The 65511-nt window shown below is 40.9% G+C and overlaps 4 protein-coding genes and 4 long non-coding RNA genes across 9 annotated transcripts; 6 read left to right on the top strand and 2 right to left on the bottom strand.

The window, feature by feature from the left end:
* Nucleotides 1-3327: 3327 nt before the first annotated feature.
* On the top strand, nucleotides 3328-8054 carry pth2 (parathyroid hormone 2). Its single transcript, XM_037746896.1, has 4 exons — nucleotides 3328-3719; nucleotides 4736-4840; nucleotides 5488-5667; nucleotides 7551-8054. The coding sequence occupies exons 2-4, from the start codon at nucleotides 4737-4739 to the stop codon at nucleotides 7723-7725; spliced, it is 459 nt and encodes a 152-aa protein (XP_037602824.1). The 5' UTR covers nucleotides 3328-3719; nucleotide 4736; the 3' UTR covers nucleotides 7726-8054.
* LOC119474712 lies at nucleotides 4980-5385 on the top strand. Its single transcript, XR_005203625.1, has 2 exons — nucleotides 4980-5044; nucleotides 5124-5385. It is a non-coding gene; the product is annotated as an uncharacterized LOC119474712 (long non-coding RNA).
* A 963-nt stretch (nucleotides 8055-9017) lies between the features above and the next one.
* On the bottom strand, nucleotides 9018-20124 carry tedc1 (tubulin epsilon and delta complex 1). 2 transcript variants are annotated; one of them, XM_037746892.1, is made up of 9 exons: nucleotides 19801-20124; nucleotides 19278-19362; nucleotides 18057-18274; nucleotides 17804-17941; nucleotides 14968-15045; nucleotides 13927-14013; nucleotides 13491-13634; nucleotides 12238-12314; nucleotides 9018-10383 (listed from the first exon to the last, which is right to left on the bottom strand). In XM_037746892.1, exons 1-9 carry the CDS (start codon nucleotides 19936-19938, stop codon nucleotides 10035-10037), a joined length of 1314 nt encoding a protein of 437 aa, XP_037602820.1. In that variant the 5' UTR covers nucleotides 19939-20124; the 3' UTR covers nucleotides 9018-10034. The 2 variants fall into 2 exon arrangements, with proteins under 2 accessions (XP_037602820.1, XP_037602821.1); XM_037746893.1 differs by lacking the exon at nucleotides 12238-12314 and having other exon boundaries at nucleotides 19801-20122.
* Nucleotides 20125-22026: 1902 nt separating this feature from the next.
* On the bottom strand, nucleotides 22027-31857 carry dnal1 (dynein, axonemal, light chain 1). Its single transcript, XM_037746895.1, has 8 exons — nucleotides 31758-31857; nucleotides 30211-30249; nucleotides 29832-29941; nucleotides 26795-26850; nucleotides 26648-26703; nucleotides 26296-26422; nucleotides 24075-24215; nucleotides 22027-22366 (listed from the first exon to the last, which is right to left on the bottom strand). Exons 1-8 carry the CDS (start codon nucleotides 31758-31760, stop codon nucleotides 22317-22319), a joined length of 582 nt encoding a protein of 193 aa, XP_037602823.1. The 5' UTR covers nucleotides 31761-31857; the 3' UTR covers nucleotides 22027-22316.
* On the top strand, nucleotides 22955-29395 carry LOC119474711. Its single transcript, XR_005203624.1, has 3 exons — nucleotides 22955-23519; nucleotides 24035-24040; nucleotides 29385-29395. It is a non-coding gene; the product is annotated as an uncharacterized LOC119474711 (long non-coding RNA).
* A 5835-nt stretch (nucleotides 31858-37692) lies between the features above and the next one.
* On the top strand, nucleotides 37693-39263 carry LOC119474983. The gene is made up of 4 exons (XR_005203697.1): nucleotides 37693-38733; nucleotides 38840-38908; nucleotides 39036-39110; nucleotides 39220-39263. It is a non-coding gene; the product is annotated as an uncharacterized LOC119474983 (long non-coding RNA).
* LOC119474981 lies at nucleotides 39258-47723 on the top strand. The gene is made up of 2 exons (XM_037747386.1): nucleotides 39258-39300; nucleotides 39401-47723. The coding sequence occupies exon 2, from the start codon at nucleotides 42181-42183 to the stop codon at nucleotides 43600-43602; it is 1422 nt and encodes a 473-aa protein (XP_037603314.1). The 5' UTR covers nucleotides 39258-39300; nucleotides 39401-42180; the 3' UTR covers nucleotides 43603-47723.
* A 3389-nt stretch (nucleotides 47724-51112) lies between these two features.
* On the top strand, nucleotides 51113-51397 carry LOC119474982. The gene is made up of 2 exons (XR_005203696.1): nucleotides 51113-51232; nucleotides 51311-51397. It is a non-coding gene; the product is annotated as an uncharacterized LOC119474982 (long non-coding RNA).
* The last annotated feature ends 14114 nt before the right edge of the window (nucleotides 51398-65511 follow it).

The following is a 65511-nucleotide window of genomic DNA, read 5'->3' on the forward strand; positions in this document are numbered from 1 at the left end:
ACACACACACATACACAATTGTCTTTTTTATATATTTACTGTATTGTTATTGTTATTATATATATTTTGTTCTAATTGTTTCTTATCAGTATTATGTAGTTATATTATTTCTTTATATTAATCTTGTCTCTAGGTGGAGGCTTCAGATAAGCCCAGTTGGGTTTTTGCCTTTTCCTGCACTGTCTATTATTCATTTATTTTTTAGTTATGTTGTGTAGTCTGAAATTGTGCAAAATAAATAAACAAACAAACAAACAAAAATAACAGTATTAGCGGTCCACGCTGACGTCAGGGCGGTCAACAAGCTTTAATGTCAAAATGGTTCGAAAAAACAAACACAAAATCCCACGATTCACTCAAATTTCTCCAGAATTTGATCATCGGTTTAACGTCATTGCCCACTGAAGAATACATAAACAGCTCAGTGACGATTGCACCTATGGGAGTTGTTTCTGATGAGAATATAGGTAGTGTGAGGTGACACTATGTTGTGTCTGAAGCTTGTTATCCTCTGTAAAATCAGTGTGTTGCAGAGCCATTGTTAGGGCCAGCTGCTTCCTGTCTGCAGGTCATTATTTCCAGCGAGGCCAATAATGAGGTACTTTAACGCTAACAAGCTTCCTGTGTGCCAACAAACTGCAGAATCTCCACCTTTACACCTTTTGTCTTGTTTCCATTTCAGTAGGCATCCACACACAGGAAATGTTTCATGTTTCAAATACACGTGTGCGAATGGACACATCCGATTTTTTTAGCACTTCCTGTGAAGCTGATGTTTGGAGATGCCTTTAGTCTACAGATGTTTTACCCCTGGGTTGTCTTGGTGAGAATGAGATGACGAACATTGACATGATGGAACTGTTCATTGTTATTATTGTGGCTACGAGATATAGATGCAATGAACACATTTTTAGGATGACCTTCAAGTCTATTTACATGTGCATTAGTTATTCTTTGTTATAAACCCCTCATCTTAGACACATCGTTAAGTCATAGGCTAATGACCTCAGGGCTTTTTCAGCAATCTAAATAGGTATGGTGTGCTCACTGGCTACTGTTCCTCACTTTGAAAAAACAACCAATCAGACCTTTTTTGGCGCAAGTAGGAATGGAGAAGTCCTGAAAAATTGCCAGGAAAATGGTAACATGCATTGATGAAGATAATATCATAGCCTCCGTGTCAACTGATTATGACTTTCTTGACTTGCAAAAATATGTTTTAAATGACAAACATCATATGTGTGATTCATGGCACAATTCAAACGGGATCCCAAAAACGTATTTGTCTCTTACCGTTGACTACCGTACATATTTTTTCCAAAATAAGGTCCCATGGGGTCCACCAGAAAGGGGCGGGACTCTGCCTTTCTATTTTAACAGCAAACTGATGCTAATCTGCATACAATGGCGCTGCCATTTTATCTTATATATTTTGCATCATACTGACATTGATACTGTTAAGTTAGCCTGTTCAATAGTCTATCAAATTGTCTGTTTGTTGAGTATAAATTGTATCTATTACAAGACTGCAGCAAGACTTTAAGGCTGGGTGCATTGCCAGCCGGGCGGCAGGCCAAGTTGAGGACAGAGGTGTGCTGACCCCTGGCATTGCAGACTGGTTCTATAGATGTGTAACTAGCAGTATCACTAGATGGAGATATAGGCCAGGGCTCTCTATACATGACACTGGGTTTGGAGTATAATGAAAATGAAATAATCCACAATGGTTGTTGGGGGGGGGGGGGGGGGGGGGGGGGGTCAAGGCAACTGAGCTGGAAGGCAAAGCTTTCTATTTACCTGTCGATCTACGTTCCAATTAGGAAAGTCCGTAATTAACCGTTTAACCGACATTAAGCATTTTAACCGATTAACGCTATCGGTTAAAACGGTTAAAAGAAATGTTAATAATGAACTGAAAAGCTGAGCTGCGCTGCTAACGTAGCACAAATACACACACTGTTTGTTGGACACTCGCTAAAGTTAAGCCGGGCAGACACACAGCTGACAACCTGCTAAACTAAACCAAATGTGCGGTGGAGACTTTTACTGGGAAAGTGGCTGCATGTCCACGACACTACACGCAGCATCGTAGCTGCTAAGTTTAATAAAGCTCATCTTGGTTTACTGTTGTCTGCTGTCATTTTTGGGCAGATTTACAATGAAGTACTGTATATACGGTAACAATAGCCAGAACCAGCTGCGCATTGAGAAAGTAGAGAAGAAGAAAAAGTGGATATTCATGTACTTCCCAAGCCAATAAAAGCATGCCCTATATATGGGTGTTTGGGTGTTAATTATTTTTTTTTTTTTGGTAAATCATCTTCCCAGTATGAACACTTGAATAGTCCTTATTTAAATCATTAGGTCCTAACATTTATAAATGCGCCAGTAGCTGTATCCAGAGAGTTATTTCCCCAGACCAAGGCTGGACCGAGGGCTGGACCGAGGGCTGGGAGGCAGAGTTAAAGGAAACCCTAGTGGGCTTGCTCTATGGGACCAATGACTGCGGAAGATCGCTGGAAGATCTGGGTCATTTGGCTTCATGTGCCACTGAGCAACTCTCTCCCTGTCACCAATGCTGTATCCAGTTCTCTTTATACATCCATTGGCAGCAGACAGCTATTTTCAGTGACAAAGAACCAAAAACCAGCAGACAAACAGCAGACAGACACAGTTAGCGACTAGCTGGTGAACATATCGGAGTATTTAGCATAACCAGGGAATTTCCCTCAGGGGTTGGTGGAGACCAAAACAGAGCTAAAAGGAAGGTGAATATTAGGCACAATATTAAACACAAACATGACTCCAAATCAGTGCTGAAAATAGGCTACTGTATGCTAACAAGTTCACCATATCAGGTTAAAAGGTGATCATATATCAGTGTCAAGTCGGTTATTGCAGGTTGAATTTACTATTACTATATATTCACATGATTTTGTTTTGTCTTATCTGGAATATTCCATAATGGACACCACGTAAGATTATTTTTCCTAAATCCACATAAACATATTTTTTTCTGCGTGGACAAAGTGTGACAATCTTCGATAGAAACATGCAGTGTTTGGCTCACCTGCCACAGAGCATGAATGAACACACTGGCACATCATGCACACACGAGCACTATAATGATTTTCAGTAATAAGACGATGGGCTCGCCACAACAGCACCATGACTAAGAGTCTCTGAAACAGGACACTAACAAGCTAACAGCACTTCCACTAGGGCTGTCCCCTTGTACGCTAAACTCAAAGTTGGTTTGATCTGGTGAAAGGTGTGTATGCTTGCGTGTATGTGTGGGTGGGTTAGGGGGATGTGGGGTTAAAACACTCCAGTCCAGGGTATATAAGTATGTACGACAAGAAGCAGATACTTTTCAACCAGCGTAGACCTGCACACAGCCACTTACAGAAGCAACCAGCAGTCCAAGCGCAAAAAAAAAGAGCACAAGCGGAAATCCAAGTTTTTATCCAAACTTCTTTCTATTTAGAGAAGACAGGAGAAGAAGTAAGTGGTAGATAGGAAGCAGCAACAAACAGAAAGTACCTGACTGCACATACAGTAGTCATTTCTGTCGCTGCGATTAGTTGTTCGCCCTGGAACATACCTTTGCTCGTGTGACGCCTGACTTTTAACCTGTGAAGTCCAGCCTGGAGAGGCTCCTTGTCGCTGGTACAAACTTTTAACAGACAGACAGACCAACACGTCCACCTGAGAAGCAGGTAAGAAATCAGCCAACTACCGGCCTACTAAAAACTTTAACAAATCCCAGAACCAGCACCTTTGCATGAAGCTAATTTTTACTTTAAGCTGCATGTTAGTCTATTATTTTTTTTTCCCCAAGCAGCTTAAGAATGCATTCATAGAAATTCTATTTGTTTTTGAAGAAGGAAAAAAATTGTGTCTCAATGATTGTGACTATAATTGACAGAATTTGGTTCAAACTGAGCATACACTAAACCTCAAAGAGAGGATTTTCAAAGATGTTGGGTTCTGTTACTGACTGTATTGGAGCTCTCTGAGCGCAGTGTTTAAACATTTAATATTATGTCTAATATTATTTAACATTTAATTCTAACTCATTCAAATATTTTCAAAAAACACAAATGTAAAAAAAAACAAAAAACACTTATCGGCTGTGTGGAACATGCATACTCAGTCAGAAATGAGGCAGCATGCAGGGGCGTCGTCACGGTGCCGCAATCGTTTCTGGCTTATTTTAGGTCCCAAAATTCTCATGAAACCAGCAGCTCCCAAGTTGTCTGGTGGATTTCAGTAGATTTTTGTTCTCTATTGTCAACACCTTGGAGAGTGCTCCAAGTGGATTACATAGAAATTATGACATATTCTAAGCCTATTTTATTTTATTTCAAATTGACTGTATACTGAGCCTTAAAAACAAAGACACCAAACCCAAGGATGAGAATACATTATACCGAACCTTGTGGATGGTGGAACAAACCTAACAATCTGTTCTAATGTAAAGAATCCTAAATGTAAATGTAAATAATAATAATGCAATAATATAATATAAAACTGCTTTATATCTATGGTAGCAATAAGGTAAGCCTTGAAGTACGAGACATTTTTTTTATTGTAAAAAAACAACAACATACTGCTATTTATTAATGATGATGAAAATAGGTTTCTGTTTTATTGTTATGTTGTATTTTGTTGTTAATTATTTTGAAGATTATAAATACACAACTCAGTTAACATGTCATTTGTCTTTTTTTAGGATGCCTGAGCTGCCTGCTTTCCCCCGAATGTCTTTCCTGTTGCTTTGCATTCTGGGTATGACCTTGATGACGTCTGGCTTCCCTCAGCCTCGACTACCTCTCAGGTGGTTACTCACTAAATCTCATCATGGCAGCAGCAAAATATAACTGTCAATGGTACAATGGTTAGGAGTACCAAAATAACAGACCACTGAACTAACGAGTCCCTCAGATACCTAACTTTATTTTGATGTTTCCTGAGGTGTCTGCTGTTAGATGCAGCATATTTATATAGATGGTTTGTATTAGGAGAGTATATTGGAATGTTAGTTGTTGTTTGGGCCTTCCTGATTTAGAGCTGGGTCAGAGTTGAAGAGACAACTGGTCATGGTAAAGATATACCAAAAGCTAAGTCAGCAGGGTCCTGGGAGGCCCGGGTCAGAGTTGAAGAGACATATGGCGGCAAAAGAGAGGTGTTTCTATTTTTATTTGTCCCTCTCCTAAAACCATATGAGGAAACTAAGGGTTTGACCAGAACAAGCTCGGTATTTAAGGAGCTGTCTGTATACGTTCGGGAGAGTTCTCTCATTATTCGGCTGGAGGCTCTCCAAGTAACTTGTTACTTGTTTACGATACTGAACTTATTGTAATAAATTTGTTATACAACTAAGACAGTGTCGGCGGAGTTTCTCTTCAAACATCTTCAACTGCATCACCACAGAAGATACATCATTCCCAAGGAATCATTAAGTTTCATATTATGTGATTCCAGAAGTGCTGATGATTCAGAGGAACCTAAACGAGATGACTGGGACGTGCTCTTCCCCTCCATCTCTCTCCGTGATTGGAGCATTCAAATGATGTCGGCGCCCAGCCTCAGAGCAGCAGCTGATAGCAAGGCAGGACTGATGAGGGAGGCGTGGCTGTTTGCCCCTGAGAGGGCCGAGGCCAGGTAACTGCATAGTAAGGGGAAAATGCTGTTGTTAAGTTATTCTCAAATGAAACTGACTATTTAACAGGGGTGCAAAATGGATGGAAGCAGCCTCAGCACTTTCTTACATCTAGTGACACTAACAGCGTGTTCCAATCCGCGTACTTCTGTACTTACACTTACTATTTTGAGTGCATAAGTGCGTTCACACTGAAGTATGGCAAAATGCAGTGCACTCGAAGTACCCGGATGTTGTACTCAAAACGGTCAAATCGTTGAGTGTGGAACGCTGGACACTTTCCACACTCAATTTCTCCATCTTGGCTACGTAGCAGAAGGGGCGGGACCACAACCACTATTCAAACATGTGAAAATGGTGGCAGATGATGCAGAAGCTTTTGCGGTGCTGAACAACGTACCTTATGGATGTCTAAGGGCTACGTAGATAACAGAATAAAACAATACCTAAACATACTGGTGCATTTTCAGCCAACAGGAGGACACATCGTAAGCGTAGGCAACGACGTTGGAAACGTAATTTCCACTTTGCTTTCATTTTCTGTGTATTCTTGATCAACAAAGCAGGCAGATATTTTGGCGGGTAGTGGACGGGTAAAACCTGAATGAGGCAGCAGTGCAACACAAAGGACGCCAGCTGCCGTAAAACCCCGAAGAAGAAGAAGATATTTTGGCGGGTAGCGAGCCGCGGTGAAAAGTTGCGATCGTCATTCCTGGTCAGTGCGCCGCAGAGTATTCAATTTGAGACGATCCTACCCCGCTGAAATTCACGAACTACTTAAGTAAGTACAGAGTGCACACAGTGCACTACACTGAAGTGTACTTCCGGAAGTACGTGGATTGGAACACACTGTAATATGTTGTAACATGTCCCTAACTGACCTATGCAATATCAAACTCTTTATGTGTGGGTTTGGCAGCACGTTTAGCTGTTTATCCCTGTCACTTCCTTGTTTGTGCCCACATCTGTTACAAGACCTAACTCGGATTTCATATCCTTAAACTTAGTTAATATTTCACTTAATGGGCCGGTTGAGTCGAGGGTTAGATGAGAAGATTGATACCACTCGTCCAGTCTAATTATGAAGCGAGAGCCAGATTACGAATCCTACTATAGCCGCGCTACTCTGCCTCTGATTGGCTTGCCCTGATATTTTTACTCTAACCCTAACCAATCTCACTCATGCCTAAACCTAACCAACTAAGGCAAGGAGTACTAGCCAATCAGAGGCAGAGTATGGCGGGTCACGCCTCCACCATAGCAGGATTGGTAATTTAGCAGCTTGGAGACGGTTAGTTTAGCGCAAAGACTAGAAACAGGGTTATTAGAAACACCTAACCTAGCTCTGTCCAAAGGTAACAATCCACAACATTTGCTATGAAGTTAAGTAATGAACATGTTATATATTGTTTAATCTGTTCAAAAACCAAAGTGTGAATAACACAGGGAGTTATGTGTCACTATTTCTTGGCAGGGGTGGATTTTGTTACCTTTGGACAGAGGCAGGCTCGCCGTTCCCCCGTTTTCCCGTCTAAGCTAGGCTAACTGGCTGCTGGCCGTAGCTTCATATCTAACTAGTGGTATTGATCCTCTCATCTATCTCGGAAAGAGAGCAAATACAGTGTATTTCTCAAAATGTCAAACTATTCCTTTTAAGGGGTCTTAGAGGAAATGTGGGGCTTTATGGTGCTATTGGGAGCTATACCAAAATCAAGCAGTGAATCTTAAAGTAAAGACTGCATTTCATGACTTTCAAGTGTCATGAGTTGTCAACTCAAGTTCAAATGAAAAAACTAAACTAAACATCAGTAGTAGTGTTAGAGACTGTGGTATCTGGATTGTTTTCTCGTCACTGATCTCGAGCTCTTGGTCTGTGTGTCTCTAGCGTGGAAAGGTCGTGGCCTGCTGAATGGGCGCCTCAGGGTGCCGGCACGGTGAAGAGGAACATGGTGGTGGCTGATGATGCTGCCTTCAGAGAGAAGAGTAAACTCCTCACCTCCATGGAGAGACAGAAGTGGCTCAACTCCTACATGCAGAAACTACTGGTGGTTAATTCTTAATGATAGTTTAGTCTTTACAGCCCTTTACTCAGAAAATCAAACCACCTCTCTGCGCCCTGCGCTGGCAGAAAGCTTTTAAAGGGATACCCCAAGTCTCTGGGTTATTGCTCAGTCCGCCAACTTATGAAACGACAAGATATCGTAGACATCAAAAGTCATCAACACTTGCTGTATTAGTGGTGCTCAAGTGTAGCATCTCAAAATTATATTCCCATTTTTTTGAGCACTTTCACTATAATTTGGTGTTATTTAATTTGATGAATAAATAAAGATGCAAATTATGTTTTCAACGACTGTGGCTTGTGTTTGACTTCATACAGTAGTACTGCTGTAATGACAGCTGAATTTAATAGTATTGTTATTCTAATAAACAAAAAAAGCAATTTAACTGCAGTCAAAAGCAGGATGTAAGTGTTTGTATTGGTTATATAGAGACATATTTAGCTTTCAAATAAACGTACAAAATATTAAATTAGTAGTTCAACATATTGGGAGATACATTTGTTTGCTTTCTTTCTGAGAGTGAGATGAGGAGATTGATACTAATCTGAGTGTTATGTACTGATCTGGAGTCAGGATGCGGTTAGCCTAGCTTAGCATTAGTCTTGAAAAAGGCGGAAAGAGCACTGTCTAAAGTTAAAAAACCTGTCTACCAACACCCTCAAAGCGCTATAGCTAGCTATAGTAGAGCTCGGCAGGTGGCTACGCAGGACATCACATTCTTTTTAAAAAACACACTCATTTTTACATTTCTGTTTGTGTATGGATTAAACAAAGGAGATATATGTTAATTAGTGAGATTTTTAGGGTTTTATAGGTTTTTTGTTCAGTTTGGTCGGAGCCAGGCTAGCTGTTATGCTAAGCTAGGCCAACCGTGTGACTCCAATGCTGTACTTATATTTCCCAAAATATCTTACACAATCCAGTTCTTAAGAGGTGTGTGTTGTAATCCAAGCTTGTCCTTGCTTTGTTGACATCGCCGGGCCGGCCGTGCATGCTTTTAGTACAACTTTGTGCATGTGAGCTTGCCCCACTGGCTAGCTCACGACCACCGCTCTCATACTGCGGTTACAGCTGATAACGCCATGATAAGCGTGTCACACACCCCCCAGTTCCTCCCACAGGTTAACACTGTTAGCTCTGTCAGCACTGTTGCCGTTTTCACGCTTAGCGCTATTAGCACCGTTAGCTACAAGTCGCCGGCTCAGCCGTGGCCATGTTGAGAGCCGTGCGGAGGCAATAGAAATGCTCCCAATCTCGCATTTAGCACCTTTAAACACTCGTACACATTCTGAGGACACAGGGATTTTATTAATCTCATATCTCATTAATCTACAATGACTGTGACTGCTGATCTTGTTAATTGTGGTTGTAATGTTTGTGATGTAGGAACTTCATTTTATTCTGTTAGATTTGTCAGTGCCCGATCCGTCCAAGCTGCCCGATCCGTTCTGCGCATAACCAGTGATCCCCACAGGCGCGTCTACGTGACCGGTTTCTTGAGAGAGCTCCAGCCAAGCCAGTTTGTGGAACTTCTCTGTGGAGCCATCAATTTTCGTAAAACTGCCCAATATTCAAAATCTACACAGATTTCTCGCCTCAAAAATTCTCAGAAGTGAATTTAATAATGAACTAGCATACAACGTTTATAAAAAAAAACATCCCTGTGTTCTGAGCGGGTAGCCTAGCCAGAGCTGCCGTGGCTGAGTTGCTCTCCTCAGCCACGGCAGCTCTGAAGCTCTGGTTAGCATCATAGCTAGGCTACCTACTGTTAGCGGTTAAAAGCCAGTAGCCAATCAGAGGCAGAGTAGGGGCAGGTCTTCCCGCAAGGCATACTGGGTAGGCGCGCCCGTACATGAGCAGAACGGATCGAGCAGCCAAGATGGATCGGGCACTGACAAAATTCATTGTAAGTAATTTTGAATTTGATAACCGTCTAAAATATATATACTGTATTGTTTGATTTGTAAAAAATTGAGGACAGCCTGCATAGAATAGGAATTATGTATTAACTTTATGTTAATGTTTAATTTTGTTCTTATTTGTCCTGTTTCTCTTCAGTTTGTAACTGTTTAAAAAATGACATATGAAGGTTATTATCATTTTCAGCGACAACAAACTAAAGTTGTTGGAAGCTTATTTTCTTGTGAAAGAAGAACACTTTTCCATCCAAACGTCAAGTGAATCGTTGGCAAAAATAAAAAAAATTAAAATCAATATTGTGTTTATTTCTGAATTAATAAAATAGCGGTTCAAGGAATAAAAAAAAGTCTATGGTGGTATCAACACCAGTTCTTCCAGCCTGCCAATCATCTCCTGCAGCTGCATCCTATTGGCCAGTCTCTGAATGCCCCTCCTCTCCAGCAGCAGAGCCTCTGTCTGGAGAAGCAGCCGCGCAGCCTGAGATGCCGGGAGCCCGTCCGGAGTCTCGTCCCCGCCGCGGGGCCCCCCTGCTCGGTGGCTGCTGTGTCTGACTGGCCTCTCAGTCTGGAGCCTGGCTCTGTAGACCTGGAGGATGGAGGGCAGGCAGGGTAGAGAAGAGAGAAGAGGAGGGAGGCAAGATGTGTCCGATCCACCCTGCAACCTCTCTCCTCCTCCTCCTCCTCCTCCTCCTCCTCGTCTGTCCTCAGCATCTCCTCTGCCTCTCCTCTGTCCTTTCTGGGGGACGAGATGAAAGGAGCACACAAATATAATTACAACTAAGAATAATAATACGGTCAATGTATTATAGTACAAAATGTAATGTTAATATGAAGCTTTCTGTCATCATACTGCCATATCTTCTTATTTGTATGTTACTATGGAGGCAGAAGTAGTTTAAGAGGGTGCTGTGCATCAAACCTCAATACTGCTACTGTATATCTTGGCAGAGAACACGGGACATGAACGAACAGCTGACTGTAAAGTGAAAGTGAAACTTTCAAAATGCACGGGACAGGAACAGCGGTAACTCTATTGCAACATTTTGTGTTTTAACATCAATGGCGCTTTCGTAACTATTTAAAGTTCCCATATTGTAAAGAGTGCGATTTTCATGTCTTTTGTATTATATAGCAGGTTTAAGTGCCATGTAAATACTGTTAAACTATCAAAACGCTCAATATACAAAAAAATACACACAGCCCATATTTAGAAATTGTGCGTTTGAAACAAGCCGATAGGACTTCTGTCCATTTGTGATGTCACAAATGTACAATATATAGACCATTACACAGCTTTAAACATAAACATTCTAAATGTGTCCCAGTTTATTTCCTGTTGCAGTGTATGTGAATGACATCAGCTGACAGGAAGTAAACACGGACCCAAACTGATGCCTGGCAACGCAATTCTGTTGAAATGCACTAAAACGGAGCGTTTCAGACAGAGGGTAAATACAGGTATATTCAAGCAGACAGTATGAGGAAAATAAAGTTTTTTTTTTTTTTAACATTACAGCATGTAAACATGTTCTAGTAGAAACACAAAATACAAGTAAGAACCTGAAAATGAGAACAATATGGGACCTTTAATGGTCTAGAACTTACAGCATATCATTCAAAAGAACTTGTTTTTGAATAGTCAAAAGTCACTATCAAATCTGTGCATACTTCATGAATGACACCCAGTGTGTGTAAGTGTGTGCTCTGTCAATAAATAGAAGTTTAAAGAGGTATAGTTCAACATTTTGATAAGTACATTAATTTGCTTTCTTTGCAAGAGTGAGATGAGACTTGATACCGCTCTCATGTCGATGTGTTAAGGGTGTGGTTAGCCTAGCTTAGCACAAAGACTGGAAGCAGAGGGAAACAGCTAGCATGGCTCTGTATCAACACCTCTTTGGCTAAGGATCTGCAAAGACGAGATCTGGAGCTCATGGTTATTGTAAGAGCTTTCAATAAGGTCAGCATTAAGGAGCCGCAGGCCGATCCATGATTTGCATTCACATACTGTAATGACGTCATCACATACTCAAGATTGTCAGTGTGAATAGCAGTCTTATGTTCTGCAACGCTCAGTTTTAGAGCTCATTTAGTTTGACATACACCCGACCACAGGGACATTTCAGTATATCGATAACGTGAGTGATACTACAGTTAATAAACAACTGGATCTTTTTCCTTGTGAATGGGTGCACAAACTCCTTTGCATCAGTGGAGTTAGAACAGTGAGCCTACAGCACCCTCACCGATAAAAGCCAGCACAGAGGGAGATGGCATTGAAGTGGACAACAGAGGTTTGGACAGATATGAAGGGAAGAGACGGTCTTTTAAGTTACATGCTCGTCTGAATGAAGTTAATGGGGGTTAGGAAAATATATCCCTCAAAAGGAGAAATGCTTTTAGGACGTGCCAGTGTCATCCTTTACTTGCCAAAAAGCTATTTTTAAGCCTTAAAAAAGCTGTGTGTTTTTTCAAGTGAGAAATTAACCTCTTAGATTTTCAATATGTGATCAGTTTAACCAAAAAAACGTGGAAGTTTCCGCTGACATTTTCGGAGCTGTGAGGAGCTGCTGGCTGTGTGAGAGCGTACAAATACGGTGACCAGACGTCCCGGTTTGTCCGTGACTGCCCGGTTTGGAGCTGGGTGTCCCGATTCCCAACAGATATCTGTAAAACATTCAATTGTCCCGGTTTTCACCACGAATAAAATACTGATAACAATATTATACCTACATATACGTTTATCATGTTCCACTCATTAATTAATTTGTGTAAGTAGTAGTGAATGCGATAAGTCATGATTGTCACAGCCTATAATGCCCCAGCCCCCCTATAATAATACCTTCTTTCTAATCCCACTCCGTGCTCAAATGCGCCACAGGTGCGCCATGTTAGCCATCCTGATAAAAACGCCTATGGTGCATGCATATTAGCACGTTCGCACGCATTAACATGAGCGTGCGGTACACTTAAGGGTCCCGGTTTGGGGGTTTGAAAATATGGTCACCCTACTCTAGTGTGGCCCTTAGTCTACCCGGCACCCGGCTTCCATCTGGCAGTGAGAGTTTACAGAAACACTGTGGACACCACATCGTGCTGTTGTCTGCTGACCGGCGGGTCTACTGATATGCTTCCCTACTTTTGTAGCTCCTCATAGCGGAACCATCTAAACCATGAGAAACTACAAATGCCCTCATATGTGTTTTCAGGCCATTTTCATATGTCGTCCTCCCAGTCAATGATGGCTGATGGATGTGATATTGTAAAACCATTCAACGGTAAATCTGATCGCCGCAGTGTAGCTGAATACATAATCATATGTTTAATAGCATTAATGGAGCTAAACCGGAAGACCTAGTACAGCTGCATTCCAACCGGAAGTGAAAAAATGGGTGTGGAAGCATTAGGTGAATAGGGAATGTCTATCTGGGCTCACTGCTCTCCGATAGGCTGAATCTATATTTGTAAGGAAGTATCCCCTGGCCTTGAAGTATTCCTTTAGTTTAATAGCTTTGGATTGGAGATCATCGTCCTCACTACAGTTTGGGCATAGCCTGAGAAATAGTCCTTTAAAGATGTTTTCTTGAGTGATTACTGTCTGCTCTGGGCTGAGGAGTGTGTTTCTGCTGATTTCTATAGCCAGAGATGCTGAAGGGCACAGAAGTGATGAATGGATGGATAAACTGTTGCTTTTCAACAAATTGTTCCAGAACTTAACTCTCCTGAAAAATCACATATTGTGATTTTTCATTCAACTGCATTTCTCCAAAACGATCATCAGAACCATCAGGCAATGACCTCTGTAGGAATTAACAACTCGTGTGTATACTGTATGTTGCACACCTGTCCTGTAGGCAGACACAATAGCATGTCCTCCAATTTGTCTAGCCCCTGGTTTCCGTGGTGACACACTCTGGCCCTCCCATTGGGTGCATGTGTAGGCTTCGTGACGACAGGATCTGTCAGATGGCAATCCGCCACACTGTCCTACACGTACATACACACAGACACACACAGACACACATGCTTTGCGTCACATTTCCTGGCTGCTGCCATCTTGGAGGACACTGAGAGGAGAATTTAGCTCATCTGTTGGCTGGTAATAATAATACTAAAATGAAAAAAATATATATCAGTGTCCAAATCCAGTCACACATACTCTTTCATATGAATTTGCACATTAACAATTTGACATAATTTCTTTATGACAGGAAACTATAAGCCACATCAAGAAATTTAACTATTTTTTTTTCAAAAACTGTCTAACTGTCTAACTCACCATCCAGGTCCAGAAGACTTCCTCCACCTGTTTCCAGTTCAGATATGCCTCTAGGAGATCACAGAGCCGCTGCATACAAACACAGTCCTACACACACACACACACACTTCACGTTATAGTTTTAAACACACCCCAAAGCATACTGTGTTAACACAGAATGAAGATGTACACTGTAACACTGCATTTTACAAGATTAAAGGGGACATATCGTGCTCGTTTTCAGGTTCATGTTTGTATTTTGTGTTTCTACTAGAACATGTTTACATGCGTTAATGTTAAAAAAAACACATTATTTTTCTCATACTGTCTGTCTGAATACATCTGTATTCACTGTCTGAGACGCTTGTTTTAGTGCATTTCAACAGAATTGCGTTGCTTGGAAACAGTTTGGGTCCATGTTTACATCCTGTCAGCTGATGTCATTCACATACACTGCAACAGGAAATAAACTGGGACACATTTAGTATGTTTACGTTTAAAACTGGGAAATTGTCTAAATATTGTATATTTGTGACATCACAAATGGACAGAAATCCTAACGGCTTGTTTCAAACGCACAGTTTCCGAATACGGGCTGTGTGTATTTCTCCACGGATTGATTGTTTTGATACTTTCATAGTATTTATATGTCACTTAAACCTGCTTTATGATATAAAAGACATGAAAATCTCACTTTTTACAATATGGGACCTTTAAGAAATTAGGCAAAACAACAGACTAGCTAAGTAAGCTATTGAGCCCAACTTCACTGTCATGATATTGCTACACACTGCTATTCTTTTCACATACAGTAGAACCAGTTTCCAAAACGATTACAGCCGAAACCTCGGTAACAAAGTGTCAAATAAACAGTAAAGAACGTGATACACCAATATTTCATTTACTTGGCTTTTACAAAACCAAAATGATTTTGTGGCCAGGAAGTAAGATTGATAATGTTTCATATTTTGTTGTAAACAGACAGGAAATTGTTTTGTTATCTAACTCTAAGCAGAGCATATTATTGGTAATTCATATTAATAACAGCAGACACACTCTTACCTTCCTTAGCGCTGTTGAGCTTTGATCCGTGGAGGAGGAGGAGGAGGATACAGAGGAGGGAAGGCTGGCAAAGAAAACCTGAGAAAAATATTTATTTCATGGTTAGACTTGAATTTAACTTATTCCAATAAATATTTCAGCTACTTAAAGGTGCAGTGTGTAGGATTTGGCAGTATCTAGTGGTGAGGTTGCGTGTGCACAAGCGTGTAGGAGAGCTACGGTGGACGACGCGAAAACATGAATGTCTCTCTCTAGATCAGGGGTCTGCAACCTGCAGCTCCTGAGCCGCATGCGGCTCTTTAGCCCCTCTCCTGTGGCTCGCTGTGGCTTTGACAAAAAACTATATAGAAATGAATAATGGTTATTTTTTAACATTTTAACTTTGATTAATCATTTTTGTAGGCCTAAAGTGATTCTTACATTCTCCAATTGCAAAAATGTGTAGCCTATACTAGATGCACCGATACCAATGGGCTGATACCCAAAGCCCAGCTATCGCTATTGGTATCGGGACTGAAAAAGTGGGATCGGTGCATCCCTAGCCTTTACACTGAATAATAAAAATAAGTTTCAAAATTTCAGTAAACTAAACTGTGTGTCACAGCCTACGTACATCTACGGCCCGGCACTTAACCTCTAATTTTGCCGATCCTCAATAGTGTTGTCTAGTCTTGAGTTTCCCTTGCTACAGTAGGTTTACAAATCTAAAAGAAAGAAAATTCTCAGAGGAAAATGGAGAATTTAATAGTGCGTGAACAGATTGGTTTGCTTTCTGCGGCGAAAAATTAGCAAACAACAAAAAAAGTAATTGAAAGACATTTTCCAGAACAAACACACTAGAAGCTCCTGCTGAACAGAGCTTCCAGACAAATCTCCTCAAGACCATTCTTCAGTGTCCTGCCTCTCGTTGGCACCTGTGTCCTCTCTGCATTAGACTCAATAGGTGGTGCTACCTTCATTATAAGGCTCAAATACGTTTTGCGACTCCAGACAGATTTTTTTATTTATTTTTTGGACAAAAATGTCTCTTTTGATGGTAAAGGTTGCTGACCCCTGCTCTAGAGTCAGTGTTTGGTTTGTCCGTTCTGGGCTACTGTAGAAACATGTCGGCCGGCTCTGTGAAGAAGACCCGCTCCCTATGTGGATAGAAACGGCTCATTCTAAGTTTACAAAAACACAACGAATCTTAAAGAGAATATTCTTATTAATATTATATTCCATTTCTGCCAATAGATCCCCCTAAATGCCACACACTGTTCCTTTAAATTGAGTATTTTTATAAAATGTTTTGATACTATGCAGAAAAATACTTAAGGCCCTGACACATCAAGCCGACAGTCAGCCAGTTTGGGGCCGTCAGTGAGCGTCTGTCAGCCTAGTTTTTGCAGTGTGTCCCGCATCGCTGGCTCTAGTCTGCCCGTGTCAGAGGCTTTTTGGCCGATTCAGCATGTTGAATCCATGGATGTAGAAAGAGAACTGGATAAAGCGTTGGAGGAGGCTCCCGTTCATTCCTATGAGAGTGTCTCAGTGGCGCATGAAGCCAAAATGGCTCGACTGACAAGTGATAAAGTACTCGGATCATCCGGTGATCTTCCGCATCCATTGGGCCCAGAGAGCAGGCGCAGTAGCGTTTCCTTTAACTCCGCCTCCCAGCCCTCAGTCCAGCCGAGCAGAGAAATCACTCTGATTGGCTGTTCGGCTTAAACGAATCAGTGCACAAGAAGAGAAACGGAAGTGAGGAAAGCAAGCCAACGAGTAAAGTCACACAGAAGGCTCTTCTCATGTTTCATCTTCATCTCATCTGATCATTCCAACACACAGATATGTTCACAACGACTTGAACATCTGGAATGAAGCTAAGTCATGAATGAAAGCCTTGTCACAACAGGGACGTTTTTTTTGTGCGATTAATTCGCACTGCAGTATATATTTTCAAACTGTTGGTTTTCTCATGAATACTTTCACAAAGAATGTGAATATTACGCGTCGAAAAAGCGGCATAATTTTTTTTTAAAGAACTTTTGCACCGTGAATAAAGGCATCAACCAATCACGTTGTGTGGAACGGGTTGAGTTGGGCCTATATTTTTGAAACAACAACACGAAGGCTCCGTAGTCAGAACCAAGACGACAGAGTTTATTACTCCGTTCAACCCTGACAAAGAGAGCAAAGACCAGATCCAGTCCTTCAGTTCTTACATTTCACAATAGAAGCCCTAGACATATACTGTAATATGGCAGGCAAGTATTTTACATTTTCATGTTGTTTATTTGTCACGCCCCCGGTGTCCAAAGGCCTCGGGAGTGGTGTGAAAATGGTCGGCAAATTCTGCTCATTTCATGTACGTATCATAACAACGGCTTGTATATCCGCCATCCTCAGTCTTTCTCACACATCTTTTTGAATGATGAATACAGACTACCGCCACCTGCTGGTGCGGAGAGTTATTTCATCTCACGCAGGTGCAGAGCGTACGTGGTAGTGTGGCTGTCGGCTGTAGTCTTTGCGGTGGGTTCGAGTGCGACGTGAGGCGTCGGCCTTCATCACCGTTAGTTCTCTGTTGTTGGTTTGGTGTGTCTGGGCCTTTAACAGTAGCCAAAAGGATTAAACGGTGAGTGTGCATTAATGTGCCTATTCTGTCTTTTGGGATGTTGATGCACTATTGAGGAGAAAAGGTCTTGTGTACTTTTGTACTTTTGCTACGGTTTGAGATGGAGAATTCTGTCATTTGCAGTCATCTTGCACATATACACTCCAAAACGTCTAATTTGTTGATCTGGCAACAAATACAGAATGGCAGCATGTGGAAAAGTTGTAAAAGAGGGGATGTTCTCACAGCATGGAGCAGGCGAGTTCGCTCTTCTTGCATGGACAGCAGGGTCCGCCCCTGGTGTCTCAGACAACCAATGAGCCACTGAGGTCTCCTCAGAGATGCTGAGTCTAACTGGAGCTCATTGGAAAACTGATTGTTCACCTAACAGAGAGAGATAAATAGATTGAAGATATACAATTCAACAAATACATACAATATATACCAATATAGAATGAGGTTTACCAGTATAATGTGGTGGTATGCCAGTGGTACTTACAGGTGTAGGTGTGAGTAGTGTTTTGTCCAGTTGCTGTACTCGCTGTGTCAGCAGTTTCTCCAGTTGTCCTGTAGCGAGCAGCCAGCCCAACGCCAGGAGGAGGTCTCTGCTGGAGAATCTCCCGCCCTCCCCTCCTTCTCCCCCCCTTCCATACATCCAGTCAGCATGGTAGCCTGTCTGCCAGAGGCCTGCAGTTACCAGCTTCCTGTACTCTGTGGCTATACACAGACAGAGAAAACACATTCAAGTCCACATAACGACTTTCATCCCTTCAAGAAATGTCAGTCAGTTTGGTCCAGTTATGTGCAATGAGCCACACAGCCTTATATACGCTATTGTTATGTATAAAGGCAAAGAATTGTTAGGTTATTTTTTTTATTTATACGTGTATTGTCTAGGGCTGTCGAATTCAACGTGATAATAACGCAAATTTGTTTTAACGCCACTAATTTCTTTAACTCATTAACGCAACTTGCGATTTTTGGGTGGTACCAGGCTCAGTTTTAAAGCTAGAAGATGAAGATACTGACATCATATGAAGCTAGAAAACCTAAAGAACCCATTGATACCAACCATGACATACTGGTTGGTACCTTACATACATTTGGCGAGGAAAAACGGTCATGTCCATTTCCAAAGGGGTTCCTTGACCTCTGACCTCCAGATCAGTGAATGTAAATGGGTTCTATGGGTACCCACGAGTCTCCCCTTTACAGACATGCCCACTTTATGATAATCACATGCAGTTTGGGGCAAGTCATAGTCAAGTCAGCACACTGACACACTGACAGCTGTTGTTGCCTGTTGGGCTGCAGTTTGCCATGTTATGATTGGAGCATATTGTTTTATGCTAAATGCAGTACCTGTGAGGGTTTCTGGATCAATATCTGTCATTGTTTTGTGTTGTTAATTGATTTCCAATAATAAATATATACATACATTTGCATAAAGTAGCATATTTACCCACTCCCATGTTGATAAGAATATTAAATACTTGACAAATCTCCCTTTAAGGTACATTTTGAACAGAAAAAAAATGTGCGGTTAATCATGATTAACTATTTGAATGGATTGCCAGCCCTAGTATTGTCTAATGGGATGTTTTCAAATCATGGAAAAAAGCATCTAGGTGGACTAGTAATCAGTAAAGTCTTAGTCCTGGACAAATAGCGTTAAAATCCATGAACAGATCTAGAAGAACAAACAACCAATGTGACTTACCTCCTCCTAGCTGTGCACTAGCTTCACAGGAAACAATGCTCGCTGTCTGAAGGATATTGGCGAGGAACTGCCAAAACTGATCCTCCTGGGAAACAACAGCAAGCAGAAAGATGTCTGGTTAGAATACCAATAAGAACACAGTACACTCACTGTCTATTAGGGAGAGCCCTGCCACCCAAAACACAACCCAGAACCCAGGCCTTTTCTCTTTAACATGACACACTGTGGATTTTATTGCCACTTATTATCACATTGTCTGCTCCTGCAGTGATCTAAATGAGATCAATAGAAATCATTCAAATCATCATTCATTTGACCAGAAAACCATATACCGCTATGTAACTGTTTGGCTATTATGTAGCAGGAAATCATCATTAAATAAAAACACTTCTATATAGTTTGATGTCCTCATATGTAAAGCGATCATATGGTTTGTATGTAAAGTCAAGTAAACAACTAGTAACTAAAGCTGTCAAGCAGTAACATCCCAGCCTGCCCTGACAGGAACAACACATGAACCTACCACCTCGGCTCCACCACCGAATTTAGCCCGTCTGAAGTCCTCCGGTGCGGGGACAGAGTCCAGGCCGGTGGCCGCTAGCAGTCTGCAGAGAGCTCCGATCACCTGCTTCACCTGCTTCACCTCCACACTGCGCTGCATCACAGCCACCACACACTACACACACACACATAGAGCCAGAGCTCTGTCCACTCCGCTGTCCCGCTGGAAGTCCTCTAGGGACTATTTGAAAGACATTTTAATGACATCTCTACCGCTATGAAGCTTTGAGCTGTTGAGATTTCGCGGCCAAGACAACAACTTCCGGGTACGAGCTGTTGCCAGGGAAGCGAATGGAAGAACTTGTGATTGACATCTCCGTTGGCCAATTAGAAACGTGATTCTGAGAGAGGTAGGTTGGACTTACGTTTCATTGGTGCGCTATCAGTTTCTCCAACTTTGAAGTGTGTTTATGGAGGTTACATTTAATCTGTCTTTTTTTTGTTAAATTAAAAAAATGACATTGTTTTAAATTGTTGTCTTGTGTGTGATTCCCCCACTGAAACTGTTGTCCCTCTGTTCTGCAAAATGTACACACACCCATAAACTGTGGCAAGATATCTGTAGGTTTATCTTGGAAGATATGATCTGTGACTTTGAACTTCTACTGGTCTAAATGTATTTCAAGGTTCAACACAATATATGAAAAAGAGTATTTTCTAATCAATCTCATTATCATTGTCGCAAAGTCTTACATTCATAAATGCAGATTTGAAAGAGTTAAACCTCACTTTAATGTGTTCAGGAAAGAAATGGAACTATATATTAAGACAATGTCTTCTGCAAAAAAACAAAATGCTAGTAAAATGGTGAGTTTGTGCTCCCATTTTAATGTTTTAACTTAAGTTACTATTATTTATTTATTTATATTAACCCCTGGCATGTTTTGTGTTTTATGTTACATTTTTTTAATTTCATTTTTTTGTTTGTTTTTATTTATCCCTTCATTTCCTTTATATGTAGTGTTTACCTATGTATCAGTTTAATTGATCTTTGCATTGTTCACAAATTAAAAATAAAGTCTATTGAAAAAAAATACATTCAATCTTTTCACATACTCAAATGATAAGATTATTTCTTTAACTTTTAGTTGAACAGGGACAACTCATAGAGACAAAATATGCCAATCACATAACCTACTGGTTTGAATTATAAAAAAAAATCCTCCTGTTTGTAACCATTAGTCCAACTACTAAATTATTCTATATTATCATATATTACCAAGATTCGAGAGACAAGCTTCAACTGATATACTTGAATAGTATTTATTTCAAATATCAAAATCATTAAAAAAAAACATAAACACATCACAATTGTATGTACAAACATGCCTAAATTATTTAAAACATGACAATCATTTTGCACAGACAATATGTAATGTAATTAAATGAGAACATGCTACATGCATTAACCCTGGTATCACATCTTAAAGAACAAGAACAAAGTGGAATTTATGGATCCAAAACTGACAGTAAAATACAGTAGACTAGTTTCTGCCCTTCAAAAAGTTCAAAAAGTTTAGACATGACATCAAACACAGAGCCAAACACAGCTGCAGATGCATTTTGGTCATGCAAGTTTTCCCTCTCAGCTATAAGTCCTGCCCAAAGGCTGTTGCAACGTAGCTGGAGACTGTCCCTTCATGTCCCATGAGTAGGATGGTAAACACTAACTTAACCTCCTATTTTAATGCTACTACTGCTTACTACCTGAGAAGTCAGAGTTTGGTAATAGACCCGGATTTCAGCGTATTCCTGAATGTTGATAACAACTACAGTGTGCTGTTTATGTACCACGGCAAGGTGCAACTATTTGCTGGATTTTCATTTGTGGTTGACACTAAAATGTATCACTCCAAGTCACTTTTTCTCACTATCAGTTGCTCCACTGCTTAGTCCAATATGATGTAAATGTAGCATAGTACAGCTAATATTCCATGTTGATGATATGGAGGGAGGATGGTGTTAGGTATTTACAGCTAACTCCTATTAGGCTAGAGAAGGTCCAGCAGCATGGAGCAACATCTGGTCCGTACAAATGTCTCTGCTCACTAGTTAGTGTGTGCTACTGTGCTTTAGTTCTTGCTAGAGGAACATAAAGAGGCATATAAAATCCAGGACAATCTAAAAAGTGTTTTGGCCCATAAATAGTACTGTACAACCAATTCCCACAGTTCGTTCTCAGTTTAAAAAAAAAAAATAGTATTAGTGTCAATATCCTTCATAAAAAAAATCACAATGCTGTTGCATTAGGAAATGTGCTTATCATGTATTTCCACTAAGGTCTCATCAAAACCTCTTTCTGGTCCCAAGCCCCCAGTGTTGGTCATCTTGTGCTTGTCCACCTACAACAAAGTCTATGCTGCTGTAAAAAAAACATTTTATATAAACAAAAGCACCATGACAAACCATAGAAAACTTAAAAAGGGAAGACTCTTCAAGAAGGGGGTTGTAGTTTTGCATATAGAGTAGTCATGCTTCTCAGCTCTCTCCATCTCCTTCATCCTCTTCCTGTTTGATGACCAGGGTTCCTGGAAACAACAGGAAAAGAGATCTCCAATCAGAACTTCAAAGAAACAACTTATTGCTATCGAGAGGCGAAGTCCTTCCCCTTCCGGGGGACCCCATGGGACCTTATTTCGGAAAAAATATGTACGGTAGTCAAAGGAGAGAGACAAATATTTGAATGATCCCGTTTGAATGGCGCCATGTATTATACATATGATATTTGTCAATTTAAAAGATAATTTTGGAAGTCAAGAAAGTCTCAGTTCGTCATAGTATCATTTAGTTTAATGTGAAACCGCTCAGTGAACTACATCTCTCGTCTCGCACAATATACGTCACCAACACTAGTAGCTAACTTAGCTATATTCCACACAGATGAAACGTTAGATCAGACCCGTTGCTGATGTCAGTTCATCTCAGTAGGAAACACACAGACATCGTAGCTTCAGATAGAGAGACGTCACTACCACACTGTAGGATGTGTCGTCTTTCTAATGACGTATTTTCACAGTATGATACTTCAACAGTTTTACAACAAACTAAGACTTTCTTGACTTGCAAAATTATCTTTTACATTGACAAACATCAGATGTGTGATTCATGGCGCAATTTAAATGGGATCAAAAAAATATTGGTCTCTTGCCGTTGACTACCGTTCATATTTTTCCCGAAATAAGGTCCACCGGAAGGGGCAGGACGTCTTGTCTTGTAACTGACAATGTAAAAGTTAGTCATTGTTTTTAATGGTTTCTCCTTTACACTTCACAGAGCCATTTTTGTAACATTTACAGGTCTGTAATTTCCCTCCATTAGTTGTACAGGAGTTTCTTGCCAAGTTAGTGTCTAATTTATTAGTTTCCCGGAAAGAAATATGTAATTTGGTAATAATAATGGGGAAAATTGGAATTGAAAATAACAGATTAATTACAGTAAAGTGTTACCACAATTCTTTTTAACATACCCTGGAATCTCATGGGTATGATAGTTATCGGTTATAGAGAGGCGAAGTCCTGCCCCTTCCGGTGGACATTATTTCGGAAAAAAAAACTGAACGATATTCAACGGCGAGAGACAAATAATAATTTTTGATCCCATTTAAATTGCTCTATGAATCACACATCTGATGTTTGTCAATGTAAAAGATCATTTTGCAAGTCAAGAAAGTCTCAGTTTGTTGTAAAACTGTTGAAGTATCAGACTGTGAAAATACGTCGTTAGAAAGACGACACATCCAACAGTGTGGTAGTGACGTCTCTCTCTCTGAAGCTACGATGTCTGTGTGTTTCCTACTGGGATGAACTCACATCAGCAACGGGTCTGATCCTTCTTTCTCTTCCTGTCTGATAAAAAGACCAGGAGTCACTGATAAAACACATCAGGTCAGATAACGGTTCATCTGTGTGTGGAACGAGAGATGTAGTTCACTGAGCGGTTTTACACTAAACTAAATGATACTACGACAAACTGAGACTTTCTTGACTTGCAAAATTATCTTTCAAACTGACAAACATCATATGTGTGATTCATGGAGCAATTCAAACAGGATAAAAAATGATTTGTCTCTTGCCGTTGATGACTGTACATATTTTTTCCAAAATAACGTCCCATGGTGGGACTTTGCCTCCCTATTGGTATCCAGCAATGTCTATACTGTCAAGGAATGACAATAGCAGTAGGAATATAGAATATAGGTAGTGGTTCGTACACACATTGCTGCTGAAACACTCTTACCATCTAGTTTCTTCAGATTCGGTAGTCTTTTAGAGGCTTCATCCATCCAGGTTCCCTCAGCCGACTGCTTCTCCTCCAGAGGGTTTCCAACAAACACCAGGTCTACGAGGCATGGCAGCTCAGCTAGCCTCACAAACTCTCCTACACAACACAGAAAAGACATCATATACCAAACTAGAGTGATCTCAGAGTGACACATTGAGGTCTTCAACACCAACAAACCATCAGCACATTAACTTTGAAAAATATGAATTACTAAAGAGACCATTGCTAAGAAGTTAGAAACCTTTACTGGCCTTAATTAAGCTTTTAACATTGGGCCTCATGCAGAAGATTTCTCTTAAATTTCTCTTATTTTCTGTCAAGAGAAAAAATAAGACAAGTCAACTCTAGATGTGCCAAACATTCTTAACCATCCAAACATAATACATAAGGCCATGTATTAGCATAGGTAACGCCCCCTAAACATAAGGTCATGTATTAGCATAGGTAACGCCCCCTAAACACTACATAAGGCCATGTATTAGCATAGGCAACGCCCCTTAAACACTACGTCAGGCCATGTGTTAACATAGGTAACACTCCCTAAACACTATATTAAGGCCATGTATTAGCATAGGTAACGCCCCCTAAACACTATATTAAGGTCATGTATTAGCATAGGTAACGCCCCCTAAACATAAGGGCATGTATTAGCATAGGTAACGCCGCCTAAACACTATATTAAGGCCATGTATTAGCATAGGTAACGCCCCATAAACACTATATTAAGGCCATGTATTAGCATGGGTAACGCCCCCTAAACACTACATAAGGCCATGTGTTAGCATAGGTAACGCCCCTAAACACTATATTAAGGCCATGTATTAGCATAGGTAACGCCCCCTAAACACTACATAAGGCCATGTGTTAGCATAGGTAACGCCCCCTAAACACTATATTAAGGCCATGTGTTAGCATAGGTAACGCCCCCTAAACACTACATAAGGCCATGTGTTAGCATAGGTAACGCCCCCTAAACACTACATAAGGCCATGTGTTAGCATAGGTAACGCCCCCTAAACACTACATAAGGCCATGTATTAACATAGGTAACGCCCCCTAAACACTACATAAGGCCATGTATTAGCATAGGTAACGCCCCTTAAACACTACGTCAGGCCATGTATTAACATAGGTAACGCCCCCTAAACACTATATTAAGGCCATGTATTAGCATAGGTAACGCCCCCTAAACACTATATTAAGGTCATGTATTAGCATAGGTAACGCCCCTAAACACTACATAAGGCCATGTATTAGCATAGGTAACGCCCCCTAAACACTACATAAGGCCATGTATTAGCATAGGTAACGCCCCCTAAACACTACATAAGGCCATGTGTTAGCATAGGTAACGCCCCCTAAACACTACATAAGGACATGTTAGCATAGGCAACGCCCCCTAAACACTACATAAGGCCATGTGTTAGCATAGGTAACGCCCCCTAAACACTACATAAGGCCATGTGTTAGCATAGGAACGCCCCCTAAACACTACATAAGGCCATGTGTTAGCATAGGCAACGCCCCCTAAACACTACATAAGGCCATGTATTAGCATAGGCAACGCCCCTTAAACACTACATAAGGCCATGTATTAGCATAGGTAACGCCCCCTAAACACTACATAAGGCCATGTATTAGCATAGGTAACGCCCCCTAAACACTACATAAGGCCATGTATTAGCATAGGTAACGCCCCCTAAACACTATCAGGCAGGTGTTGTGTCGTGTGAAACTCCAATAAAGAATTTGAGAGAAAAAATCCTGTGAGAAAAAGAACTTAGATAAGATAAGACTAAATAGATAGATGGAGCACTGAACGCATCAGAACAAGAGGGGGCCATAATTTCAAGGCACACAGAGGGGCTGGGCGGCATATTGAGCAGACATAGGCCTAGATTACTACTGTTAACATTTTTTCGTATATCGCCTCCTGCATGAGGCCCACTGTGTGACAGATTCAGTTCAGATTAAATATGAAGAGGGTAAAGTGTTTCCAGCAGAAAATGCAGCCAAAGTTTTCAGTATTAAACATTTTCTTTTAAACAGATCACTTAGCCTCATAAATGTTCCATAAAACCACAAATAAACACAACATAGTAGTTTCACACAATCTTACTAGCTATGTCTATTTCAATTTCAATACGTGTTGATTATTTATATGAATGTAGCTTACCCCATTCTTTGACCAGGTTGTTGGACATGTACAGGACTTTGAGTTTCCTCAAGGATTGGATTCCCTTCAGTTTCTCTATCAAATTGTAGGAGATCCACAACTCTTCTAATGTGTCCCCTACTGCATCCTGCACACACACAAACACACAGAGACACAATTGATACAAAATAATGTACATTCAAAGTATGTTTTTAGCATGTGTAACTACTTCTGAAACTCTTTTAAGTTAGAAAAAGAGATAAAAACTTTGTCAAGAAAGAAGGAAAAAAAGACAAATCAAGAAGGAAGGAAAAGAGGGAACAAATAAAACACTAGTTGCTGTTAATTCTGTTTCATACAGTTTGTAACTTACCAGCCCAGTGAGGACCTTGATGTTATTTCTTCCTAATGACAATATCCTCAGGTTCTCTGGAAGAACACAACACAACATCACATTACAACACACTTCCATCAGTGAGTAGTGTGTGTTTGTATGTATATTTATGCAGCCAGTACTCACTCAGGCCATTGAGATTGGTTATCTTTTCAATGCAGTTTGTGGACAGAGAGAGCTTCCTGTGGAGGATACAATACAATAACCTGGTTATTTGAAGGGTGGTTTAAAACATTGGTGACTAAACACCATCGCTGCATTCGCTGCTCTGCTTCTTACAGTACTGATCTGTGACTGAAACTTCTGTTCATGCCCTGAGAAGTCAGTAACCTGTTTGGAGTTATCTCTCATCTGCAGTTTTATAGTTATTAATGAATGTGCCTAAGTGGTGTCTGTAAATGGTTATGCACATTAGAGGCATTAGAATCAAACTTATCATTTGATTTGACCGTGATCTGATATGTTTCACTCATTCAGTGTGTGGATTTATTCTGTCAATTGTGCTGTTGCTGATTGTGTGATATCAGTGTGATCTATGATGGGAACTAAAGAAAAACATTTTTGTATTAACAAGGTACTTAACGAGGTAAAACAAAATGTAACAAATAAATACATAGATATAAATGTACTGAATTGTTATTTGTTATTAAAATAATAAATCCTGAACCAGCAACTCGGTAAAAAATCATAAACAAAAGAGTAATTACAATTCAAGTGTAAACCTTTTTAATGCAGCAACAAATTGGTTAAACATAACTTCAAATTCCATTATGTAATGTACTGTATAAAGTAATATAAACATAGAATTGAATTGAATAGATCGGCCCCATTGTCACCGATATCTGATCCAGCTATTTGAGTCAGTATCGGCCCGATATCTGATCCAGTATTGATGTCAGTGCATCCCTACTCCAAGGCTGAGAGATGAGTACTTTGTGCACTGCCTTACACATTTTCCTAACAAATCATTTCCTGTCATTTCAGGACAAAAAGAAGCTGCACAGTTTCACTGCCATGGTGCATATAAGCAGGAACTTTGATCAAATTAAAGCTGAATCAGTCAGTTTGTTCTAAATAATTGACAAATTGATTGATAATGCAAATAATGCAAATACTCATTAGTTGAAGCCCTGGATATAATAGTGTTTCTTTAATAGAGAAATTTGCCTTAACATATGTAAAAAAGTAGAGCAAAATAATACACAGAAGGGAAGCTGACAGACCTGAGCAACAACACTCCATTCATATTTTTGAAATTGACTAAATCTTTCAAAAACATTTTGCACCAGATTTGTATCTTTACCAGACAGTACTTATAGCTGTATAGTGGATCAAGTGGCATGTGCAGTCTATTAAAGACACTCATGTGTCATGAAAAAAATACTTTTCAGTGGAAAAACATGAATCTTTGAACAGGGCAGCTATTTGAGTCCAAAGACATTCAATACATGAGCTAAACTAGGCTGACATCATGGTTTAACATGCCTTCAAACGCATGCAGAAACATAAAAAGTCATCCATGAGTTTGTCTCACTATAGGTACGAATGAAAATCATAAAAAAATAAGCAGATCCTTCAAAGAGCTAATAAATATTACCTTGCTGTAGAACATACTAGTGTAGGGACCCAGCATCTGGCTGGTTTCAAGTGACCTCATGACCTCAGTAACCTGATCCTTGACCACAGGACTCATCTCAGTCCTCATTGGCTACAGTAACATTTCACACCTAGGTGTGAAATTCACACAGAACAAAACCAGAGGAATGTTCTTTGTTCCTCCTCTTTCGAACTCTTTCTTCTCATCTGCTCATCTCTCCTGACGTGCCAGAGGTGAGCTGCTGCGCTCTCTCTGCTCTTCATCTCCTCAACCCAGGCTGACCTGGTTGAGGTGAACGGCTCTCAAGTCCAGAACTTGCAAAACAGTTCTGGTTCTGATCAATGGCCTGTTAGGAAACAGCCATTGCAACCAAGGAACCAAACGGCAGACGACACGAGTGCTCTGCCCTTTCCACCAGCTAACTTCAAGCTATCAAGCAAAGAAAGCACCAAACTAACAGCAAAGACGACCTCTTTGACTTGGAACCACAACTTCAACACATGGAATCACAAACCCTTTTCTTCCATGGATTGGTAACGTACTGGGCCTTAGCATTAGCAATCGCACATGGCTGAGCAAGACTGTCCAACTTGGATTTCTAGAAAGTACTTGTATTGATTTGGTTTAATGTTATTCATTGAGTTTGACTGTGTTGATTTATCTGTATTTGATTTTTGGGTAACTGGCTTCGCCACATCTGATGTGTTTAGTTTATGCTTCACATAGACAAGGTCTTGCATGCAAACTAACCATCTTTTCTAACCCACTGCATATCTAACACACATTAAGATCACATACTGTGAATTAGTTAAACATAAACATACAGCTTCAGATAATCTTAACCCCACATCACCCCCCCCCCTCTCTGTCCTTCTTCTCAGAAGAACAAAGAGGTCATGTGGTGACATGCTGATGGCCATCTTTGATTCCGCCATCTTTGATTCAGCCATCTTTGATTCAGCCATCTTTGTAGTTTTACAGTGCCCGCCATTTTGTTTGTAGACCATACAGACATTTTGAAACAAGAACCCATCTTGTTTCCCCCCCCTCTCTCTCTCTCTCTCACACACACACACACACACACACACACACACACTGTGTTTGGTTTGTTTAGTTTAGTTATTTAGTTAGATGAATATTGTGTTTTGAACATTTATTAACTTGTAAATAAATGTTTGTGGAATATACATGCTGGTCTCTTTAATGTTGCACAAGAGTGAATACTGCCAACCTCTGCTATGTTAAGAACTCCGATATCCTTCAACCTTTACTATCTATTTTGGTTATAGTTATTAATTTAATTATTAATCAACGTTCCAAATTGATAGTTTAGCATATATAATGAGACTATATTAACGTTTTGGTCATTGGTCCCTGATTCCAGGGTGGTGCCCCGTTTATTATTGATGTTTATTGATAATCTTTATTAATATTAATAATTCTATTATTATTTATTAATTAATTTGCTAATAACCAAAACCTACCAAAGTAGAACCCCTACACTAGACATATCAACCTATGTATCATTTGTTGGAATAACAGGTATTGTATCGTTACAGGACTCACTCGCAGTTGGTGAGTGTGGAGAGAGAAGCATCCATCTTCTCTATAGGAGGAACCTGACCATACAGCTTTATGGCTGTAGTCTCGCCCACTTTCTCCCCTGACTTCTCCTCCTGTGCACGCACGCGCGCGCACACACACACACACACACACACACACACACACGCGCACGCACGCACACACACACACACACACACACACACACACACACACACACACACACACACACACATACATACATACACAGATCAAAAGATGCAATTAGAACTATGCTATAGTCATGCAAATACACAATGAACTTTCAGTCACAAATTCTTTATAGTTGTATGAACACAAATGAATAATACACAGTACTGCACTGTATTCTGTGTCTGCCACTCACCCATTTAGCCAGTGCTTCTCTCACAGTCGTTGCTTTGGCCTAGAGACATTACATGACATTGATTTAGACAGGGAGAGGCTACATTATATCGAGGTCTTTCTGAAACTACAGTCACTTTTGACTCTCCCAAATAAAAATAAAATCAACCTCTATAAATTTAGACTTTAACCATCAGAGTATGTAATACATATACAGTAAACAGGTACACAAAATGACATATAGTGGTTAAGATTTTAATCTGCAACATGTTTATTTTTTATGGTTTTCATCACTTGTTCTTACTAAATATCCTTACCGCAACATTACAATAACGTTAATTCTATACATTATCCTTTTTTGATTTCTATGATATTTTTAAGACATTGAAATTAATTTTCATCAATCTTTGTGCATCATTGTCAATATTGATATAAAAACTGTTTTTAAAAACAGGGGATTTCATGATTTTCTCTACACCCTGAAAAAAATAGACAGTAACCATGGATGTCAGTCTTCATACACAAGAAATATAAAACATGTTGTTTTTTATGACAGATATTGCAAATCTAATGTTTAATGTCCTCAGTAAGGACATGTTGTGGAAATAACATTTTTGCTAATATTGCAGATAATTGGCAGCTAGCAAGGTGTGCTACGTCAGCTTTGACTCTCGGGTTAGGGTTAGGGTTAGTGGAGTTCAACAGGAATATTAAGTTACTTTTTTTAAATGTAGTTCAAAATTCACAATGACTAAGCTGTATGGTAAGGACACACAATACATACTTCAGAAGAAAAGGTGATCTTAAACTTGTTTTTGCAAAAAAAACTATTGTAATATTGTGTGAAGTAATATGTAAATGAAACAATTTCCATTTGAAATAACATCTTATTAGGATTAAATGAGCTGTTTTCAATTAACACAACATTGAGACTACAGTTTGTGGACTATGAAGGACAGTGTTTGGACCTCTAAAATACTTCATACATTTGATTATATCACATTCTTTAGTTATTATTTCTATGTGAAGATGGGTATTAACACGTGTAGACATTGATGAAGCATTGCACTGATGACGATGGTGATGACACAATAGATGTGTAGACCAGCTAGAGACAGACAGTGGTGCTTTAAACTCACACTGGTCACTGAGCTGTAACCTTAACGTTACTGTAGGCTTTAATAGAGGCTGCATTAATGCAGTTGATTGGCTTGATTCTCATGTTCATGTGGAGGGTTTAGTCAGGTAGACAGTGAGTGATCAGCCATCCTAACTCTTCCTCGTCCTCCCAACACTACACTGCTACTGGAGCAGGAGGAGACCTAAACCACACTAGACACACGGTGAGGGTTAGAGTTAACATCTCGGGTTAACGCTAGCTAACTGGCTCATTACAGTTAGCCCAGATTAGCTCACAGACAACATCGTTGCATATGAGGTCAACTAGAACTGTCTCACACGAAGCCACTGCATGATCAGAGAGGTGCTTACAGTTAAGGTCAGAACATTTCAATACAAAAGAACACACGAAATAGCACCGAAAGATGAGCCGACAACACAAACACTCACCATGTTGCTGGTTGACGTCTGCTCTGGTTGCTATGGCAATGACAGGCAGCCTGCAAGCTGCGCCTGCGCACTGTAACCGGGCTTGGGCTCGAGGCTTGACCCAGTTTAGAGAACAACAGTTAACAGAAGAGGAACAAGACAACAGTTCACTACTGTACTCATCACTACTGTACATAGTATAGCATAACATAGTATAGTAGAGTATAGTATACCCATACAAAAATCTGATACATGGCAATATATGAACATAAATATTAAAGGGACTGTTTGTAACTTTCAGAAATGCTTGTTAACAGCGACACCTGTGTTGGAAGGAGTTAGCATGTTCTCCCCGTGTTAGCATGTTCTCCCCGTGTCAGCGTGGGTTTTCTCCGGGTTCTCCGGTTTCCTCCCACAGTCCAAAGACATGCAGGTTAGGTTAATATCCCGTAGGTGTGAATGTGAGTGTGAATGGTTGTCTGTCTCTATGTGTCAGCCCTGTGATAGTCTGGAGACCTGTCCAGGGTGTACCCCGCCTTCACCCAATGTCAGCTGGGATCGGCTCCAGCCCCCCCACCCCCACCCCCCCGCGACCCCGAATGGGATAAGTAGTTACGGATAATAGATGAATGGATGGATATTAACATTTATGCAATACACATATATTTAATATATATGTATATATCTGGAAAAATATATGAAACATAGGCTATATGAAAGTGGCCATTTTTGCTATATTTTAAAATATATCTTACATATATGCATATATATGGTGACTTACTGTATATGTACATCACATCTATATGCATATGTGTGAGACATATATGGACATTTACACTATTTATGTAGTTCACATATTTTGTCATATATCAGATTTATGTATGGGTAGTGTAAGTGGTTGTTTCTGATATGAAAGATTCCTCTTGAACTCGATGAAGTGGATTAAAGTTAGATCAGTTATGTTATCACACTTTTTAATGAGAAGGGGGGAAATGATAAAGGAGCCTCCCGCACAAACTAATGTGAAGCCCCCCTAAGGTACTATCCTGTCTGATAGACGAGCTGACTTGTAGTGTGTATGCTTACGCTGTATCCTTGTTTAGCTGATACCCCTGTATATAGCATTGCAATACCGCCCTCCAGTGACATAACCTCAGTACTGCATCAGAGTCTGTTCTCAGGCCTTGTATGCCCTGACTTTAACCTTGATGTACAGTAATGCGAATTTGGAAATACTGTAATCAACTGTATGTCAAAAAGTGCCTATACAGGAAACATAATTGTGGCAATAATTTACTTTAATAATACAGAATTAAATTATATAATATCTTATTGTACACACAGATATTTTTTAGTACCAGCATTTAGACACATGACAAGGAGCAGGCCCCAACAGTGCCAAATGTTCATGAAGGGGGAAGACATTTAAAGGTCCCATATTGTAAAAAGTGAGATTTTCATGTGTTTCATATTATGAAGCAGGTTTAAGTGCTTTAATAAATACTGTTAAACTATCAAAACGCTCAATATACAGAGAAATACACACAGCCCATATCCAGAAATTGTGCGTTTGAAATAAGCCGTCAGGATTTCTTTCAAATTTGTGATGTCACAAATATATAATATTTAGATCATCACACGGTTTTAAACATAAACATTCTAAATGTGTCCCAGTTTATTTCCTGTTGCAGTGTATGTAAATAACATCAGCTGACAGGAAGTAAATATGGACCCAAGCTGTTGCCTAGCAACACAATGCCATTGAAATTCCATTGAAATGCACTAAAACGGAGCATTTCAGGCAGAGGGTAAATACAGGTATATTCAGATAGACCGTATGAGGAAAATAAAGTTTGTTTTTTTAACATTACAGCATGTAAACATGTTCTAGGAGAAACACAAAATATAAGTATGAACCTGTAAATGAGAACAAATATGGGACCTTTAATAACAAATTACAATTGTTTGAAATTAAGCAAGACAAGGTCAAATGTGCAAAGAAGGTAGCTCTGTCATACACCATTCTTACAAAAGAGGGCAAACATAATAAAAAACACCTGTAGTGCAATACAATACAATATTCCTGCAATGACCTGGAGAAACCTGGGAGCACTGTGAGAATCATGTTCTTTGATTTCTCCAGTGCTTTCAACACCATACAGCCTGCGCTTCTGGGGGACAAGCTGGAGAACACAGGAGTGGACCTTCACGTCACATCCTGGATACTGTACTACCTCACCAACCGTCCATGGTATGTGAGGACTCAGGACTGTGTGTCTGACATGGTGGTCTGCAGTACGGGGGCCCCACAGGGAACGGTCCTGGCTCCGTTCCTCTTCACCCTCTACACTGCAGACTTCACCCATCTCACCTACCTGTCACCTGCACAAGTTCTCTGACGACTCTGCAATCGTCGGCCTCATCACAGAGGGGGACGACAGGGAGTAGCCTACAGAGAACTGACTCAGGACTTTGTGTTCTGATGCCAGCGGAACCACCTCCAGCTCAACGCGAGGGAAACAAAAGAGCTGGTGGTGGATTTCCACAGACCCACACACTCCCCCCCGACACCGGTGAAGGTCCAGGGAATGGACATTGAGATGGTGACATCTTACAAGCACCTGGGTGTTCACCTGAACAATAAACTGGACTGGACTGTCAACTCAACTGCACTCTACAGGAAAGGCCAGAGCAGACTCTACCTGCTCAGGAGACTGAGTTCTTTTGGAGGGCAGGGAGTTCTCCTGAAGACCTTCTATGACACGGTAGTGGCATCAGCCATTTTTTATGGAGTGGTCTGCTGGGGCAGCAGCATCTCAGCCGCAGACAGGAAGAGACTAGACAGAGTGATCAGGAAGGCCAGCTCTGTCCTGGGATGCCCTCTCGACACAGTGGAGGTGGTGGGAGAGAGGAGGATGATGGTTAAGCTGTCATCCATGATGGAGAATGACTCTTACCCCATGCAGGACACCATCTTAGCACTGGAGAGCTCCTTCAGTGACAGGCTGCTCCACCCAAAGTGTGTGAAGGAGCGCTATCGCAGGTCCTTCCTTCCTGCAGCTGTCAGACTCCACAACCAGCACTGCTCCCAGTAGACCACAACCAGCACTGCTCCCTGTAGACCACAACCAGCACTGCTCCCTGTAGACCACAACCAGCACTGCTCCCAGTAGACCACAACCAGCACTGCTCCCAGTAGACCACTTACACACCAAAAACTGACAATAACTGCACTATACTGTATACTGACTGTGCAATATAATTTCCCACTTGTGCAATTGTGTTAATAGTCTGTTTATTGTCAATACTGTATATACTGCTCCTATTTTTATACTTCCTTCTATTTAAATGGTTCATATTTTGTTTCACTTTGTTTAGCTCTTTTTTTACTGTGTTAGCTGATGCTTCTTGTTTTTTGCACTATCCCCTTTGCTGCTGTACACTGCAAATTTCCCCACTGCGGGACTAATAAAGGAATATCCTATCTTATCTTATTTTATAGATAGCACATTTTAAAGCTTAGTTTCTTCAGGTTTCTGAGACTGTGCTAGACAGGTGTTGATTCAACTCAAAGGTCATTTTTTAACTGACGTTTGTGCTCTTGTTGTACTGGATAGCATAATTTTTTAAGGCATACATATGTCTATTTTGAGGAACATCACACAACTGAATGCAACTAAGATGTCCAGCCGCTGTCTGTTAACGCCTCCTTCATTGTAGTTTCTGATAATGTAGCATAATGCATCAATGCTACACATTTATACCATCCAACCGTCCTGTTCATTCTGGGTTTGTCATGAGTCTCCCATGGTCTTTAAAATTTGTTTCCAACTTTTTTCCACCTGTGGTAATATTAAAGAAGACACTGTGGTGGACACCAATGTACTTGCATACCTCCAGCCCATTTCCCCTTTTGTATGTGCCTTAACCACTCGGCTGTTGGGTCGCCCCACAGAAATTCAAAATCAAGCTCTTTAATATTATGGGGAAAAAAGAGGATGATCAATTGATCCTTTAAAGTTTTTCACATTATGAGTGCCACAGATTATTTTAGGTATGCATACAACATGCATTATAATGTTCACTTACAAAAGACTTGGGTCCAGCTCAAGATAAGCCACGTGGTGAGTGCCTCTGGTTTTCCTGTTGCCCAGGCTCTCTTCTGTCATCACCGTATCACTAGTAGTTACTTACAGCATTCAAATGATTAAAGAAAACTAACATAGTAACATACCTGGCACAGGTCCAGAGATTTGTACGGGGTAGGTGTAGTCTCCCAGTGTTGCTGGAGACCCCTTTCCTTTCTGATTGTTGTGGATGGAAGGCATTAATGCACAAACAAAAAAACAAAGGTTATAACAGTTGTCATCCCTGGAAGATGTTTGTTTCCTGTCATGTACGAATGCACAAACATAGAGAACCAATATCTCTTCATACTTACCATAAGTTCACAATTTGTATGGTTACCTCTGCAAATAATGAGGTGAAAAAAATTCAAGATAGATGTAACCTAAACTATTTAATGTTATGTTAATATAAGGGAAGCAGCAATTAATCAAAGTTTTTCACATTATGAGTGCCACAGATTATTATAGGTATTTATAGAACATGCATTTTGTAAATCACTTACAAGACTTGGGTCCAGCTCAAGATAAGCCACATGGTGAGTGCTTTTGGTTTTCCTGTTGCCCAGGCTCTCCTCTGTCAGCATGGCCCTGCTTCTGTCACGTGTATCCAACTTCACCTCTAATAGACCAGTGAAAGAGAGAGATGACATTAGCCGGTGATACAAATGGTTAAAACGAACTGTATCACTAGTAGTTACTTACAGTATTCAAATGATTAAAGAAAATTAACATAGTAACATACCAGGCACAGGTCCAGATCATTTAAAGGTGAAGCAGTGGCCTCTTGGTGTGGTGTCTCCATTCCCCAGGCACATGGATCTTTTAGGTGAGCAGTGAAGTGTTGCTGGACTTCTTCTGTCTTCATGGGCTGATCAGCAATGCTTTAAAGTTCTTTGGTACCTGTTAAGCAGTGCTGCACACACATAGGGAAACAAATAGGTCATACATTACCAGTTAGTGTCTGCATCAGAAATCAGCATCTGTACTTGGGCTATTGTAACTTACCAGAAAATGTAAGGGAAGTAACTGGCGATTATACCTAATGAAATTATAAGAGGCATGTTTATTAAATGTACCCATATGCTTTGAAATGTTATGTTCACTTACCATGTGCCTGGGTTCAGGTCGAGAGTTAGCATGGGACTTGCATGCCATAGATTTTTTGTGTGTTAGTAATTTTTTTCTCTTGTTATATAGAATTATTAAGCTTTGTTTAATTTAGGGCGAGATTTTCTCGAGCATGGACAAATTTGCTGCGGAGGATGACCTCCCTCAAGTTCTGTTGTGTGTTTAGAAACATTCTGTCAATTGTCAAAACAACTGTTTTTCAAAATTTTAAATTATAGTTCACTCAATACCTATTCAATCACGCATTGTCAACCGATAGTCATGATCTAGTAAACTGACATTTGACAATATTTTCTTTAGCAGGAACAATCATAGTTGTTCTCACACCTTTTAACTTTATGAAGTTTACAGTATACCACCATTCAGAAGATTTAAGCTTTGCTGCTTCGTACGATATTGTTCCATTTTTATGTCATCTTTGCAACTGACCATTTTACAGTCAGTTTTTTTTTTGGAGGTCAGATCGTCCGTCCATCCCGCCCTCCCTACAGCAGCCAGGACAGGTTTTACAGTCTGGCTGCTACGGACGACCCCCCCCCCCCCCCCCCCCCCACCATGTTATAGTAATAGTAATATTTAGAGAAATGTATTTGGTAACTACAAACTGTTATGCTCCCCCTCCTTCTGATCATGCTGATCCTGTCTCATGCCTAATCTTGGTCTGTGTTTCTTCTCTCCAGGTGTGGCTGCTCTCTCTTGATTGGGAGTCAATAAAGAGGGGGAGGGGATTTGGGATCACTCTCTCTTCCACTCTGGCCTGGCAGCAGCAGCAGCAGCAGCAGCAGCATCATCATCATAGTGACCACATGTAGTTTTTTGTTGTTTCATTCTTTATCTTTTCTGGTGAGTCCGGTGGTCTAGTTTTCAGTGTTTTGTTTCTGTTTGTCAGGGTTTAGTTTGGGGTTTTGTTGTTTAGGGGTAAAGGGAAGCACCCGGTTCCGCCGGCTCTGTAAGAGCTGGGCTGAGGTGGCTTCCCCTCTTTTGTTTCTTTTTGCCGGCTCACCAGTTTAGTTAGTAATGGGACAACTTTAGGGGTTAGTTTGGTTTTTTACTTAACTTAGCTCTTTGGTTAATTATTGGTCAATTATTTCTGTGTTGCACTTAAAGGGACCGTTTGTAACTTTTTACACGTATAAATCTATCGGGTCAGTGTCCCATGCGCACTCCCATATGTGCGCTCACGTGTGACTACGCTGTTCAGACAAGACTCCAACACAAACTACACGAGTAGTATATAGATTGTGGCTTTGTGCGTGCATGTGAAATGCGCCTGCATGTGTGTGTGTGTGTGCTGGTGTGTGTGCGTGGGTGTGTGTGCGCGTCCACCCCCCCCCACCTGGTGAAAATTTCTTTAGGAGATGTATCTGTGATGTAATGATTTGTTAACATCTAAATTGTTAAATGTGTGTTAGTACACCACTATTTTTTGATGGTAGTCATCTCCCAAGAAAGCGGTGCAATTTCGGTAGAGTTACAATATAGAGGTTTTGTTTTTGTTTTTTCCATGTACTGTGTATGGGGCAAGCTCACGCCCTGTCAACCATGCGTATTCATGAGATTGTATGTCATTAGCTCCACCTCGTTGTTGGCGTGTTTACATGTGCTTATTGTGTATAAAATGCAGTCATCTGAGGTCTTCGTTTTTACCACTTCATCAGCAACTTTGAAGAGGCCGCCGCCGTACACATTTCTTGCATTTTCACATCGTTGGGGTATTTTTTTACCAATGGCTTCTATTCCATGTGAGTATAACCATTTTTATCTAACACGGTTATTTTCTCTTCCAATAATACTAGTGTGATTTTATAGTAAAAAAAAAAAAATGTTCTTAACAGTTTTATTTATTAGGTTATACGGCCCGTGTTAGCAACCGCGACGACAGAGGTATTAAAAACATTCCACCTGCTGATAATGAAGGTATTTAATTCATTATACTTGTTTTGTATTTTGTTCCTTATATAGAACTATTTATTTATTTTTTATTTTGTTTTAGACTAAGTGTATGTTTTTATTTATTTTTGTTCTGCTGTTTTTTTACTTGTAGTACCATCAACCAGCGGCTGTGGAACACGTGTTCAGAAGAGAGGGATCTTCCAACCCATAAACCAACTTTCAAACGGTGTGTACATGATAAAATGTAGATGTTAAAATAATACTTTGATAATTAATACATTTGATTATTATACCTAAATACTAAAGTGTGTGTGTGGGTGTGTGTTTGAATCTAGAAGAAGATTCTGACTTTGAGGAACCAAAGCACAGGCTTAAAAGAGGATAAAGGAAGAGCAATGGGGTCAATTGCATACATGGTATGTATAAGATTACAGTATTCTATCTGTATTTACGATTATTTTTGTGTGTATTAAGTCTTTTTTTCTTTTTTTTTTTTCTCCTAATGTCATGCATCAGACCGGTGATTGATGAGGGTGCCATTGCCTCAACATTAGAGGCAGTTGTGTTGGCTTCTGTTACCGAGACGCTTCGATGTGAAGCTGCAGAGGCCGTGCGTGTGATCTTGGAGGAATTGAAGCCGTTAGAAGCATCGAAGAGAGAGGCGACCGCAACGCTGCTGACAGATATTTCTCAAGCAGAAGAGGACATTCAACAAGGTGGGTGTGAACCATACAGTGAATGGGGGGGGGAGTTGTAGTACACCTTTTGCTTATCCTATTCTACAGTTGGGTGATTCACTTAGTGATTTTGAGGAGAAATCCTCTGACACACTCCCTGCAACACAAACGTGTGTGGGGGAGGATAATGAGCAGCCTGGTTCTCCAGAACCAATAGAATTAGTCGACTTGAGCGGACTCTCTGATCTATTTTCAACCTCACAACGACAGTCAATTCACCAGGATCAATATACACAGACAGAGGTTGACGGTCGTGCAACTGAGGATTTGACATTAGGGGGTGTGGGTGAAATGGTCAACAGATTTGATAAATTCGAATGCATGCTGAACAGTAAATTAGCAGAAATACAGAGGTATAACAAAGAACAAACTGAATCTTTGAATAGTAAAATTACTGAATTAGAAAAACACAACAAAAACTTATTAAATACTGTCCTGGCCCAGTGTAAATCAGATCTATTATATAGAAGTATTCTGACTTCTGACATTGGTGATCTGCATACAGCCAGTGGAGAACTGGTTAGAAGCCAGAATCATATAGTTAAGTTTCTAGCTGATATATCAAACATCCTAAAAAGCAGACCTGCATCATAGCGGTCAACTAATAGCGGATAACATGTCACCTCGTAGAAAAAATTTCAAATATAGCGATGACGCTGGTCGTAACGCTGCTAATGATGATGTTAATGAGGTTGATAGTGATGATGAAATCTCTCATGTCCCTCATACTGTCGAAGAATATATAGCCATTAGTGATCAATATGCAATGAGACATGGGCTTCCACAATGTCCCAGTACAATACCGAAACTATCAGAAAGTGGTCTGAATTCAACAATGCTAGGTTTAATTCTATTTCCTCGGTTTTATATGGTCTTATTACTGATTTAACTGTCCCTGTGTCTGCTGGTGCACATGCCTCTGTGTCTGCTGATGCTGGTGGTAAATGTGCCTGTGTGTCTGCTGCTGCAAATTCCTCTGTGTCTTCCGTTGATGATCATAATGCTTTGATCAGTGCTACTGCCTTTGTTGATGACAATGCTTTGAATAACGAACACCATGGCTGTGTGTGGTAATGGCGAAGCTTCTCTGAGTGTAGACAGTGTTATCAGATTTGTACAGGAGGGGGCGGGTAGACTTGTAGAAAGCACCCGTGCACCTGTTAGAGATATACAAATTAGAAACATACCCGCATTTAATGCCTCTGATTTGCGTCAGCGTGTTGATTTTAGAGATATTAATCTTGATAATCCCGAGCAGATGCCTAACCGAGTTAGAGAGAGACGGTCTGGTGTGATTGAGAGAGCCTTAGAGGATTCGCCACCCAGTAGTGTTTTAAATGTCATCTTGAGAGGCCCATCACTGGCTAGCGATGTACAAGCCGTCTTAAATGCAGATAATGAATACAATGTGGATTTGTTCATGGAGGAAATATCACAGGTCTTAAAAGCAATGACGATTCTATGACAGACGACGAATTGGAGTTTATTGTTACGGTTGCCAGGGATAGTAGTGGTGGATCACATCGGCTGAGATTGGATCAAGTTTCCTATGATGAAATTTTAGCCAAAAAAGGTTGACATCTGTACAATCCTGACAATATGGGGAACAACAATCTATGTTTTTCTATCTGTCTTACACATTTTGTTAACAATACTATGGCACAGGATGAAAAATTGGAATATGCAAGACAACTGTACACTGCTGTCGGTTTTGATCACATGCACAAAGTATCGTTCTCCGATGTCACCAAATTTGAGAAACACTTAGACATGAAAATAATAGTCTTCCATCATGGCCCTGCGCGTAAACGCTTGCAGTGTTTCCAAACATGCGATGCACCACACAAGCGTACAGTCTGGTTATACCTACACAATGACCACTACTATCTGATTGAAAACCAGACAGGGTTTTTCAGTGCTTTATATGTGTGTGAGTATTGCTATGATACATATGAAACGCCTCTGTACCACAACTGTAAGCATCGATGCAATGTCTATTTTACACAGGAGTGTCACTTACCAAGGTCGCATGTTAAAGTGCCCTGACTGTAAACGCATTTGTAAATCACAATTCTGTTTCAAGCAACACAAGGTACATGAAGTAAAACACAAAGTTATACCGTGTACAGCATTAAAATACTGTGAGGCATGTGGAAAAACATACAAGGTTGGTAAAAAAATGCACAAATGCGCACCCATTGTCTGTTCACACTGTGGCGAACAAAGATTGGAAAGCAGTGTGCCACATGAATGCTTTATCCAGCCAATCGAGAAGGCTGATCCACAGAGAAAGTACATCTTGTTTGATTTTGAGACACGTTTCAACGATGGCAAACACGAGGCAAATTGTGTGCTCAATGGATATTGATGGAAACAAGTTTTGTTTCAACACATTAAAATGCGTGGATGCCTTTGTGAAACGGTACAGACGGCCCAAATACCGTGGGTATATGTTCATTGCGCACAACGCATCAGGCTTTGACAACTACATTCTGCTTGAGTACTTTGTCAAACAAAGGATCACGCCTATGGTGACGATGAGGTAGCAGGGTCATTCTGATGTACGACAGTACATACCGACAGAGGTGGATTGATTCGTTCAGTTTCTTACCCATGAGACTAGCCAAAACACCTGCTGCCTTGGGGTTTGAGGATTTGGAGAAAGGCTATTTTCCCCACAAGTTTAACACTAGGGAGAATGAGCACTACATAGGCCCATACCCTGCCCCATCTCAATATGGGTATGACACCTTGTGTGAAAGTGAGAAAACCTCTTTCATGCAATGGTATGACACAGTCCGAGATGAAACTTTTGATTTTCAAGCTGAGATTCGTCGCTACTGTGTTAATGATGTGGCAGTGTTGCGCCGGGCATGCACCATTTATCGTGAAACATTTCACGACTGTACACAGCTTGACCCGTTTGCGTTTACCACTCTACCATCCAGTTGTATGGGTGTATTCAAAACACTGTTCCTACCCAGAGACACTATAGCCCTCACATATGAAGGTGCATACACCAAACAGAATAAGACATATTCAGATGTGTCTATGCAGTGGCTTGAATATGTGGCCCGTACAGAAAACATTGAGATGCAACATGCAATCAATCGTGGTGAACAGCAATTCGGCCCATACTTTGTGGACGGGTACAATCCAGCTACAAACACCTGCTATGAATTTGCAGGATGTTTTTTTCACAGATGTGTCAAATACCATGTTCAGGCAGATTTAAATCCAGTCACCAAAGTCTCCTATGGCGAGCTATACCGTGCTTTCAATGAAAAAATAAACAAATTGGAAACACAACATGGCCTTCGCTCTGTAGTGATGTGGGAGTGTGAATGGGGGTTGTTGTCAAAATCAAACTCTGCAGTACAAACATTTCTGACCACATACAAAAAAACGGAACGACTCGATTCCAGGCAGGCTCTCTTTGGTGGGTGTACAAATGCCATGAAACTGTATCACATGGTGGAAAATGACGAAAAGATTTGGTACTACAACTTCACAAGGCTGTATCCCACAGTTCAGGCAAAAAAACTGTACCCGGTTGGACATCCCCAGGTTATCCATGGGGACTTTGATTCCATCGATAATTATTTTGGGTTTGTAAAATGTACTGTGCTCCCGCCAAGAGGTTTGTTCCACCCAGTCTTGCCCTACAGGTGTCAAAACAAGCTCATGTTCCCGCTGTGCAGCAAGTGTGCTGAAGGTTTGAACCAAACATCTGATTGTGCTCATAGTGACAGTGACAGACAGCTGTCAGGTGTGTGGGTCTCGTTTGAGCTTCAGAAAGCGGTAGAAAAGGGTTACCAGATAGTCAGCATTGACGAAGTGTGGCATTTTCCCAACAAGACAGACACATTGTTTAAAGGGTATGTGAAAATGTTTCTGAAATGTAAAAAAGAGGCTTCTGGCTACCCAGGGCATGTCAAAACACCTGATGAACAAAAGAAGTACATTGATGACCTATTTTGAAAAAGAGGGCATTAAACTGGATGCTAACAAAATCTGTGTCAACAAAGCTGTCAGGAGCTGTAATAAGTTACTCCTAAACTCTTTGTGGGGCAGATTTAGCATGAGGAACAACATGCCTTCAGGCGAGTTGATCACTGAACCATCCAGGTTTACACAACTGATGTTCAGTGACCATTACGATGTGAAGCAATTCTGCTTCATGTCAGATGATGTGGCTATGGTGCAGTGGCGCCATGCGGACAGTAGGGGTTCCCGAATAAAAGACGTCAATGTCTTCGTTGGCGCTATGACGACTGCTCACGCTAGACTTATGTTGTATGACCTCCTGGACAAACTGCAGCAGCGAGTGTTGTATTGTGACACCGATAGTGTTGTTTTTACATTGCAGCCTGGTGATTGGGTCCCTCCCCTAGGTCCCTACCTAGGGGACTTGACAAATGAGATAAACGATGGTAATGTGTGTGGAACCCCCGAGGAAGACTTCATCACAGAGTTTGTGTCGGGGGGGTTCCAAGTGCTACTCATATCGCACGAGACAGGGCAAGACGCAGGTAAAATGCAAAGGCATAACATTAAACGCAAACAACGCCAATGTGGTTACTCACACGTCATTGTCAGGTCTAGTACACGCATTTGTGGCCAATAAGAACACAGGGGCAAGCGTGATGACTGTATCTGAAACCATCAAACGTGATAAAAAGAAGTTTCATCTGAAAAACGAGACAGTTTTTAAGAAAGTCCAGGTGGTGTACAATAAGCGTAGAGTGTTTCAGGATTACACCACTCTGCCTTATGGATACTAGATTGGACCTGGGTTTTGATGGCAGACTACAGCATCCGTTTAGCCTGGTGGTAAGCGGTCCTTCAAATTGCGTAAAGACATTTTTTGTCAAGAATGTTATAGAAAACGCCTCAAAAGCCATTTCACAGTGTTGATAATATTGTCTACATTTACTCGTGCTGGCAACCTTTATATAACCAACTCCTTAAGACAAGGGATATTAACTTTGTGAACGGTTTACCAGAATCTGTGTGACTGTGCTTCTACCCCCAGACAAAAATAATCTACTCATCATAGACGATTTAATGAATGATGCCAGTAACAACATAGAAGTACAAATTGTTTTTACCAAATATGTACATCATAGAAATCTAAGTTGTATATATTTAGTGCAAAATCTATTTATTCAAGGCAAGTCTAGCCTAACTATTAGTTTAAACACCAACTACCTTGTTTTGTTTAAAAACCCCCGGGATAAATATCAGATTACTTTATTGGGTAGACAGATGTTTCCTGGCAACACCAAATATTTTTTGGAGGCATTTAATGATGCAACTAGTTCCGTTTACGGTTATCTACTTATAGATTATAAAGCTAAGACACCCGACTTTTTACGACTCAGAACAGGATTGTTATCAGACCAATCGGTTGTGTGTATATATACCTAAAAAGCAGAAGGGTGAGTATGTCGTCACGTATGCAGAGGAATCTGGCTCTGCTGGAGTTGTTATATAAATCGAAGCCGCACATGCAAAGGGTTATTGTGATTAATGCAAACACAGACTTTATTCACGCTCTGTGTGAAATAGCTCTCAATGTAACGCGTGGTAACATGCCTCTAACTGACCAGCAATACAAACAGTTGAAAAAGAAGAAGACAATCATTAGACTCATTGCAGACAAACAAGTCAAGCATTTTAAAAAGAAAAAGTCTATAAATCAGACTGGTGGATTTTTATTACCTCTGCTAGGTGCAGCTATTCCTTTTATAGCCGGTCTTCTACATCGGTAGTAAAATGGAGCACACCCAAAAAATGTTTTTGGTCCCTCAACAACAACTGGACTCCTTAAAGCAACAGCAGCAGCAGGAACAAAACAGCGGATCCATAAGACAAACGGTACAAACTGAACTAGATAGAGCCATGACTGATGTATTGAAACTACTGGACACAGACATGTATGAGAAGGCCAAAAAATATGCGAATATTCTACAGCGCTACCTGTCTATGGTGAGACAGGGTGAAAGGGAAAAGGGTGTATTGACCTTATCATTACCTGTAAGTGAAAGTAGTGATACACATGGCTCGAGACTCAACGTTACACCCAGTGTTGATAATGTTAACTCTAAAAAGGATCCGATATTAGATGAAGTTTTAAAACATATGCCCAAAAGAAATCTGAGAAATGCCGATTATATATTGGAAGCGAATAACCCGGTCAAAAAATTTGATATCTTGGACTGATCAGGGAGAAATTGTTATTAACAACCAACCTGTCAGGGGTACACACTTGTACAATTTAGTAAAAAGTGTCACGGCCTCACATCATTCATCAGACAGCTCTAGACCCATGGGATGGGAATTGTTTTTAAAAACATTGGGCAGTTTAAATGTACCTCTATCTGCCATCCCAAACACCCTGGTGCGTCGATCTATTTCTGAATATAAAGGAGGTGATGATACAAACAGCGAAAGTAGCTTTATGACCCATGACAAACCCAACAGCAGGAAAAGGGGAAAACATTCACTGACTGGTTCACAAAAGTTTAGCACGCCCCTCAGTACACCCTGGGCAAAGCATTTTAAGTCCCCTAGGATGGACAGTACTGAATGGTTATATTTTTGAATTCTTTGTAACAGTGTAAAAAAAAATGATATATTTTTATATCTTCTTTATGATGTTTTTAAATGAATGTATTTTTTTCTACTTTTTCTTCGTGCCCATGTTTAAATGATTGTGTTTTTATTTTCTTTGTGACAGTGTTATCTATCGAAATTGTACAATTCAAATTTTGATGTCTTCGTTGTTGAAAACTGTGATACCTGAATAAATATGAGTGTTGACAAAATCCCGTTTTCGTAATGTTTTTTATTTTCAAAATTATCATTACATCACATATTTATTCCCAGATTGTAAACATTTAAAATTACACCCAAGACATACACTAGGTTGTATTTTGTTAACAAATTTACATACCAGAGTGTCATTACATACAGGATTAGTGTTGTACATGTTTATCACACTATTATAAGTCATTCCTTTTTGAATATGACATAGAAAAAACAAACAATGCTGCCCACAGGTGATAGCATGTTTATCCTGAACCTGTCTTCTACAATAAGACACATCTGTACAGTTTTTAGCCAGGAACCTGTTTATTTCCTTTGGAAAATTATTCCAGTCAGGGGGGTTACCAAAACTGTCAAAGAAACATCCTTGTTTGTATTTTGTAATATAAATAGCCAGCCAATGCTCACCAGGCATGTTAGAGGGATGTGTGTTTACAATCAGCATAGCTGGGAACTTACAAATATAGTGTTTAGGCAGTTGATTGCACGCTAAAATACCCAAGAAATTTGTACCATTAATAATTCTTTTTCTAACAATGCTAGTTAGTTCTATTGTTTTCATAGTGTTTTAGTAGTAGTCCATGAGCACTTGTCTCCTGTTTGATATCTCAATAACCAAGTCAAAAACAGAATAACATATCAAATTAACGGTTCGCGGCAGAGGGTTTCTAAAACGAGCTTCCATCCTCACATTGCCTGTTTTAATTAGCGAAACGTTCCCTGAACACCCCTCGTCTGGTTCCAGGTTGAAACAGAATAATGAATAACCAGTGCCAAAATCTGGTCTTGAGATGGCCAGTGATCTGTCTTTTAGGTGACGACCAGTGGTTTGTATCAGTTGGTAATACTCTCTTGCGTACTGCCCTCTCGCAAGTTGTGGTTGAAATGGTTTTGCGGGGTAAGATTGTCCGTCTGCATATAGACACATAAACTCTGTGTCGTAGTGATGGAAATTAAATGGGTTACGTGCATAACTCCCAGTATATCCCTCGTTGTCCACAAATGCTATGATAACAAATTTAGGGATGTGCCCTATGTAGAGATTTTCCTGGTTGCACACCCGTGTCCCAGCCGGGATAGAGAAAGTTTTCAGTGCCACTCTGTCAATAGCATATTTAGCATTAGTGTGCTGCAGAGCCCTGCTGTGAGCCAACCTGACAGTGGGTGCAACAGAAACTTTTTTTACAAATACACTGACCGATACAATCTTAAAGCGATACTGGTCATTTCCAGCAGTCATTAGAGAGAACTCATCTTTGGACCGTATGAATTTCAGAGAAATATCCACCCCGTTTAGCAACAGTTTTTCTTGAAAAACAAATCTGCATGAATGGGGGCAATTAATTCGACGATACGGCTGGCTCCTGTGAACTTTCCTCTTGTCACCAACCCCTGATTGTCTCCTTCTATCGATGCATCGTCCATGTGATCACCGGTGTCTTTACTAAACAGAGCGGTGCTAAACTGTGTATCCAATGTGTCTTTTCCATAGTTAATCAAACATTCAATTATTCCACGGTATGGATATGTGTTGGACGATTATGTTATAAGCCTGTCCCCCAACATTATATCCACCTGTGAGAACAGGGTGCATCCTGGATAGTTTATAAAACCCACATTAGCCAGGTTTGTGCCGTCAGCATTTGTAATCCTCACACGCGTAAACAGGTAAGTGTCATTTAGGTCAAAGTAATCCTCTCCACTGGCCGATATGTAAAACTCCAGAGGTCCAGTGTCTGTTATAGCAGATACCGGGGGGATTTCAACAAAGGTCGATTTTTCAATGGAAGTCTGAATGTACGGCACGGTAAACAGATCCAGCTCGGTCTTCACACACTCCTCCGACTGAATATGGATGAGCGCCATGGATTTTTATTTATTTATTTTTTTCAGTGATTTTAACCTAAAAATATGTCTTTTGACAATAACCTGGGACGTTTGCGTGGAGCTCTTCTGCCTTTGGTGGCTGACTTCTTTTTGGCACCTCTGGGTTTTTTAGTAGCTGTTTACGTTTTTTAGACACAGGACGGTTACGCCCATATCCTGCTGGGGGCCTTTTCAGTGGTCTCCGAGTATATACTGTCATTCCATTTACATCCTGATTTCCTGACATGGTTTTTTCGGGCTATATTGGACACAACGTCCCCCAAAATATTTGTGGCAGCTGTTTTTAAATGAGGTTTTGCTATACTGAACCCTTTTTTTAATAAGGGCACAGCCATTCTAAATAGATTGCGAAAAATACTGCCTAATCCGTTTCCATACTATGTACTCGACCCGATAAACCCCGGTAATTCACCACCAGCTTGATTAAGATAGTATGACATATACCGGGCATCATCGTGTGTGTACGGTGTGCGCATCATTTTTTTTTTTTTCAATGAACACTTAGAAATACTGCTTCACCGGTCTGAAGTGTAGTTTGACAATCACTTTCCCGTAGGCGAAAGGTATATAGTGGTTTTGATCGTCTTTTAATGAGATCTCTATACCATCAATAATTGATTTGGAGAGCGATGTGTAGTGTGGCTTGTCATAAGTCAGAGTGGGCATACGACGAACATCGTCCGACACATTTATACAGCGGAGAAGTGGTACATAACTATCACCAGCCAGCTGATAATCTACAATGTCGCTATAAACAAATATATTATAACATCCTCCATGAATGTCAGCAGGGTGAGCTGCTGCATAGTGTTTCATAGAATTAGGGGTTACAGGTATTGCAAATGGTCCCACGGTTTAAAACCCAGTATTTCAGCCAATTTAAACGTTAACGTAGTTCCCTCTGCCCCCAAAAAATACACCCGATTTGTAATATTATTATACATTAGAGTTATGCGTGATGTGGGGGGGTGAACGAGGCATTTCGAATTAAATTCTTTTACTATTTTAGGTATAGAATCATATAAAACCAACAGATAGAGCTATAGTAAATGTCTTCTTTGATTTATAATCATAGATAACCACAGTCGAATCAGAGATGGGGAAATTAGTCCACACCCTAGGATATTGTAACTCAATAATGATATTGTAACTCAATAATGCCCACCTCATATGGTTCTTTCAGAACAATTGGCTTTGCAAGTTTTGTCCTGTAGCGCCATATCTTATTATTCGGGTATATCTGTAATGAGGCATTACTGGGTAGTGTAACATAAAAAACGTTCCTCTCCATCGTTCTGACCTCGACTGTGTCTCGATTCAAAAGTGAGGCGTCAGCGGATAGCACTCGTCTTTTTATGGAGCAGTAACAATATCTTTATCAGAGACCCAAGAGTTACATTTTTCGGGCCAACCCAACCATTTTACAAGGACCTGACTTTTACGTCCTGATTTTTTTCTGTCCAATATTTTCTCTATTTTAAACACTTTGTTTTTATCGATAATTACCAGTTGTAATTCGGGGTCATAAAACGTACCTTTCAACACCTCACCACCACAATCCGCTAGTTTATACACGGGGATCTCTGGCTATGCGCTCCGTTATTATGAACTTTTCGTCTGTAAACGTTTGTTCATAACCTTTTCTAAAAACACCCCTAAATTTGGAAATTCTCACCGTATCCCCAACCCTGTATTTAAAGGACACTTTTTTTTTTAGATTTTAGCTTGTACAAGTTGTTAAAGACATTCATAAAGATCTTCTCATTGTCTTTATTTACAGATGCGGGAGGTATCTTTACTGACCTATGATGAGACTTGTTATAGGCCTCTACAAGGTCCTGGATTATGTCAACATATCGGTGTGAATTAACACTTGTTAAATATCTCCACAAACGCGTCTTGAAAGTTCTGTTAAAGCGCTCCACCACGCTAGCTTTAGTCTCATTTGATGTTGAAAAATGTTTGATTTCATACCGACTCAATACTCGTTGAAACTGTTTATTATAAAACTCTGTGCCTTTGTCCGTTTTGAGTCTTGCTGGCACCCAGCCCTGGCTCAGGATGATTTTAAAAGCATTTGTGACAACCCCCGCTGATTTGCTTTTAAGACACTGTACCCATGCATATTTAGAAAATATATCAGTACATGTTAACAGGTATCGCACACCGTCGTTTTCCACAGAATATTCACTCATATCGACTAGATCGATCTGGAACTGTTTGTCGATGCCACTAACCAAAACCTTATTCCTGGGAAATGTTTTAGCCGCTTTGGCATGTAGAGTATACACATCTTGTCCCAATAAAAAGCATCTAACATCTGGCAGCGCTGGTGTCACCCCTTTACAATCCCCGACCGCTTTGCGTGGTTTATACACACTACCAAGACCCACAGGATGAGCAGGGTCGTAATAAATCTCCTGCAATGTGTTCTCCATGATGTAAATGAATCATAAATGACAACAATGTGTTTGTTAGATGGGCTTTTATTAAAATGCTCTGAACATAACAGAAAAAACAAACATCTTTATACAATTTATCATCACACATTTTTAAAACTACAATACATTCAAACTATTTTTCTGTGGCTATCAAAAGAAAAAACAAGAAAAGGGTAAACAGATATACATTACACAGCAATTTCACAACCGTTGCACTGTTTTTTAGTCACCTCCCATGAAACCTCCCAAAGACATCTCCTCAAAAAGTCCTTTATCACATCCCTACCCTTTTTGGTTAGGCGTGGTTCCTCATGAGGGACCGCCGTTCCATCCACAGCATTTTCTTTTTCTTGAGATCCAGTCAAATCTATCACAGCTGGTTTAGCCATCAGTTCCACATGGCCTACCACATCAAATTCTTCTTCTTCTCCTTCTTCTTGCGATCCAGTCAAGTCTATCACAGCTGGTGTGGCCATCAGTTTCCACAGGGCCTGTCACAGCAAATTCTTCTCTTCTTGTGATCCAGTCAGGTCTATTACAATTGGAGTGGCCAACAGGACACTCGGAAAATCCATCCTGCGTTTCCTCATCGACCCAGGTGCCCTGTTTGACATCTATAAAAAACATCAACATTTGTATTTAAAAACGAGATAAAAAATATACACACACACAATATATAATTGTAAAGGAATACACACAACCTACCATTCGTTATTAGTAGTCGACATGTCTGATGATTTTCAGTCTACACATGGTAGGCAGGAGAGCAGTTTGCGGGCCAGTCGATATATCATCAGAACAAAGCGTTTTCTAATACTCTCATAAGAAGAGACGATTCTGTCTCTTTTGATAGCTTCGTCAACTTCTCTGAACACCCTTTGCATGGACCGCCAGTCGCACCACTGAATAAAAAAGAATGTTTTAAACCATGAGTCACACTCCTGACGAGTGAGCGGGTAAGGATGTAAGATCCAATCTTCACGGCCTCTGGCCGCTATCACACTCTCCCTATCCACACAGACACTGAGAAAAATAAATTCCTCTGCATATCTGTTGAAACGGTCGGACTCAACCCGATATAACTCAGGGCCCGTAGCACTGTTCCACTGCGACACATAGAGTATCTCAGGAAAACCAGCCTGATCCAGGTCTCGGCAGACGACAGAGCGAAACAGTTTCCAATCTTTTACGGACAAAGAATCACTCCATGTTTCACCCTCTGTATAACCATCACATGCACGAGTCCGTACAGACAACATAACACGACCATCGTGATATCTAACCGTATAAACATACCCGGTAACCCCCTCCAACTCTTTCTTTAATTCTGACGGCGCCCCTGTTGTCAGACCATTCCCCCGACGTTCCTTTTTGCGAGGAGCCCTGTCCACGGCCACCTCATCGTTGTCTGTCACCCTACAGAACGTACCTAGTGAGTCGTTGGTCTTGGTGGGATCAGGGAAGCCGATGAAAGCCGGAGCCATGGTTATACAACAGTCCTCTCGTGTGTGTAGAAATCAAGTGGTGGATAATACTCAGCTGAATGGTGAATATATATAGTAAGCGTAGGTAAACACACCCACACTGGGTGGAGCTAATCTCATGCACCCGCATAGGGGGCGGAGCGGGCGCGCACGTGCACACCCACACACACGCACGCGCATTTCACATGCACACGCATGTGCGAAAACCGCAAAGTTATATCTGGTGAAGCCCGTCTTGCAAAACAGTGTCAACTCTTCCTGCTCCAGCCCCCCGACCACGGCCAGAAGACACAGGGGAGACGTAGCTTTGGTCTCCAGGGCTGGAGTCGATGCTCCGCTGCCTGCTTGCCTTCACTCACACACCGCGCGTGTTCTCACGCTCCACTTTTACGTGCATGCGCGCTCACTACACACTGCAGAAGAGCTAGTTTAGCTCTGAGAATATCTAGTGAATGTACAGTGGACGTTTGTGCAGAAATAACTGCTGCAGCTCCTCCAGACCAACAGAGGTTTCCCGTGTCTTGTGAAGTGACGGGGCTCCGCAGAGAGAAACGTTATCGTCTCCGACCAAAACTCCGGTGTCTCCCCTGTTCCTGGTCGGGAGGCTGAAGCAGGAAAAGCCAACACTAGGATCAGCAGTGATTCATGGAGAGACCTTCGTCTGGTCAGCTAACATTACTGCCAAGCAGCTGAAATATAGAGTGATATTGTGCTTTTAGCTGACGTGTGTCGCCTCACTGTTTTGAGCGATGCTCGTCAGCCCGATGCTGACTTTTGTTGACTTAACAGCCACAGCATTTCTGATTCTTACAAACAGTCCCTTTAAATAAAAACTTCTATATTTTTGAAAACTCTTGATTCGTGTGATTATGTTCGACCTCATCAATGAGTTTTTCTCGGGGTCGTAACACAAACTGTAATCTATTCAATCACGTAATGTTAGCTTGGTCATAGATGCAGTGATTTAGTGATGTAGTTTACGAGGAGTTGTGAGTTATATTTACATTATTTCAGAGGTTAATATACAGTACACAGGATTGTGATAACTGTAGTATGTTCGCTGTGCCCCCGAATGGAGACAGCACTGTGGTCGGGAGATCTAAACGGGGTCCAACAGTGTATTTTTGTCGGTGGTAGCAGCGGTGATGAGATGCTCGTAACCTTTAGACTGAAATAGCTCCAGTATTGGCTTGCTTGCTCTAGACAACAGATCTTCATTAAAATCTCCACAAACTAAGATGGGATGATGATCCATTATTTCCAGTGCATCCAAGAGGTTTTGCAGGTTCGATAAGAATGAGAGGACGCTGTAACTTGGAGGTCTGTAGACTGCAGCTATTAGCGCTTCGATTGGAGCTTTGAGCTTGACAACTGTGAACTCAATATCGGTAGCGTTCTGTATATAGTGCTTCTCATGGACTCTGATATGGTTTTTCACATAGTTTGCAACTCCGCCACCATTTCTGTTGGCCATGTGAAGGTTGTTTGTGTACGAAACGTTTCTATTGCGTTTAAACATGTTGTAGCCCTCTAAATGGAGACTTTCGGAAACAAAAGATCCTCGTAGGTGAGTTTCTGTTAGACACAAGACGTCTGCGAGATGCAGTTTATGGTGACTTTTGATGTCAGTGATATGAGATGGTAGACCTTCTGTGTTATGGTGGACAACTGTTAGAGAGTCTGGCCTGTTTAATGTTGCCGTGACGTGAAGTAGAGGCATTACATGTTCCAATGAAGCGTGTGTCTTATTAGCGAGAGCTGTGTTCATTTCTGGGTTGGCATATATTTTTTTTCTCTTCCATATCGTGAATGTTTAGTCTGCTGAGAGAGGTTACTCTGCTGAGCGCTACATAGGCCATGCCATGTTCAAAGATGTTTTTCAGTGATACTACTGCTGAGGAAGTTGTCATACCTCGAACCTTGTGTGTTGTACATGCAAATGCAAGTTTTATGGGAAACTGCCTGCGCACCACTCCCTTTTGTTTTAGATTCTCCTCCTCTCTGTCTATGTAGAAATATTAATGGTTGCACTTGTATTACTTCTACTGACAAGTTCTAGACCAAGTTTGCTGACGTGTGGACCACTTTCACCAGTCACTATTTCTGCAATTAGTGCAAAAGTTCTGTTGCACAGACCTGATTGCACGTTAATGTTTACCTTGGAAAGGTATAGCTTGTCTCGCCATTCTACCAGTTTTGGGATCTTTTTTATAGTCATCTGCATCGATATTTTTGATGTCTGAGTGAAACAGAGCTAACGTTGCAGAGTTGTGTACATCAACCTGTTTATTTGTAGCATAGACATGCAGTACGTCCTTGGGACAGTGTGCCTGTTCAGTGATAACCTGTGAAAGCAAAGCTCTGTCTTCCTCTGACAATGCATCAGACTTTTCTTTGACACGGATTCAATATATCATCTCGGCAAAAGGGACATCATCTTTCTGACGCATGATCTATAATTTTATATATATATATATATATATATATATATATATATACTAAAAAATGCATTTTCTTTTCTTTAGTCAGTCAAGTGAAATATAAATTCTTCAGGCAGCGTGTGCCTCAATCACATTTTAGTAGAAAGTAAACACTTCTTATGCAGCGTGTTATATCATTATAGGAAGAAGCAGAAGTAAAGATTGTCCTGTGGAGGGAGGCCAACTTGACCCAGTTGGCTACGGGCATGTTGATCCGGGTCACCCATGTTAAAGGACGACATTTGGCTGCACAAGGGTTCTCCCTTAATTCAAGTAATTTTACAAAGATTGAAGTAAATTACTTTAGGGTGGGTCTTTTACTGGACATCCAATAGGCTGGTCCAGGCACCAATTAATACATTCATTTTCTATAGGTTCTTTCTGGACTTAAACATATTAAGCTTAAGGGTCTGAGGTTACTCCCCAACGGAGACATAGAGGCCCTGGACACTCTGGAGACTGTCTGTGCTGTACCAGCAGATGAGTGGAGCGCAACTTTCCAAGAGCAACTGTACAAACCCCCGGAATACCTGACCCCCGAATATGAGGAAGAAGAAGTGCGGAGTGTAACAGAGACCCTTGAAGGAGAGGAGGAGTAACCCCCCCCCCACACACACACACACACACACACATTAGTACAGCATGAGTTTAATTAATTAATGATTTCTTGTTCTTAATTACATTTAATTTATATCAATTTTCATTACCAATTGATCAGTTATCTTTTAATCAGTTAAAATACATTTTGTCCAATTGCATTTTTTTTCTAAATCAGTTCAATTAATTAGTTCAAATTACATAATTAGTTAGTTTGTTTAATCGTCCAATTGTTATAATTACTATTTTCTTACTTAATTTGTTTCTTACTTAATTACTATTCTCTAAACAATCATCTTATATTACAGTATTTGTTTGTATTTCATTGTCTTGTTCCTTTGTACATATGTTATTTTTATTATCAAATTATTTGAATAAAAAAAACATTGCTTAATCTGGTGCTCTGGTCATTGGTCATGGGGGCCGGTAACAGTTGGTTTATACATTCCTGCTGGGACACATACATGTATTTCTCCTATACTGTAAAAATGTATTGGTTGATTTATCTTGGGTAAGATAAGTCAGACAGGCAGCTGAAGGATTATGAAGAGTTGGAAAGATAGGATATGGTGATGGTAACTGCTGATGGTGGAATATAGTGGAGGACTGGCCTGTGAAAGAAAAAGCCTTGAAAAAGAGGAGGCCTCTGGCGTTTCCCGTCTAATGGCTGACATCCTGCCTTTAATTGGTAAACAGAACTACAACTGCTTTTGCAGAACTAAAAAATTTCAAATGCAAGACATGTCAATAGGTCAACATTACATTAGCCTATGCATAAAAATACTTTTTTCATATAATAGCTGACTGGTGCAATTCCAGTTTAGTTCACATTCTCAGTATAAATATATATATATACATAGCCCTTTTTTAAAAAAAAAATATTTTTTTAAGTTGTAAAACGCACTAATAGCTGAATCCAGAGTTATTTCCCTTCCTCCGTTCATGTGATAGAGACCGAGACCGAGGCTGGAGCGCCAAGCCGTGACGACGGCGTGACGTTGGGACCCCGTGACCAAGATCCGGGTACTTTTCCAGACGGAAGTCGAGCCATTTAGGCTTCATGCACCAATGAGCAACTCTCATAGGAATGACTGGGGCACCGCCTCCACCGCTGGATCCAGTTCTTTTAATACATCCATGGTTTAGACGGCGCTCCTGAGGCGATGCTACTTTCAAATTATGCTAGCCTTCCAACATCGTCGACCCTATCTTTAAGTACGGAAGTTGAGTGACAAATAAATCACCTTTGACTTACACCAGTCTCCTGGGCGGAAGTCCAGTGTTTTTTGGCCCACCCATCCACCAAGACCTCCTCCCTACACGGTGTTCGCCGCTCTTCATACTTCTGGGTTCACAATTATGTGGTTTCCATACAAATTGCATTCGTGCTGACCATAAAACAAGACTCGGTCAAAACCGAGTATATAGTTGGACCGGATATGGTCAGTGTGTGAATTTGTGGCTAAATTGTTACACAAATAGTCAGTGGTCATGTCTATCATGTTTTGTGAACAGTTTTTTCCACTTATATCTTAATGTTTGATTGAAAGACAACTTATAATGAAGCAATAATAGTAATAGTAAATGGTAACATTTACTAGTCAGTATATTATACATTTATATAAGGTGAAAAGGTATTAGCATGACATACAGTATGCAGGGTTAAAAGTATTTCAGTGTTTTATTAAAGCATGTGTATCAAAAGTATTCATCATATAAGTGGCGTGTAACAATATACACATACGTAGCAAAATGTTATCAGCGTTGAGATTCTCCCGCTGTCATCACTGACGTTATTGCTGCCGTATTTATTCCTAGATGGAGTGTTAATAGCAGCTACAATGTTAGCATAGCCTGGCATTGATCGATCCGAACTCCATTCAGAAAACAAGCATTTTAAAAGTTGTTTGCTTGTCGTGTTGTAGACAGACCTGACAAAGCATGAATTCGGTCTTTTTATAAATCAGCATCATAATGTCGTTATTTCGGGATCCTTTTGATCCGTTTATTGTAATTAAATCACAGCACAGTCTCTTTATTTTGGGTTCATACCGCAGTAGTGACGTGTGGCTTGCTACATACAATCAGTTCAATGGCGCTGTATGTGAATACTACTCGCCGCAGGGTGGCGCCAGGAACCCAGACATGACGGCGTTTGGTTTTCTTACATATCTGGGACTTCACCAACATGTACAAAGCAGCAACAGTGGTTATTTCTTCCATGGTTGATGGAGGAAATGGAGGAAAACGAGGCAAAAATTTGCCTTGCGCTTGGTGTGAATGCACGGTTACCCAAGACAGAGCACAACATAACGTAACTTAAACGAATAGCTCAACAATAGCTAAACAACAGCACATGCACAACAACAGCACTATGTAATGATACACTGAACCACTGACACACTCACCAGAAAACCTAAACACAGAACTGTTCTCCGCCTTTTCATTTTGAAAGAGCAACGACCAATGAGGAAACTCCAACAGTCGGCCGACCAATCCTGTAACTTCATCACTCAGTCAGTCACTCGCTCAGTGACAGACTTTTGCGTTTGTAGGGCTGGCCCTCTGCGGTCCAGCAAAAATGGCACTCACTCCAGCTGCAGCTGACTGTCTTCCTGTCTCCTGTCCTCTCCCCTCACTGATCACCTGTCTCTCTCACCGGCCTCCAAAGATTTACGTACTTTGAGCTGCTGACAGGTGTTTACAAATGCCAAACCACATCAGTGACTGTAATGGACAGCAAGCTGTGAAGGTCCTCCTAATTCGTGATATCATTAACTAACTGCAGTTTTGAAATATATGGCCCCTTTGCCTCTGTCAGCTTCTCTTTATATGGGTATTTGTCTTTCGCACATACTTTATACATTTCTGATGATGAACGGTTGACAGATGACAGATAGACCGGTGACAGATAAGGATAGTCTACCGTAGCTCTGTACGCTACACTTCAAAAATGTCTGCGCCGACCCAGAATGCTCCGCGATTCCCGTTCCCTATAGCAGTGTCCGTTGTTAACGTTCATAATGATAATTTTGTGGGAGTAGCTTTGCAGGGAGGCCTGAACAGACGGACTGTCACTGTTGCCGACATGGCAACTTTCTCACTAGGTTTAGTGACTTTTGGAGCTAGTGCTGCTAGCTACTTTCATTGGAAAAGAGTTGGCAACACTGCCCTTGGTTTTTTCAGTTGGATACTTTCAAAATCCAACTTACTCTTGCTGGTTTCTCCAATGCTGCCAACCCCAGCTTTAAATGGGCTTGTTTTGATACCAATGTCCCCAATATTGTTAACGGTTCATAGAAATGCAATTGATTGCTAATGAGCAAGCTACTCACTAGCTTGCAGGGTATGACTTTTTTAGCTTCGAAAGGGGACAGAAAAGGTTTGAGAACAACTCGTCTAAAATAAGAGTTTAATCTGTCCCATCACTGTGATCTGATTCCATATATACATACATATTTACATAGTAGTAGTAGTAATATAGCCTTTTGACTATAATGAAGAGTTTATTGTCTCTATATGCTCATAATGCCGTCTCAGATATTTCCTTCACCAATAGCAAACTTGAAAAGGAAGCAGTGAATATTATTATTATTTTGGATATTAAAATCCACAACTCTGGCTAGCAAAATATGTCAGCTTCTTTTTGAAATCTGAATTTTGAACCCCCCCTCCTGTCACACATACACATCACTGGCTGTCAGTGGAAGAAGTGAGCTCACCGTAGTCTGGCCAGTCCGTGCAGGCGGTGTACAGTGTCACACGCCAAAACACACAGCTCATAATACATCCACTGCAACTCTAAAGCTGATGCCTGTTGAGTACCCCGTCAACATGTTTAGTGACGTACACGTCCAAACAAACTGAAGGGAGAGTTATTATCTTCATTGAATGTCACTCTGGGTGTAACAGTGTATGGCAGAACATTTGAGACTGACAATGATGTATTACCACCTAACATTTCATAGTTTCTGTCTAAATTGGAGACATTCTAAGATTTCTTCAAAAAAAAATTATTCATTTATGCTGCAATTGAAGTGCACAGTGTCTGTGGCAGCTGCAAAATAATGCCCTCTTCCCTTTCCCCATTTGAGCAATTAAATGACAAGGAAGTGGATTTAGATGGAGTCACTGAAGAGCTCTTAAGAACGTGACTTGTAACTGAAACCTTAGGCTTAGGTGTGCATTATACACCAGTCATTTCCTGCTCTGACCATATCGTCCTATATATCCACCGTCCCAGATCAGATAGCCTAAGTGGTGAATATTTTACAGGAGGCTTCATCTGACACACATGTTTGGAGGACTGTTGGTCAGATCAGGTCCAGTCAATTGTATTTATGCCCAATCTCACAAATTTGCCTCATACATAGCATACAATACAAAACCCTCTTTAACAGGGAAAGAATGGTAGAAGCCTCAGGAAGAGCAACAGATGAGGAATCCCTCTCCCAGGACGGACAGACATGCAATAGATGTGTGTACAGAATAGACCAACAATAAAATGACAGAATGGACAATCAGGATGACAAAAATGTAGATACATCATAAACATGTGGCGAATGGATCCAAGAGGATGTCGAGGTGTTGCCAGACAGTTAGGAACCGAGCCACACAAAGCTCCCAGGAAGAGCGCTTGTCGTTGAAGCCAATTTTTGTAGATGCCAAAGGGTAGTACTACAACTTCCGTGTCCGTCACATGATGCCATTGGGCCCAAACATATTTTTTCCCATTGACTTACCATTTAAAAGCTGTAAAATTCACTAAAAGCTCAATCCAGAGTTATCTCCCTTCCTCAGTTCATGTGAACCAGAGGACATCATATCATCGGGGGGTACAACACATGAGCAGTAAAATCTGGTCTGTGCCCGCCGAAATTGAGCCAAAAGCAAAGCACCAGCTCCAGTTAAACTGCGCATCTGTCACACCAAATAGTTCAAGACCCTGTCCCAACTTCAGTAAGCTTTGCACATGTCATAACAATGACATGATGGAGTAAGGGTCAGTCCAGCAGATGGCGGTAAAGCAACACTTATGGATGGCAACCATCATAAAACTCCACAGAAAAAGAAGATGAGGTAAGGTAAGGCCCGAAAGATGTCTCATATTATTTTCAGGACCATTTTTGTCCGCTGCCAATGTTCTTCTACGTCATCAGCGGAGTCTTGTGATTGGTTCGCTTGCTCCATGTGAAAGCATCTTTCGTTAGACGGCCTTAACCCTTAAGGCCCAGACACACCAACCCAACATCAAAGTACTAGCGGCGACGAAGGCCACCAGTTGCGTCGCCTCAGGTTGCTTTTGTCTTTGCCAAAAAGTTGCACTTGAACACACCGCAAAGACTGCAGCCGACGGCCATCTACCACGTACGTTCTGCACCTGCGTGAGAGGAAATAACTCTCAACACCAGCAGGTGGTGGTAGTCTGTATTCGTCATTCAAAAAGGGAATCCGGAAGGCCGAGGACTGTGGATATACAAGCCCTTACAATACGTACATGAAACAAAGCGGCGTTGGCCGACCATTTACACACCACTCTCATTCACCACTTAGCTTCATTCCAGATGTTCATGACGCTGTGAATATATCCGTGTGTTGGAATGATCAGATGAGATGAAGATGAAACATGAGAGGAGCCGTCTGTGTTTTTCCTCTTGACTTTACTCGTTGGCTTGTTTTCCTCACTTCCGTTTCTCTTCTCGTGCACTGATTCGTTTAAGCTGAACAACCAATCAGAGTGATTTCTCTCAACGATGGGCTCCGCTGCAGATTCAACATTCTGAATCGGTCAAAGAATTCGGACATGGGCAGTCAAGAGCTGACGGTGCGGGACCCAAACTGTCCGACGGTGAACTCTCAACTTGGTGTGTCGGGGCCTTTACGTGCTTGACCCTGCAATGTTAGCGCTTTCATTCACTACACAGCAATACCTGTATTTCCCCTGAAATGTTACGAGGTCTTGAGGTGGGAAATTGGCGGTACAGATTACCCTGAATATCGATCCCTGCTCCCATTCACACATGACCCCATGAAGGGACCGATCCTAAACATTTCAGGGATAGACTGCATATGTAAAAGGGACAGTCAAACCTCAACCTCTCCATAGACATAAGGAACTAACACTGACATCACATGAAGGATTCAAGAATGGTTTTCCTTTGTGGGGTTGTGTGTGTTGCTGATCTACGGCTCTCACCAATAAAGGCTAATGTTACAGATCAAGTGACTGCTCAGGGTTGTGTTGGTCTGTAAGTGTGTGTGTGTGTGTGTGTGGAGTGGGCGGGGTCTTGAAGGCACAGAGGCAGTATAAAGAAAAGCTGACAGTCAAGTGGGTCCATGTGTGTCAGAGATGGATTCGTTTTCCTGACAGAGGGATGCAACAAGCTGTTGAAGCTATGAAAAGTTCACACCCAGTTGTCCACAACAAGCAGGATCGGTCCGATTTAAACAGGAGCAGAAGGTCCGGACGATGGGGATTGAATGGTATTGAAAGAAGAAGTCGAACTTTGGAGATCGGCATCCAAAGGATTGGTATACCAATTGTTGCAGACATTAAAACGCGGCCATCCATTTATCTCCAAGCGGCTGCAAAATTCGCCGACACTGCACACGTCCTTCACGGGACAAAATGTCTCGGGGGTCTGTCTAAACCAAGACCAACGACAAGCATCCCTCTTCCACCTCTTAGCCGATCAAGAACCATCTCTGGCAAAGCGGAACGCACTCATGCTCTACCGGCACGCAGAAAGGAGTCAGCCAAACCAAAAGTATATAGCACCCATTTACCAACTGGTAACATGATGACAGAAAATACAGTGTTTCATGTGTTGGTTACACAATGTGGGAAAGTAAATCAGGAGTCTGACAAATATAGTAAAATCAGAGTTGCTCTTGCAGCAGGAAACAAAGCAGCCGTCCAGGATTCAGAGACTAGCAACAGACTGATTAAACGGACCTTTGATGGTCAGCCAGCTGCAACGTTGACTCCAGCACCGGTGGACCCTCTGGTACGACAAAAGAAGAATGACGTTAGTGATCCTGGTGCCAATGACAGCCGTGCGATGATGCCAGTCACGGTTAAACATGATGCCAGTCTCTGCGAAGCAAGGCAACAAAAGGATTTCCGCTCCGATGACTCAGCTATTGAAACAGAATCTGAGGACTCTGAAGACAAAGGTCGTCTGGAGAGACTGAAGGAGGACAGTGATGATGAATATTACAATAACCAGAGGATCACAGAATGGGTCCTTAAAGTCAACTCCAGCCTCTTATCAACAGGAAATGATGAGGTGAAAAGCTCAAAACCTGCAGAGGAGCAAGATGTGGCGACTATAAAGATAATCTACAATGGAGACTGAACTGATATGGTATTCGTATTTTTGACAAAATTATCTTAACTCAAGTTTCACTTAGGCCTACTAGCTTTTTGTTTATCTTCCAACCGCATGAACACTATCTTTATCAGTGGATGGAATCTGCTCTTTGTGTTGAACTTCCATCACATGATTATCACGTATATCGGGGAAAATAAACTAGTAAGTGGACCTCAAGTTTTTTGTCAAACTACTGTCTATATTTACACTCAAGTATAATTATTGCTATTGACTATTCATTGATGCATGGTTGCAATACCACAGTTTTATTAGGACAATATTAATTTAAATAAAAGTATAGAAGACTTTACATGAAGTTGTCACATGGTCGCAATTTTAAACCCGTGGTTAACGCTGTGAATTCAAACCAAGATTCTTGGTAGGTTTAGGAAAAGATCATGGTTTGGGTTAAAATAAGTATGTTTGTTACATAAATTAAGTTGTGTACGTAAGTTAAGTTGATCTGGAAAAAGTAATTCACGCTTTCATCTTAAGATTTGACTACTGTAACTCCCTCCTTTCTGGCATCAACCAAAAATCACTCTCTCGCCTCAAACTAGTTCTGAATGCACAGCCCTACTCACGAAATTGAATGTACTGATTTGTGTACCTACTGTAGGCACACATTTTTTGAGTAAAAAAACACAGGACTTTTGCCCATAAGACCAGTGTTCATGTTCCGTGTGAAACCAGAAGTCAAAGTTGATTCATTTGTCATGTAACTTCCGTACTTAAAGGGACTGTTTGTAACTTCTAACACGTACAAGTCATTGCTGGTCGGTGTCCCATGCGCGCTTGCGTGTGTCTACGCTGTTCAGACTCAGACTCCAACACAAACTCCAGTGAAGCACCAAAACCTCTTGGTTGTATCTTGTGAAGCCCGTCTGTTAAACAGTGTTGGCCGCAGTCGGAGGACGCGGAGGAGACCGTAGCTTTGGTCTCAAGGACCGGAGTTTCTGCTGTACTCTGCTCCTCTGCCTGCCTTCACTCACACACCGCGCTCATTCTCGCATGCATGCGTGCACACTCCACACTGCAGAAGAGTTAGTAGCTCTGAGAATATCTAGTGAATGTACAGTGGACGTTTGTGCAGAAATAACTGCTGCAGCTCCTCCAGACCAACAGAGGTTTCCCGTGTCTTGTGAAGTGACGGGGCTCCGCAGAGAGAAACGTTATCGTCTCCGACCAAAACTCCAGTGTCTCCCCTGTTCCCTCTGGCCGCGGTCGGGAGGCTGAGGCAGGAAAAGCCAACACTAGGATCAGCATTGATTCATGGAGAGACCTTCGTCTGGTCAGCTAACATTACTGCCAAGCAGCTGAACTATAGAGTGATATTGTGTTTTTAGCTGACGTGTGTCTCCTCACTGTGTTGAGTGATGCTCCTTGATGTCTATGTAGAGCGAGCACAAGCGCGAGCAACAGGACGCTGACTTTCGTTGACTTAACGGCCACAGGTGTCGCTGTTAACAAGACATTTCTGATTCTTACAAACAGTCCCTTTAAGTTACAGCACTTCCGGAGTTATCTTAAGCCAAATCACTATCTTTTCCTAAACCTAACTAAGTAGTTTTGTTGCCTAAGCCTAACCAAGTTGATCTATTCCTAAACCTAACCACGTAGTTTTATTTTGAAAAGACTGCAGCGGAAATTGACATGCGTCACGTGTTGCTGGATATTCATAGGAAAAAGTACAAAAAATATGTCATTGAAAGTCATGCTGAGCGTCACCCAAAAAAAATCTATGTACGCGAATCAGATAGATTAAATTTCATGACTATTTCACAAACTGCCGTGGGACTGTGTTGGAATGCAGCAGTTAGGCTTCTCACTGGTTTTAACAGACGACATCACATCACCCCAATCCTGGCTTCTCTCCATTGGCTCCCTGTTCGTTTGAGAATTGATTTTAATTTTTTTTTTTTTTTCTGATCCCATGTAGCTGTTCCAAAGTCGAGGCTTGGATCTAAAGGTGACCGGGCTTTTTTTTATCAGGGCCCAACTGCTTTGGAACGACCTGCCTGAGGAGGTACGGCTCGCGGAATCAGTCATTTCTTTTAAATCACTTCTTAAAACTCATTTTATAGACTTGCTTTATGTAATGTTTTCCTGTTACTGTATTTTTATTGTTTTATTGCTTTTTTTCTTATTTATTAATTGTTTTTATCTATTGTACTGTTTTATCTGTCTTGCTTTTGTTTGGCCTCACAGTTTGGCTTTCTGTTGTCATATTCCCCTGTATCTTGATTTTGCTTGCTTTGTCTGTCACTGTTTTAAAAGGTGGAATATAGGCTAAATAAAGTTATTATTAAGCAGTGAATGTAAATGCACGGTAACAGTTTTAAACACGTGGTTAACACTGTTAATTCAAACAAATCTACTTTGTTATGTTTAGCAAAGGATCATGGTTTGAGTTAAAATAAGTACGTTGCGTAAATTAAGTTACAGAAGCAAGTTAAGTAGTCGATGTAAATAAGTCATCATTGATTTTTGGTTTCTCACGGGACACAAACAGCGACCTCCTGGATGAAAGTCATGTGTTTGTTTGAACCATCCATCCACCCTAACCTCCCCCCTACGCGGACTTTCTTGCTCTTTATACTACGTCACCTGACTTTCTGGAGCACTTGCTCTGAGCGCATATTTTCGCGGCATGAACTGACACTGAAAAAGCAAAACAAGGCATAGTGATAACACGTGAAATGACTTAAAAAATTGGCATGTTATTCATAGGCCTACACCATTTGGTGATGCCAGGCTGTAATTGAAGGTATACAACTGTGTGAACATATTGTCCTAT

The sequence above is a fragment of the Sebastes umbrosus genome, chromosome 16 (assembly GCF_015220745.1).
Source record: "Sebastes umbrosus isolate fSebUmb1 chromosome 16, fSebUmb1.pri, whole genome shotgun sequence".
Classification (NCBI taxonomy): Eukaryota; Metazoa; Chordata; class Actinopteri; order Perciformes; family Sebastidae; genus Sebastes; species Sebastes umbrosus.

Coding starts and splice junctions, on each gene's coding strand:
- pth2 (XM_037746896.1), top strand. CDS start 4,737: ATGCCTGAGCTGCCTGCTTTCCCCCGAATGTCTTTCCTGTTGCTTTGC. Junction 4,841..5,487: donor CAGCCTCGACTACCTCTCAG/GTGGTTACTCAC, acceptor ATGTGATTCCAG/AAGTGCTGATGATTCAGAGG. Junction 5,668..7,550: donor CCTGAGAGGGCCGAGGCCAG/GTAACTGCATAG, acceptor GTGTGTCTCTAG/CGTGGAAAGGTCGTGGCCTG.
- tedc1 (XM_037746892.1), bottom strand. CDS start 19,938: ATGCAGCGCAGTGTGGAGGTGAAGCAGGTGAAGCAGGTGATCGGAGCT. Junction 13,635..13,926: donor AAGTCTTCTGGACCTGGATG/GTGAGTTAGACA, acceptor ATGTACGTGTAG/GACAGTGTGGCGGATTGCCA. Junction 10,384..12,237: donor GACGTCTGGTCACCGTATTT/GTACGCTCTCAC, acceptor CTCGTCCCCCAG/AAAGGACAGAGGAGAGGCAG.
- dnal1 (XM_037746895.1), bottom strand. Junction 26,851..29,831: donor TCCACACTCACCAACTGCGA/GTGAGTCCTGTA, acceptor TATCCTCCACAG/GAAGCTCTCTCTGTCCACAA. Junction 22,367..24,074: donor GAATCTGAAGAAACTAGATG/GTAAGAGTGTTT, acceptor TGTTGTTTCCAG/GAACCCTGGTCATCAAACAG.
- LOC119474981 (XM_037747386.1), top strand. CDS start 42,181: ATGTACGACAGTACATACCGACAGAGGTGGATTGATTCGTTCAGTTTC.